At 50.7% G+C, this 70,492-nt stretch overlaps 1 protein-coding gene and 2 long non-coding RNA genes across 5 annotated transcripts; 2 read left to right on the top strand and 1 right to left on the bottom strand.

Annotated features, from left to right (window-relative positions):
* Nucleotides 1–1,900: 1,900 nt before the first annotated feature.
* Nucleotides 1,901–7,064, bottom strand: IRX1 (iroquois homeobox 1). Its single transcript, XM_077116810.1, has 4 exons — nucleotides 6,752–7,064; nucleotides 2,913–3,939; nucleotides 2,539–2,611; nucleotides 1,901–2,328 (listed from the first exon to the last, which is right to left on the bottom strand). The coding sequence occupies exons 1-4, from the start codon at nucleotides 7,025–7,027 to the stop codon at nucleotides 2,271–2,273; spliced, it is 1,434 nt and encodes a 477-aa protein (XP_076972925.1). The 5' UTR covers nucleotides 7,028–7,064; the 3' UTR covers nucleotides 1,901–2,270.
* Nucleotides 7,065–11,324: 4,260 nt separating this feature from the next.
* LOC143647133 (uncharacterized) lies at nucleotides 11,325–34,334 on the top strand. 3 transcript variants are annotated; one of them, XR_013157870.1, is made up of 5 exons: nucleotides 11,325–12,039; nucleotides 29,228–29,299; nucleotides 30,783–30,935; nucleotides 33,511–33,555; nucleotides 33,850–34,334. It is a non-coding gene; the product is annotated as an uncharacterized LOC143647133 (long non-coding RNA). The 3 variants fall into 3 exon arrangements; XR_013157871.1 differs by lacking the exons at nucleotides 29,228–29,299; nucleotides 30,783–30,935; nucleotides 33,511–33,555; nucleotides 33,850–34,334 and adding exons at nucleotides 16,828–17,102; nucleotides 17,956–18,887 and having other exon boundaries at nucleotides 11,326–12,039; XR_013157869.1 differs by lacking the exons at nucleotides 33,511–33,555; nucleotides 33,850–34,334 and having other exon boundaries at nucleotides 11,328–12,039; nucleotides 30,783–31,261.
* Nucleotides 34,335–35,030: 696 nt separating this feature from the next.
* Nucleotides 35,031–39,832, top strand: LOC143647134 (uncharacterized). The gene is made up of 4 exons (XR_013157872.1): nucleotides 35,031–36,974; nucleotides 38,320–38,439; nucleotides 38,528–38,672; nucleotides 39,463–39,832. It is a non-coding gene; the product is annotated as an uncharacterized LOC143647134 (long non-coding RNA).
* Nucleotides 39,833–70,492: the final 30,660 nt, after the last annotated feature.

The raw sequence follows: 70,492 nt of genomic DNA, 5'->3' as shown, positions 1-70,492 counted from the left end.
CCAAGCTCCAGTGCCAGAGTGGAGGCCAAAAACCCCCTCCAAACACGCTGAAATGTGGGGCTCAGGGCTGCGACATCCTGAAGCCCAGGCCTGAGGACCGGCCAGAAACACCTGATTTGGAGAGCTGTGCAGGGGCTATGGACACCGGCAGGGAGCCAGTCTACCCCCCGTGACATCCCGCCCCCGGTCACTGCCACAGTCAGAGGCGGCGGCGGCTACCTGGAACACGGAAAGACCTCGCCGCCACAACCCAGGCTCCCGCCCACGGCGACCCCCAAGGCCCAGCACCCCAGACTCGTGCCACGCCCCACCAGCGAGGTCGGCGCCACCAGGGCCTCCATTCCGCTTTCGCCCCATAGAGGGCGCCGCGAGCCCGCGCAATTGCGCCTGCGAAGCCGCTCCGGGCGTCTGTAACCGGCGCCCGCCCCCCGACCGCCCCCTCGGCTGCGCGGCCAGGCTCCCCCGAAGGCACCTCCTGCCCCCACGCAAGCCCGGCCCGCATCGGCAGGCCACACTTGCCGTCGGTATCCCCACGCCTCTTCCCCACGCGGGGGCCCTATCCCTCAAGCCGAGGACGAGGGGCGGGATGGAAGAGGTCTGGAGAAGGATGGAGGCCAAAGGACCACATGGGGTGGCGCCTCCCGGTCCCCAAGGCGAGCGGGCCCTCTTTAGAGAGACTGAGGAGCCCGACAGCCGCGCGCCGGCTTCCCCAGCGCGTGCAGCCCGGAGCTCTTAGGTCCCCAGCGGGTGGCCGCAGCACCTGGGCGGGGAAGGGGCTCGAGGGTGGACCCCAGGAGCTTGGTCCGGGCGTCCTGCCCGGCAGCGGAGGCTCGGCGGCCTCCGTCCGGCTCGACCGGTTTCCCGGAGCCTACCCACATCCTCCCTGCCGGTTTGGGAAACGCTCACTCCCTTGGTTTGCACGAATTCAACCCAAAGTCCTCTGCGCTCAGAAGCCCCGGGCCCTGTGGGCTGGGAAAGTTGCGGTGCCGGGCAGCGCCCACCGCACCCCGAATTTATTTCCCCACCATCTGCAGCGGGTCTCCCGATCCACGCGCGTCCGCGACCGGCTAGGCCCCGCGTTGTTTCTTAACGTCTCTGCCAGCTGCTGCCGGCTGCCCCGCCACGGTCATCTGGGGGGATTATTTGCTCCTCGGCTGAGTCGGGGTGCGCCTGACGGCAAGGGGTCAGGATCCAGCGCGCAGGATTTACCCCCAGGCCTCCCGCAGACGCCCGCAAACACGCCTGGAAAACTCCAGGGCCACCTCATCCCTGCCGGCCCATTAGAGAACTTTAAAACAGCCATCCAATTTCTCCACGTTTGATTGCACTAAATAACTTAAAAAATACATTCAAAGCAAAATTTCATACTCCACTATTTCCTCTCTACCCACAAAACGACCTGGCGCCACGATGCACTGTTGAGCCAACTAGCTACAAATTGATTTCGAATCCAATCCTTTGGGGGCATCATCGGAAATTCTTTTCTTCCCCACCGCCCCGCCCCCTTCTCCTTTTCCCTTTTCCACACGCTTGAAAAAAAAATCGTATTATAAACTGCCTAAAATCGAACCCACTTACGTCCTAAGAAAGGCGTGCCCCCAGATAAATGTCCGAATAATAGTTGAAAAGAATTAAACTGCCAACTACAAACTGTCCTCGTGACAAGGGCTAACAATTACAACCACAAAACGACAACCACACATGCAAAGCTAACAAGAAGGCTGTGTTTGAAACACTGGTCTCTAGCGTGGAAACACTCTCTGCGGGCCCTCCCCAGGGCTCTTCTCGCCAAGACCCCCCGCGGCCCCAGGACAGCCCGGCCGAGAATGCAGAGCCCAGTCCCCTCCCCCCGCCCAACCCCCAAGGTCCAGCCACACACACAGCAGCGGGAGCCGTGGGCATCGTTTCATTTAGTTTATTAGACAAAAATATATGATTTAGACAAGTTCGCTGACGCGCTATTTACAATCTGAAGTCACTTTATATACAGAAAGAAAGAAAAAAAAGAAACAAGCACGTGGGGCATTTACCGACCGGCCAGAGGAGGGTGCGCGGCGCCCGGGGGGCGGGCAGAGGCAGCGGCGGCCGGGGACGCGCGCTGGGCCGGGACGAGCCCCTTGCGGCAGAAAGCGATGGATGAATGGCAGTCGTTGACGTCGTTGCCATATGTGTCCTTTACACCAGTCTGAAATAGTCGTCTTAATTCCTCTCATCCCCTCCCTCCCCAACTCCTCCCCCCTCCCCCCGCAAAAGCACAAGTAGGCCCGGAATCAGGCGGACGGGAGGGCTGCTAGGATCCGCGGGGCTCCCTCCTGAGGCGCCAGCGAGCTGCGGGGAGACAGCGAGACAAGACACGGAGCCACGTCAGTGGCGGGGCGCTGCGACCCGCGCTCGCCGCTCGCGCCGTCTCAGCGCCCGCCTCCCGGGTCAGGAGAAACCCGGCGGCCTCGGCGGCCCTGCCAGACGCCACTGCGCACCCCCCACCTCCGCGCGCTCCCCCTCCCCCCGCGCCCCGCCACCGACGCAAACTGCACTCACTTGTCGCGCACGGGCTGGAAGGGCGACTTCAGCTGCTGTGCGGGGGAGTCGGGCCTGGGGGCGAGGTCTCTCTCTGCGAGGGAAGGGAAGCAGCAGAAGGTTAGGGCGGGCAGGCGGGGTGGGGGCACGGGGAGCCGCAGAGGCGCGCAGGCCTCCTCCCCAGCAGCCCCCGCCCTTCGTTGCTCCCACTCGGAAAGGGTCTCCAGCACCCCACCCCGAGGGCAGGCCCGCGGAGAGTCCAGCTCTCTCTAAAGAGCCCGAAGGCCTCGGACTGGATCCCTGAATCCCGCCCTTCCCCCGCCGGGCTCCTCTCATCCCAGCGCGTAGCTGGGACTCAGGGCTTCCAGGAAGGACTCAACCCCAGGGCGCGATACCTGGGAGCGAGGGGCTGCTGCGGGTCGAGGCCTTGTCGCCGTGCAGCGCTCCCGGGGCGGCGGTGACGGGCGGTGGTGGCGGCGGCGGCGCGGGCAGGTGCGGGCCGTGGGGCGCGGCGGGCGGCGCGCCGACGCCCAGGAAGGAGCGCATGTTGAGCAGCGAGCCCTGCGCGAGGAACGCGCCGTTGGTCCAGTTGGAGAACTTGCCTATGTGGCAGGTGTATAGTCCGTGGCTGGGCAGGAAGGCGGGGTGCTGCAGCGGTGCGCCCGCGGGGGGCCCGGGCGCGCCGGGGTGGCCTGCGGGCGGTGGCGGCGAGGCCTTGGGCGCGCCGTCGGGGCTCGTGGCGGTCTCGGCCAGCGACCAGATCTTGGGCTTGTTGTGGGACGCGCCCTGCAGGCCTCCTGGCGCGGCCCCCGGGCTCAGCAGGCGCGTGCTGCCCGGCTCCGGGGCCTCCTTGGCCAGGCCCAGGAGCGAGTCTCTGGGCTGGAGCGCGTCGGCGGCCGCCAGCGGCGAGTCCCGGCCCCGGAGGGGGGCGACGGGAGCCCGCGGCGCCTCGGCCTTGTCCTCCTCGTCCTCGTTGCTCTGGTCGCCGTCATGCTCGTCGATCTTGTCGATGTCGATGCTCTCCAGGTCGATCTCCTCGTCGTCCTCGGCCTTCTCCGGGTCGCCCTCGGTGTCGCTGCCGAAGAGGGCGCCGTCCTCCTGGTCCTTGCTGCGCGCGCCCCACGTCACCTTGTTCTCCTTCTTGAGGCGGCGGCGTGCGTTGGCGAACCAGGTGGAGACCTGCGTGAGTGTCATCTTGGTGATGATGGCCAGCATGATCTTCTCGCCCTTGGTGGGGTAGGGGTTCTTGCGGTGCTCGTTGAGCCAAGCCTTCAGCGTGCTCGTGCTCTCGCGCGTGGCGTTCTTGGGCCTCCCGGGGTCCCCGTACTGGAACTGGCCGTAAGGATAATAGGCCGGCGCAGTGTGGGCTGCGAAGGTGGCCGGGTGCACTCCGGGGTTGTCCTTGAGTTCATACTGCGATCCCTGCAGCCCCACGGCCCGGCGAGGGAGGACAGAGAGGGGAGAAAGAGAGAGATGAGTCCCCCACGTTGGGAAAGTTGCGGGCAGCAGCTCGCAGCCGCTCGAGGACCCCTCCCCCCAGGCGCCCGGGCCACGCATGACGCCCCCAGGCCGTCCACAGGGCCTCGGTGTCCCCCCCCCAAACCCGTGAGACACCCCCCCAATCCACTCTCCGGGAGCTCGGAATCACGACCCCACTCCAGGAACTGCGCGCGCCCATCCGGCACGGAGAGCGTTTTCGCCACTCAAGAAAAGTTCCAGAAGCCGCGGAGCCCACCTCTAGAAACGCGATGCCGGAGCCGCGAACCCCCCTGGGCCGTTCTGCGTCCCTCACCACGCCTCCCCAGCCACAGCTCCACAAACCCGGATGTCCAAGTTTACTTCGCACTAACTAGCTGGAAGGGGAACCTCTTAACTGAACTGATAAAACACATTTTTCCCTAGGTAAAGAACCCAGAGCCCAAGAACTCCATTCGACCCAGAGGGGGGTCAAACAAAATAAAGCATCCCTTTCTGCAGGCCGAAATCCTCCAACAATTTAAAACGAAAGCGCCCTCCTTTTAGCTCCCAAACCAATCTGCATATAATAGCTCGCCCTCACTTAAAGGTCTGTAGTGGTGACAGGCAATTTAAAATTTTAATCCTAGCCATCAAAAACAACAATAACAAAAACTACCATTTGTTTTTTTTTGTTTTTTTTTTTTTTTGAGTACAAAAAGAGGGCTTATCCGGTAAAATATTAACGGGAGCGCCCGGAGCAGCCGGCATCGAGATGCAGAACCGGTTCAGTTTCCTAGTCTGTTTCTAGCTTACTTATCTGTAAGTTTGACTTTGATCTGGAGCAAGCAAACAGCAACTGTTTGCAGGCATTTAGAGGGCCTGATTTATTTGCAATCAATATTCTTTTTATCATCAGTAGTAAAACACAGCAAGTCAAATTATCCCATCAGGTGTTTTGGTAAATAACATTTTATCTTTCTAACAACCTCATTAGGCCTCATTATTACCATAAATTGCCCAGCCGTTGGCCCACAATTTCATCCTTTTGACTCCTAGAGACCAGATCATAATGGCTTAAAAACCTCGGCTTGAAATCGGGTTTGGGCTTTCCGTTTCCTTTCCAAGAATATGGCCAGGAGACTGGAAGAAACACACACGCCCTTTGGGGCAGATTTTTACATATTATCTCTCAGTAAAAAACCCAGCAACCTCCCTTCTCCCCCTCAGGCAGGGGAGAGACAGCCTCACCATCGCCCCCCCCCCCCCACGGAGTTCCCAAATGAAGCACTTCTGTAATTCAAATTTTCTCTGAAAAATTATCATCCTCCATTAAAACGTGTTCAGTTGTTACGTTAGCAAAAAAGGCAATCTAGACTCTGAAAAAGTTGCAAAGAATAGCAAGATTCCTTTGACTAAATAAGTTCACTGGTACAGACCCCAAATAAAAGGTATCTGTGGACAGATTTCGTTTTGCTTTTTTTTTGCCAAATCGTTTCCAAAATGTACTTTGGGCTTTTCTAATTATTTTGCTTGTAATTAACTGTAAAGAAACTATTTTGGCCTCGTCTCTGCTGGGAATTCTTTCTGAAAGGACCCCTTGTAAATCTCTCATCGCTTCCCCAGCATCTAAGCTGCCTGAACAAAATGGAGCTGATCTGTCCAGATTGCGAGCTATCTGAAAGGCAGCTCGCTTCCAGAGAAATAGGGGTTCTTTTAAAAACTACAAGAAAAGTTATAGGAGAACTTGTCGTTCGCTGTGCTCGGGCACGGTTGGCGGGTTTTGAGTTCCCGTCTCTTCGGGGCGTGGGGAGACCTCGGGGGCGCCTGGAAACCGCGTGGACCCGCAAGTGCAGGAGCGCGCCCGGCCGACCCCCCGCGCCCGCACAATCCGCCCGAGCCCGAAGTTTAAGCCCCGACCTTGCAGTCAGACCGAGGAAAATGGATCCTGAAGACCAACCGACTGCCCGGCCAATGCCCCTGCGGGGACTTACATTTGCAGCCCCCTCCCCCAGTTAACACCCACTGGGACGGGAGACTAAGAGGCCACCATTTATTTTAAACCCGGGGACACTGTTTTCTTTAATCCTCCATTATGTAACGTGGGAAGAAAACGACTTTTCTTTCGGTGCAAATGAAAACTTTGGCAACTAACGGAAGTCGAAGTAAACACCGCTACAGAAGCCAAGAAAATTATTATTTCAACGTAAATTATAATTTCTTAAAAACTCAAATCGAATACATGCCAGGATGAGACCCCTGCGGGTCGTCTCATCTCTATTGTTATGATTATTTCAAGGTTTCTCTCGGGCAAACTCGGATCCAACTATCTCCGCTCCTCCGGAGAAGGAGAAAATCCAGCCTTCCCGGCCTAGTTCAAAAGCCGGAGGAGCTGCGAGAGCGCGGCCCGCGGGCCGGGAGGACAGTCCTGGGAAAGCCCGGCCGCGCCAACCCGGGGCCCTGCGAGGCGGCGCCGACCTCCAGAGCCGGGCAGCGCGTCCCGGGCCTGCTCCCGCGGCCTCCGGCGCCTCCGCCCCTGCCGGGCCTCCGGCCTCGCCAGGCCGCAATGTCGGGGCCGTCACCCGCGGGGCCTGTCGGCGCGGCGGCGTCCCGGGGGGCGCCCCCACCGTCGCGATCCCACCGGCCGGGACCTTCCCGCTCGGCCGCCCGGCCCCCGGCCGTGTGCGCGCCCGCCTTTCCACCCTCTGCGGGGCCCGGGGACGGCCCGGCGCGGCCGGCGGGGGCGAGGAGGGGCGGCGGCGGCGCGGGGCGCACTCACCATCTGCGAGAAGAGGCTGAGGTCGGCGGCGTAGGGCAGGAAGGCGCTGTAGTTGGGCGCGCCCGCGTACGGCCCCGCCGCCGCGTACATGCCTAGCACCGAGGTGACGGCGGCCGCGCCCGCGCCGGCGCCCAGCTCCGCAGCCCCGGGGCGGCCCGACGAGGCGGCGGCGGCTGCTGCCGCGGCCGCGGCCAGCACCCCCGGGCGCTCGCCCCCGTAGGCGCCGGGCCCCGCGGCGCTCAGGTACTGCGGGTAACCCAGCTGCGGGAAGGACATGTCCGCGGACTCCGAGGCGGCGGCGACGGCGACCGGCAAATATTAAGGGGGCGGAGGGCGGGGGCGGGGTGGGGACAGAACTCGGGGGTGGGGGGAGAAGGCGGCGGGCCGGGCGCGCTCGGGCCGGCCGGGAGGCGGGGGCCGGAGGCTGCTGCTCGGCCCGATGCTCGCTGCGCCCGGCTCCCGGCTGCGCCAGGATCCGCGATCGCGCGCCGACTGCGGCGGCCGCCCTCCGCTCGGCGGCGGGGCTTTCGGGGACAATTTGAAGTTGATGCTTTGATTGGCATCCCCTTGAGCGTAGGCCCCGCCCCCGGCTCCCCGCCTGCCCCTCTGCCCGCCCTCCCTTGGCGGCGGCTCCCGCCCCTCCTCGCGAGCACGTGGTGCCCCGCGCCGGCCCGGCCACCTCTACCGCCCTGGGCAAGCGGGCGGCGGGTGCGGGCCGGGCGGCGCGGGCTCTTCCCGACCAGCCCCCGCGGCTGTCTGACAACCTGTCGACACGGTTTTACAGCTGTCCGACACCGGGGTTTGCTGTTTCGCCGCCGAGGTGTGTCCCCTTTTTAACAAAACAACTCGGCGCCGGCTTTTCCACCGTTGAGGCGGCGGGGAGGGGCCGGGGGCGCGGGTGGCCGCCGGCGGAAGCGGCCTCTCCTCTTTGGCCGGCGCTGCCTCGGCCTCCCCCCGGACGTCTTTGGCAGACAAGGCTTCAGGTCCCCTCCGTGCGCTACTCGCCCGACGTTCCGTGACACCCCAAACCCTACCCCAGCCGGTGTGAGGCGCGGCGTCCCGGAGGCCCCCACCAGGCGTAAGCAGATCATCCGCGAATGACCGGCCTGGGCTACGATTCCAGGAGCGAGAAGCAGCCGAGCTCTGGTGGTGTCTCTAGATGGGAGAACTTTGGGACTCGCAGCGCCAACTGCGAATCCGGGGCTTGGGAGGAGCAGATGCTGCCAACATCTGCTTCAAGGGAGGAGAGAGGGGCTTGTTCTTGCCCAGAAAGCGCCGTCGGGGCAGGATGGGGGACACCAAAGTGGCCTGAGAACCCCTCATTTGGTGCTAAGGGTGCAGATGCTGTAAGGAAACTTGTGTGGTGTGCTGGACCCCGGGCGGCGCGCGGGCCAGGCCGGGGACAGAACGGCGACGCTACCTCCGGGACCCACGCACCTCTTCTCCCTTCCTCTCCATCCCCGGCCTCGCAGAAAGGGCGCGCTCAGGGGTGGTTCCAGGTCACCGCTGGCCTAACCGAGCCGCGCGGGTGCGGACGCCGAGCGCACATTGTTCCCAGCCCCGGCCAGCGCGGACATGCAGCCTCTGCGCTGCGCTTGCCGGCTCGAAGGAGCTGCGCAGACGGACAGCGCGCCGAGGGCACCCACTGGGTCTCCCGGGGCGACATTGCAACAGCCTCTGATCTGGCAACCGGGGTCTCCCGACGCACCCCCATCGCTGCTGGCGCCTCCGCCCTCCCTATACTGGGGCCCACAGGAGTTTCGGCCACTGGCTCCAGCGGCGGCCTGAGCCTGGGCGCGTTCTGGGCCACAGCTGGAGGCTCTGGGCGGGTTCCCGGGCTTGCCGTCCTGCTGGTGACCTGGGCCGCCCGGAGCCCTGGACTCCAGCCCAGTCCCCACCCCCGTCCTGCTGCGCCAGGCTGGAGGCCTTGGATCCTCATTTTCGGCTGGAGGACAAACATGGAGCCGTGGCCTATAATTAGCAACAATAAAGCCCAATAATAATAATAATTAATTACCACCCGTAATCGGGTTTTAATTTTCCTGCACTGAGTCACATCTTCCTGTTCATGATGTTTGTTTCGTTTTGTTCTTTTTCTCTGCCCTAGTTCACAGGCTGCACTCACTCACAGGCTCCACTTCATCCAGGCCAGAGCTCCTTTCCTGCTTTCTGATTCATCCTGGGATCGGGGGGCATAGGGGTGCTGTCTCTGGGAAGACCCTAACCCTGCTAACTCCTGTTCCCCAGCACGCAGCCTCCCATGCGGGAACCTCAAGATCATCGCCAGCTCCCCACTCCCTCTCCCTACACCAGAACCAGCTAAGTCATTGGGATGAGTGCACTATGAGAGAAGTCCAGGGCTGATGAGGTCCTCCTTAGCAAACTTCAGTGTCACAGCACAGGGCAACAAATAAATACAGGTGACATGACTACTCACCCCATCTTCCCTGACCTGCAGAGAGAGGGGACATGTATGTTCAGAAAAGCTTCCCAGAGTAAGGGGTCAGCAGCTCTAATTGAAGATCCCTTGCCCACCCGCTTCCCTGGGACCAAGAACCCCCCCGCCCCCCAGACACCTATCCCAAGTTGGCTAGGGCATCTTTGTATGTGGGACCAGAACATAGGGCTTGGTGGTCACTCACAACCCATCAGAAATGCCTCACAGCCAGGCCCTGCCTGTGCCCCTCCATTTTTCATTGGGGAATCTCAAGGCAGGGGTCCTGAAGACACAGCAAGGTGACAGGGCTGGCCTGGTTAGGGCCATGCCTGCAACTACTTCCCTCTGGATCCTTCCTTGAGACCTACGAGGCCCTTGGACTTACCCTCCGGAGAGCCCTGGAAAAGTGCCAAGGGGCCCATTGTGGCCAGCCCTGTCACCGTGGCAGGGGGCTTGGGGCTTGGGGAGGGGAGAGGGTAGGGGCTTCGCAGGTCATAAAACCCCATCCAGGCAGTGCAAACAGAACCTGGCTGGCCCCTAATTCAATTTCCTCTTTTCTCTTCTTGACCTTTTACCCATAAAATTTGCACCTAGAAGATGAAGAAACAAAGTAGCCAGAAAAAAAAAAAACAAAAAGAAAAAGACAAGAAGTAAAAAAATCACCATCAAAGCACCCCTTTGGAGAAGTAGCAGAAATCTCAGGGCCTCAGTTTGTTCCAACACCTGGCTCCCTCCTCCTGCCATCTTTTAATTTTATTCATTCATTCATTCGTTCATTTTATTCATTTATTTATTATTAACATTAAATAGCTAAGTGGGGCCGAGGGTTGCCGAGCTGGGGGGAAAGGTGCCCAAGGAGAGGATTGCCTTGAATATCCTCTCAGTGCGGTTGCAGATGCTTCCCCAGCGGGGCCGGCCTGGATCACCCGCAGCCCCTCCCGTGGCCCCGCCGGTCATTCTGGTGACCCAAGAGGCATGGTATTAAAAGGAGGGTCGACCGGGTGCTGCGCGGGCACCCCGGCTCCGGCAAGGGGCGGACAGAGGGGCTTCACCCGCCTCGCCGTCGAAGCCCCACGGCCCCCAGTCCCGCGGCGTCCGGGTTTAGCTGTGTCACCTGGCCTAGCCCGAGCGCCCGCCAACCGGTCGCCGCCCGCTGGTCCCCGCGGTAGCGGCAGGGCCGCGAACCGGAAAAAGTCAGCCTAGGGGTCGCTGCGCGGCCGAATGGCAGCTCCTCCTGCCGTTCGGGCCCGGAGCTGGGGACTCGGAACGCAAGGGCTCTGGAAGCACGGCCACTGCGAACCCGCCGCAGTGGACCCGGGGCGCCGGCGCGACCCCGCGGAGCTCGGCCAAGGCGGGCGGCGGGCAGCTAGGGGAGGCCGGCAGGCTGGCGTGCCGGAAACCGCCGGGCGCCCAGACTCGCACGTGTGGGTTCGGGGCGCCCACGAGTGTGAAAGGCGCGCGTGTGCCTGGCGTGGCGGAGGGGGGAGGGGCGGTGTGGGACGAGAAGTGAGTGAAGACCCTGGGTTCCGGGGTGGGGGGGCGCTGGGCGGCGGTGCGGATGGTGTTGATGAAACACACTCATTTGAACGGAGCTGACTTGTAAACAGATCTCAAGGCTCCAAGTAAAGTTTACTTTTTTTTTTGGAGGGGGGAGGGGATTTCTAAATAGGAAGTAATTGTTACCTCTGTTCTTTGGTGGAGTCGGTTTCCTCTTTTCCTGCGCACCGCCTCAGAAATGCTTCGTCTCCTCTCGGCTCCCAGCCCACCCCTGGGGAGTATTTACACACGGAGGAGATTAAACCAACCCAAGGACAATCTCGTTTACAATTTCTTTTTTTTTTTCCGAAGAAAAATTCTTCCCTGATTTTGAAACTGGGTTGCCCCGCGGTCCCAGAAGCGGAGGAGAAACTCGCTTGGCGGGCCGCCCCAATCCCTGGACCCGTCTTGGGGACCAGCGTTTGGCGCGAAGCACCCGTCCCGGGGGCGCGGTGACGGCGCAGCGACCCTCCTCGCCTGCCTTTCAAAATGGCCATTCTTTCCCCTGCAGATGGCGGGGCCGGGGCACCGTGCGGAGCTGGGCGGCCTGATCCGACCTGCACCCCGCCGACCCCGCGCGCGGCCCTCCGCCCCGACGCGCGCGCCCTGATTTATGAGTCTTGTTAAATACTCGTTAGGACTTGCCACCTTTCTCCTCCAGCTGGGCCCGGGAAGCCGCCCGGCTAGGCGACAACAAAACGAGCATCAGACTGTCCCCGGCGGTCGAGACCTGCGCGGGGACGCGCAGCTGCAACCTGAGAACCCGCGCGCGCCAGGCCGGGAAATCCGGAGCCGCCCGGCTGTGACTGTCCCGCGGTTCCTCGGCCTGGAATCCCCTGGGGCCCCGCCTGCGCACCCCAGCCATGCCGAGCCCCGGTGAACGCGGGGAGCTGAAGACGGCCCTGTCGCTTCCAGACCAAGAGAGCCCGGGAGCACCAAGTGGGCGCCCCGAAGGCGCGGAGACCCTGTAGGGAGCCCGGCGAGCGAGCACCGGGCGCGCGGACAGCCAAGAGGGACCGGCGGGATGGGGCGCAGTGAGTGACTCCAGACCCACTGCGGAAGAGGCGCAGAGTGAGGGGCTTTGCAGGATCTTTAGGGGCTCCGGGCCGGGTCCTGCACAGCGGCAAGAGCGGAGCCAGCGCTCCGTCGAGTGGGGCCTCCCTCCCCGGGGGCGGCGGCGTGCCAAGGGCGGCCGGGCCCTGAGCCTCTGGAGCGCGGCCCGAGTGTTTCCATCGCGCGGTGGCCCGGCCTGAAATGCCACGACCTCGCCATCCCCGAGAGTCGGAGGAAGCGAATTACAGGCGTGCGCGCACACGTAAATATTTTATAAACCTCCCCTTAATTAACCACCTCATTTCCATTATGCCTCCAATGTGATCAACGGCAACGGAGCTGAGGGTTTGCAGGGTTTATAATTTTATGTCACCAGACGGTGGCTCGGGGGCAGACGCACCATCGCCGCGCCAGCTGCGGTTGTATTTATTTGTTTTTCTGCCGCGTTCCTGTAGGGCTCCATTATGCAGTTTTTAATTAGTTTGTGTCTGTATTTCACCCGTCCCAAATCAATGCCATCTCAGAGCAAGGCGATGTAAATTCTCTCAGTACAGGTGTAGCTGCCTGCTCCGAGACACCAGGGAACGCGTGTCTGACAAATGCAAAGCGGGCGGTCTCCACAAAGCCGACCCGCAGCGCCGGGGCGGAGGGGCACGGAGCGAAGCCGGACGGGGATTTCGGGCCCCTTGGCTGTGGCTGCCGCGCTGTTCGAGGGAGCCGGAAACAAAGCGACTTCTAAGTGTGCTCAAATCCTGTAGTTCCTGGGCTGGCGCAGGTCGCTTGCGCACTTTCCACTGGGCCCGGTGGACCCGGGCGGTAAACGTGTGAAGCTGGCGCCTCCCGACGCGTGGTTGTGCAAACGCGTGCTTGTCACCAGCGCCGAGTGAAGGACCTTGCTCGTTTCCCACCGTGTTCTTTAAGAGAACCCGGAGCAATGAAGTCCGAACTTCTGGTGTCTCCAGATGTGTGAAGTCCCCCTCCTATGTCGTTTGCCCTCTTCTCCTTCTTGAAATGACCAGTGCAAAATGTGGATACGTCTCTGCTTCCGATCACCAGGGGCATTCTTTTAATGCGTTCTTTTTTTGATCAGAAATAAGAGACTGTTCATCTCTATCCAGGCCACGTGGAAATTATGATTCAACCAGCAGTGTATATTTAATTAGAGTAATCTCACTTGAATTTAATTACCTAATGAATCATTTGTTTAAAAGGTAAAATGCCTTGTTTGCCAAGAATGGTGCAGACCCCTGATAAGAACTTCAGTTAGAAGGACATTACAGTTTACAAACAGACATGCATTAAGATTTGTGTTTTAACTCTCCTGGTGCATAGTTGTGGCTGGATAATACCCAGCAACAGTGGGGCTTGGCCCCAGCAGTGGGGCTAGTCTGTTAGCCCATGGGTGTCCTTGGGGAGGTAAAATCCTCATTCCCTTTAGCTGTGAGTCTAGTTTTCTTCAGAACTTGTTTCATTTCTCTTTCAGGTGAGTTTTTCTGGTGCAGGACCAGGTCATTTTATCGTTAGTTCTTGCAGCGAAATGACTGTCAGGAAGATTAGTCCCTCAGATGAGCGTATCATCTGGGTCTACTAGGGCAATTCCTCTCAGATCCCGAGGGTCCCTGCCAGAGAAGTAGCCAGAAGCCTTTCCTGGGGATCAAACTTCATGGATATATCAAGAGCCAGTCCTTACTCCCTGGTTCTAAAGTATGGAAAACCTGCATTTCCTCTTGCTTTCTAAAGGCAACACCATCCCTTAGGAGAAGCTCAGAAGTCAACTTGTCTCCAAGGAACAGCCACAATTGGTTGATCTAATGCAGAGTGCTTAACTGGGTCACTAAGGAAGAGTGCTTCCCACTGGAAACCTCAAACTGCATCTGCATTATCTACAGCCACACAGCTGCAGAAGCAGACTATGTAATGTTCTTCCCTCTCCCTGTGTGATGGGCAGAATTCTCTATTCCTGAATGATGGGATTTCAGCAGGTAAACCCATACACAGGGTTAAGATTGGGGCAGAGAAAGACTCACCCTTTCACTGAAAAGAGAATAGGAAATAAGAATTCCTCAGTTCAAGATGTATGAATTTCACCGTCACTTCCGTTAATATTTCATTAATAAAATAGTTTAGTTTAATTGCAGGCTTGGGTTCTATTAAATACTTACAGAAATATTGAATACTATTAATATGGTGTCCAACTTAGGAAGAAAATACAGTGCTTTGCTAAGAATGATTAATATTTTTGGTTCCTTGTTAGAATCCCTGATTTTTATCTTAGCTCTACATTTTGAAGCTGATGCTCTGACAATCCAGAGTGGTTAAATTATAATATAAATTTAATTGCACCCAATTGCGATTACAGTAGCATCCTTCCTCCAAAGAAGCAGATGTACATAAATACATATTTTAAGCCTATTTATGAATTTACTTCACATATTATTCCAAATAGCAACTGACAGTAACAACCGGAGACAATGTGAGCTAATAGCTTAGGAATGATAATGCGTTTCTCAGATCTGAGCAAATCCAAAGATGATTTCCTAGTAAAAACCCTCAAAGGAAATGATATGTGTGAGATGGGAGAAGGTGAAAATAATAAATGGCTTATCTGTGATTGACTCTTCCAAAAATGTTTGAAATTTAGCCCGGTGTTCTATCTCCATGACTTCCCATCAGTGCTCAGCCATTAGAAATCCCTTTAAAAATGATCTGTTGTCAAACTCATGCCAACACATGCCCTAAGTAGAAGGTGTTTGATGTGTTCGGGCTTCTGAGTGGCCCTGTGCACCGGACAGCACTACTCGTTAGGTTAAAATCCCAGTTGTCAATGAACCCCACAGCCTTCTCTAAAGGGTCAGCAGATGCTTGGGGAATTAAGGGGAAGTTTCTGGGAACTTCTGCAGACACTTAGGGCCCTCTGATGTTTTCCAGGGACATTCTCAGAAAAAATTAATAAATAAATAAATGAAAGAATTTGAGATATGAAATGGGTCTAGGGAGAGAAACTTTAAATATCCCCAGACTAAGGAGTCTTTGACATGCTCTTGCTTTGACCATACTCCTCACTTAGCTGTCTTTCTAAGGTAGCCTCCAGAGCTGCTCCAGAGTTGGCAGAAGAAGGCTCTTGGCTGAGGTACCCCCAGCTCCATCTCTCCTTTCCTACTGTGAAAATAATAATAATAATAATAATAATAATAATAATAAGATGGGTTTCAGGCCTCCTGCCCCTAACCCTGCACCAGCTTTGATAGGCGTGTGTGCGTGCATGCACATGCAAGGGGGCAAGGGCATGGAGAGGAAGGGAAGAGGATGATGATGAGGAGGTTTTGTTTTCCTCTTCAGACACACATCAAAGATGGCACCTGAACCCGAAGTCCATGACATGCCTGTGACCAAAAAGAAGAGCAGATCAGGGCAGAGTGCCCAGGTCCAGGTCAGGGAGAAGCTCCTTTTCTGTCTTTTATGCTGCTTTAGGTGCACCGTCCAACCCCCTCACTTCAGGCCCAGCCCCCAAACCCTCCTGCTGCCTATGGGCTGCCCAGATGCTCCAGTGAAAACCCACGTGGCCAGGGGCCGTTCTCTTGGGAATCAAATGGGAGACTGGCAGGCATTTCATCATTTCTAACGTGACCTGGGATGTTTGCTAATTGACAGAGATCGGTGAATTCATCTCGGTCCCAATCTCCATCTACTTCTTCCATCTTCACCCCAGGCAGTCACAAGTGCTGTGAAGGGTGCGTTTTGTTCATCAAGGAGGCCTGGGGCACTGCTCCGCTGCCCCGCCTCGCACACTGTTTCATCTTGGTGGTTCTCCCATGAAAAATTCAAAGCTCTCAGTTAAGCCCCATTTCCCAGGTTTTGCAAAAAAGGAAACTGACAGCAGTGGAGCCCATCCCGCAGTTCTCCTGGGTCCCAGGGTGGCCGCTTACTCTATGTACATTAGTCTTTGGGCAAGAAAGAACTGCATTAAAGATGGAAAATTTGAGTCCAATCCTGCGTTTCGTCAGCTGCTCTGCCTCACTGCCAGCAAGTGCATTATCGCTGCGGCCGGGGTGGTGGTGGGAAGGCTTGGTGATCATTTTACAAGCTGAAGACTTTGTGACATTATCTCTAGGGCTGAGTTAAGTGGTTTGTCTAAGGTCACTCAGCAAGTGTGTAATAAATCTAGGATTAGAACCTTGGCACGCGCTTGAGCAGTCTGCACCGGGCCCGGGCAGACGGCCTTGTTGATCTCATGACATAACCTTCCTTCTCACCCTCTCCTCCCAAGCTCCGGGAGGGTCCCTCTCTCCTGGGCTGCTGGGTCCAGCTGATTGTGTTACAGGGGCCATGGCCATCAGGCAGCTGTGACAGCTCTTGCCTGCCTCCCTCCTTCTCTCCTGCCCCCTCCTTTCTTTCTTCTCATCCGTTTTCCTTTTATTCACTTAACACACATTTGTGGTGAAGTTCTGTAAGAAATGAACAGTGTCTGGTGATAAGGGGAGAACTGAGTTAAATTAGGGAGTGTCTGCCCGAATAAGTGAAACATATACAGAAACTAAATTATTCTCCAAAGCCAGAACTAAACACTAAGAAGGATATGCCGGTTATGAGACCTTTGCCACTTAGCTTCAAATCCGGTCCCACCTGCTTGCAGGAGTGGGGTGGGGACTGCAGGCAGGCGGGCCTTGCTTCTTCTCATCTGGGATCACTTCCGGTTACTCGCAGCATCACCAGCATCCTGACTTCACCCAGGCAGCAGCAAGGCCTTCTTGTCCCAGCTGCCAAGTGCAGTTTTCCCTTTTTCCATCACCCATGGGACCAGGGGTGACCCCGAGAACCCCCCACACTGGCTGAGCAGTGCCTCTACCTTGAGGTCTGAGCCACAGCCCCATACATACCTTCTCCCCAATTTTAATATCTGTGCATCCTTTCTGGTGCTCCCCTGCCCCTGGGTTGGAGTGTGCTTCTTGCATTCGCTGTCCCTGGGAGGCCTTTGCCTCTTCTGTTACCCAGTTAGCTCTTTATACTGAGTTGGCTTCCTCATATTAAACTTTCTCTGTTCAAACAACAGGTGTAGTTTCTGCTTCCTAGCGAGACCCCACCTGATGCAAGGAATGCAGACTTCAGGAGTAAAGCAGGGAAGGGATGAATGCAGACAATGAGAATCGGAACTGCATTTCAATAGATAAGGAAAGGACAGTCGGCTGAGAGGGGCCAAGAGGAGCAGCGAGCACATCAGTGGAGCTGTAGCACGGAGGATGCATCGAGAGCACTGGAAGGACACTCGAGGCCTAATCGTAGGGGACTGGCTCATCCTATGAACACATCCGGACTCACCTCTCAGTGGTGAGGAGTCATGACCAGTATCCAAGGAGGAAGGTGGCGAAAGATGACCAAGAAACTGATTTAGCTCAGACCTCTGGGATTGAAATTCTACTAGCAGACTTGAGTCTGCATTTCCCTCTGAAGGTCTTGGGGTGATGGGAGGGAAGCAGGGGCCCTGGACTTGAGGTTGGGCCTCAGCCTGTTTGGGCTCCTATTCAGGTACCCAAGGGGGCAAGTGTCTTTCCAGATGCCCATGTGTCTTGAGGGCCTACTCAGGAGCTTCCTTAGGCAGGGGGAGGATTTGGGGCTTGGTGGCGCAGCGTCATGTACCCCAGGAAAACATGTTTTTAATCCTATTCCATGCCTGGGGGTGCGAACCTATTTCCAAATAAGAGCTTTTGAGGAGGAATTAAGCTGTGGCCTAACTGATCCAGGATTGGCTGTAACCCGATTCCTGGAAGCCTTGGTGAGCAGGCATCAGGGAGAGATGCCATGGGAAAGAGCAAGAAACCAGGAGCCAACAGAGCCAGAGAAGAAAGAGGAAAATGTCACTATAGGACCAGGGAGTGCCAGGCTCCAGCCCCAGGACGCTGAGTCTTTGTGGAGACAGTGTGGCCTTGCCGTCAACACGCTTTTGGACTTCTCCTAGCCTCAAAACCATAAGCCCCAAATTCCTGACGTGTGAACCATCTTACAGTGTTTGCTTTCATAGCGGGAAAGCTCAGTCAGGGCATCACTTCCTTGTGTGCTGTGGGCAGAACAGCTCCTCTCTCCTCCTGAGATTTTCCAGTTAGGGTTTTGTTTGTGCTTAACTATAAGTTGGGAAACTCACTGAAGTACATGACTATCAAGATTCTTATTCTTTTATTTTCAGCCGACTTGATGACGTGCAAGCCTCTGACCCTTCGTGGACACGACCCACCGGTGCAGCCCTTAGCCCTGTCACTTTCAGTGCATCTTCTATGCCTGTCCAGAATCTCTACTTTTTCCCCCAAATAGAAATTTTTAAAAATTTTTAGTTGATTATGATGTACAAATTATTAAATTAAAGCAAAGTCTGAAACAAGGAAAACATGAGAGGAAAAATAATGCTGTTAAATAAAGGCAATTGCCATTATTATCGTTATTACTACTGATGAAAGTAATTCATTTGCAAGTCTTCCCTGGGCATCAAAACATTCAGGCCAGAACACAAAACCTGAGTTAATAGTTTCCTCACGAGGGAAAACAAATCCAGTGGTTGCAAAGCTGAATAACAATCCCTCTGTGTTTTATCGCAAAACTACTGATTGGCATGTGCAGGAGGAATAATTCAATAGCACGGGGAAAAAATGATGCTTTTCTCTAGATAGTTTCCTTGCTAACTCCATATATGCATAATATATGCAAAACATGGCATTGATTATCATCTGCCATACAGCAAAGCCAATGCCAATTAATAAGTTTTATCATCACCTCTTGGCACCTTCACTTGGAAATAAAGCCGGTCATGCTTCCTCTGGTTAACTTGGTTTTATCTGCAGAGAGAAACGAAGTGAATGAGATACCACTGCAGTTATGGTAACAGTTCGGTAGTTTAAAGCCTCATCAAGTCCAGGCAGCTTGCACCAACTTAATTATGTCACCATGAACCCGGGTTATGTAAGAAGTTCCATAAAAAAGCTCCATGAAAACCCTGAAGTTAATACTGTTCCCTCTAGGAAGACTCAGGGTCTTATCCAGAGGGATGTGATTCTGCAGAAGAGTGCAGATTCTGCCCATGCTCTTGTATCATATCATCACACAAGAATGCAAGTCGCACCTTCCCATGACTCAATCTATAACATGATGGGGCCCTGGGCGTCCATAGCATACAGTTATTTCAAGAATTTGAATTAGTTAATTCATTAGTAAATTCTTCCTTGTCCCTTGAATTAGCTGTCCATTTTTTGTCATTGAGCCAAACCATCTAAAAAGAAACCACCTCACTCCTCATGTCTAAAAGACAAATCTATGAAAGTCTCCAGATGCCCGATCAAAATGTGTCTGCATTTCCTGCCCACGTAAATGGTCCTTCACTTCTTTCCCGCAGCTAGCTGACTGTCCATCTCTGACCAAGTTTTCTTCGTTTCTTTCCCTGTTATCACTCACCCAGGCACTTGTTTTTAATTCCTTCTTTACATGGCTACCTACAGCCATTTACTATGACCTGTCAATTCTATCTTTAAAATTTTTTTGAATCTGGTCTTATCCCTCCCCAGTTCAGGTTCTTCTTCAAGGGCCTCCTCAAGTCATCTTTCTATCATTCTCTTTTCCTCTGATACATGAACCACTTTGCCACGTAAGGAACATTCATTTTTGTCCCCTGTCAAATTATCCTAGGTTTCCTTTTGACTAAAAAGTTAAATTCTAACTCTTTTGCATATCATCTGTCAACTTTCATGGTTGAAATGTATCAATCGAAGCTTGATAGAACTGAGAAGTGGTGGTTTTATACTCTCAACTCCTGAAAATTCTATTTTAATGCAAACTAGTGTTTTCTTGATAAGAAAGAATTGTTGGAGAAATATTGCGGGTAGCATTTTCCTGGATCTAATATTTTCCTCTATTGTTTCTGCTTTTCAATCCATTGTTCTCAGCCCAGAATGCTCTTCTCCATTCCAAGCTCATCTTTCATTTCTTGTTCCTGAACATCTCGTTGGACAGCTCAAATACTCAAGTTTCAGAATCCTTCAAGGGACATATTAACGTTCTTTGGATTTGCCTGAAGATAGTCTGATTCACTAGTAGTGGGTTGGATCCAACACCTGAATTTTAAATAAGCACGGAGATGATTAGGATACAGGTGGTAGAAAAAGCTGATTTTATGATGTACACTCTGAGACATCTAGTTTGATCAACTCCCACGAACTTCACTGCATTCAGGTTCAGACTCACAAATCCAGCGTTGCTGCCCAGCCATGACATCCACCTTCACTGAGAGCACCTCTCTCCAAGTTGGTTGCTCTTTCACTGTGCATCCAGCCATTAATTCTGTCTTTTTCCACCTCCACCCTCCATTCTCCCATGAGTTCCTTCTGGAATCTCATCTCAATCTACACATCCTCATTGGAAAACCTCATCTGCATCCCACAGATTCCAGAACTGTTCCTCATCTGCACCAAATTCATCTCTAATCCAAATCTTGGCCAAGACCTACAGACCCAAATATTCAACCTCATTGGACCCATCCCCACCGGGATGACCTAAGAGGCACATACTCCCTTCTCATCTCTGTTGTCTGAGGAAAGGTGTCATCATTGTGCCTGCAGTTACCAGAAACCTGGGAGCCAGCACCAGTGCCTCCCTCATATGTCTTCAGTTCTGCCTCGTTCAGTATTCATTTATTCAACAATTGCTAACTGAGCATCCCTCAGTATTCCTGGCTAAGGGTCAGCCCAAGAGATTCAATGGTCAATAGTGCACAGGACTTGAGATATGGCACTGTCCTCATGGAGGTATCAGGTGATCTGTGACTGTCCTGGTTCCTCTCAAAGGTATCTCCATCCCCAGTGAGTGGGGTGCCCATGCATTCTAGTGTGTTTGGGAGAGTCCTAATGTATGGTTTCTTCTAACCCAATGTCTCTCTGGTCACCATTTTTCATTTTCTAGAGTGGTTAGAGTTGGAAAAGAAATGAGATGATCATCCTGCCTATTAGCATACTTTTACTTAGACTGACATCATCAACAGCCTGGATAATTATCATGGTTCTGGAAAGATCTGTTTCCATTTCAATTTATCTTCCGTATTATTTCAAGAATAATCTTTCTAGATTACAAACTGATCAAGTTGCTCCCCTTCTTAATAGTCATCAAAGTTTCCTCATTGCCTAGAGACTAAAGTCCAAGACTCTGAGCAAGGCATAAAAGATTCTGAAGGGTGTATCTAGTTCTTGTCCTCTTTTCTGACCTTCTCTTCAGCCCATCAGCTAAGACTTCTTTTTGGTTTCCAGCTGCATGAGCTTCTAACACCTCGTGCTGCTTCATGCCTTGCCTTTGCCTTTTGCCTGCAAGTCTTTTTCCTCCTTCCCAGCCTGATGAGCATGCATATAGCACTGGGCGAGTGTTTCCGCCAGTGATATGTTACCACATTGCATTTCATCTGCAACCTATTAGTTTTCCTTAACAATGTCTCTTGCCTGTTTTTTTTCACATTAGCACACATAGGTCTTTATCATCTTTCCAAAACCGTTGTTCAGAGCACAATTGTGCTGTAGCTTATTTAATTAGCTCCCTGTTAAAGAACATTAACTTGGTTCTAATTAGTCATTACTCCCCATGATGCTGTTGTAGCACCTTTGTGACCTCACACGAAGATTTCTTTAGGGCAGATGCGTTTGCACATGTCTCTAGTAAGACTTCTGCTGGAGGTGACCCTCTCTGCCTCTATGTGCATTTGAGCTCAAGTCTAAGAGGGATTGCGACCGGCGAGCCTCCCTGGGGATGGCGACCTTGTGTGTGTACCGTGGATCCTCGTGAAACAGGAACCTTAGTGGCGTTTTTTGCTGACTCATCCTGCAATTGCCTGAATGCTGCAGGAGTCAGAGGACTCCCTTTGGGGAAGCAGCTCATTCTGAAGGAAGAAACTGACCCTGTGGGTTTTGAGGGGTGGAGGCCGAGAGGGACAGTGACCAGCGCCCACCCATGGGGACACTGTCTGCCTGGGGAACCTAAGTGGAGCCAGTGTCCAGGGTGGGCGTGCCTGTAAGGAAGATCGCCGGGACCTGTCGACAGAGGGTATGGTCCCCTGTGAGCAGAGAAGTCAGGTGTTAGGGAGACTCGGGTTCCTACATCTGTTTGTGTCCCCACAATGCCCACCGGGGAGGTGCCGGTGACTAAGGGGACAGGAATAACCAAGCCACGCTTCCCCATGGCTCTGCTAGCATCGCATTACTTTAGAAAAACCAGCTTTAACAAGAAAATTCTTTTCAATATGGTGGGTAATATATTTTGAAGTCCAATTTGAAATTTAAACTTCTTCATCGATTTTTTTGCTGGAGCCCTCGTCTAAACTATAAAGGGCGTAATTTGCATTGAGCTTCTACCTCATTATTTCTGTTTCAGTTTTTTAGATTTGTTACGGTTCCTTCTGCCTGTGCTTATTCTCGAGTGAGCAGGCCCACTTTTCTCCCATAAATTGACCTGGGTGTCTGTTGGTGAGTGGTGCATTTTAATGGCAAACTCACACAAGCTATTAGATGAGAAAGACACCCTGTCTGCAGGACGCTGTCCTCAGGTGTGTGTCTCTGTACAGGGAGTGTGCGTGGGGGGGGGGGGGGGGATTTAGTCACCCACGGCCACCCTTTAAAGAGTCAAATTTGTGTGCAAATTTATGTTGCATCAATGCAGTTGATCTTAGAAATGGAGTTAGTCCTAGATGGCATTGTCCACTTGTTTTTTTAATATTTGATGACCTTATACCACAGTGTGATTGCATCTCCCATTGAATGTTCTGGAGGGTTGGAGATGGGGGTGGGACAGGGCAAATGGAGCCATGAGCAAGGGAGGGGCCCCAGGAACTCCTCCACGAGGCGGTGGGTGGGTGAACGAAGTTTGACCCCAACACAGCACCGTCATGGTGGGCAGTTTTCTCCCTTCTGCCCGTTGCCACCTGGGGTGGGTCCTAGCAGCAGCCACAGCACAGGGCTGACCCTTGGAACCTGGCCATGACCCAGACTTGTTGTTTTTGTCATATCATCGGAAACGCACCATAATGCTGAAACACTAAAGGGGCAAAGTGTTTATTGCTTTAATCCGTCTCTTGGCTGTTGACTTGCTGGGACCTTGAACCTTTTGGCATTTCATGGAGTATCCTGGAACTCTTCCCTCACAATGGGCAGACACTTAATACCTATGTTTCCCTGCTCCCTGAACACCATCTGTACATAACAAGGCGACGTTTTGATATGGCTTCTGCTTAGAGGGCTGCCATTTTACATGTTTGGTTTCGGTAATCAGGTGGCTGCAGAGTCCTAAGGTCAGCTCTGCCCAAATGGGCAGCTTCGCCCAACTGTGTATGAAGTCAGTCAGGCAGCTGGACCTAAAGAAAGTGTTTCCTGACCACTCTGGAAACCCAAACTGAAACTCAATTGGGCGTCCAGTTCCCGGGCCCCTTTTCCCCAGTGCCAGAGGCCCAGGGAGGTGGATTCTGGTGAGCACAGAGAGATCTCAGACTGAGGGGCTGTGTGGGACCTGTCCTCCTCCACCCCCTGCAGGCGGGCTCAGCGGGCTCCCTGCACCACCGGGAGCTCATGGGAAAGGGCAAGGGTGAGTTTCCTGGAGCTGTCGGAAACAACTGCCAGAGTCTGAGTGGCTTCAGGGAGCAGACATTTATGCTCTCACAGAAGTATGAAACCGAAGTGTTGCGAGTCCATGCTTCCCTGGAGACTCTCAAGGAGTGCCCTCCCTACCCTGCTCTGTCCTTCCCCCTCCGTCCTTCATTCTCTCCTTGGCTCCCTCCTTCCGTCCCTCTTCCAGGCTCTGGGAGTTACTTGGCTCATGGCTTCCCCCCTCCAGCCTCTGCCTCCGTCTTCCTGTGAGCTTCGCCTCTGTGTCTGCCTCCTTTTTGGGGTGTCTGTTGCAAGGACACTTGTCCTTGGATTTAGGACCACCTGGCCAACCCTGAAAGAGCCCCTCATCTCAAGATCTTTAGCTAAATTACCTTTGCAAAGGCCTTTTCTGCACAGGGTCCCACACACAGTTCCAGGCATTAGGATGTGGACATAGCTTTGGGGGGCACCATCTAGCCCTCGAAGGACATGGCACCTGGTTCTGCCCAGCACCCAGAGCCTGGAGGGAATGTGGAGAAACTCCCAGCAGAGGGAAGATTTCCCCAGCAGGTAGCTTGGGGGAGCGGGGAGGGAGAGGATCCACTGCAGCTGCCGGGTTCCTCTGGGAGCTGGGGAACACTGCAGCAGCTCCAGCTGTTCCCACAGGAGCAGTGGGGCAAACTCATGGGAATTTGCCCAAGTACTGCAGAGTTTTTCCCCTGTCAGCGCTTAGTGGGAAATTTTACTGCCTCCCCGTAAGTGAATACCTCTTCTTATTTCCCTTAACCCTCTAGTATACCAGTGACTTGGGGAAAAAAATTTTCTCTGAACTTTTTATGTGCCTTTCATGACCATATGGAGTTTACGCCATTCCCCCTTTGCTTGTCCAAACTGAAAATCAGTGTCTGCGTCCCTGCATATCCCAGACTTTGGTGTTCGGACTGCCAAAGTTAAAGACGCATTTTGAGGACTGGCATCACGTCTGAATTATGATCGATTGCATTAACAATGGCGATGCTCCCAGATTTTAATGTAGTTTAACCAAAACTCCCTCATTAAGGCCAGGTGAGGTAAGTGGAGCCTTTTTAAAGCTATTTTAATTACTGCAGCTGAGTACGGACTTTGTGACATTCCCACAGCCCATTGCACTTGAGTTTCCAGAGCTGCTCTCCCCAGGAGCTCAGAAGTGCATCCCAGCCCTCGGCAGCCTCCTGTTAAGTCAGGTGGCCCAGTCTGTGCTAGAAGAAAGTGGGCATCGGGGCCCATCAGGTGAAAGAGTGGAAGTAAAAGGGCATCAGGTGTGCTCAGCACGGACAGATGTAACGGAGCGTCCAGAGCTGACATGGCCTGGGCCTGCTGCTTGCTTCAGGCACAGCTGGGTCCGGGGACTCCCAGGACCAGCCGGCCACTTCTCTCCTCCTCCCTCCCGGCTCTGCCTCTGGGGGGTGGCCTTATAGACCAGGAGGCCCTGCCACACGCGCCCACCAGCCTCTGGGCTTCCATCCTTTCAGGCTCCCACGTGGAGAAGTGAGAATGTTCCCCCTGTCTCCCTGTGGCTTTGGTAGCAAAGAACTCCCCTAATGGAGTGCGTCCCACCCCCAGGACCCAGCACAGCCCTGGTGTAAGTAAGTGTGCAGCCAATGTGTGCTCAGGTAGCAAACAGAAGGCAAAATGAAATCTTGTTCTCCCCGCACCTGCGCTGTGCAGACAGCCTCTGCCCGTCAGAGTCCTTCCAACATGGCCCTCACTCATCAGGAGTGTCTCCAGTTGTCCCAGCAGAATAAATTCACCTTCATGGTCCCTCCACTGAACACTCTGCTGCAATGTCACCAACTGTCTACTTTGTAGCTGGTTACCTGCAGAGGTGTGATTGTACTGGTTTCCGTTTAGATTCATTCAGGTACCAGCAACGAACTATCTGACTAGTAGTTGCTTAATCAGAAAAGCCCGTCTTTTGTCTCACCTGAGACTGAGGTCATGCTATTCTGAGTGTGCTGCAGTGTTTTCTTGGCATCAGTGTCCAGGGCCTTTCTGATTTCTGCTCTGCCATCCTTAGCTTGTTGGTGTTGCCTCATGATCTCAGAATGGCTGCCCCAGCTCCAAGCATCACATCTGTACACAAACACATTCAAATAGGAAGAAAGACAGAAGAAAAGTGTGTACTTACATCAGGAAGAACAATCTTTTTTGGAGTCCCCCAGCAGACCTTCTCATATGTGCCAATGTCAGAGCTGGGTCATGGCCACTTCACCCGCAGTGGGATTTGGGACAGTGAGCACTTGGCCAAGGGAAATGGATTGCACTGAGAGGCTTGGTGCTTGGGGACTTGGTGCTTGGGGACTTGGCTGAGGACTGGGCACATTCCTGCCTGTGGTGGTCAGGGGGCTGGCTCACACCCTCTCAGGAAACATGACAATGGCTCCTCTTCACTCACTGAGGTTGGGTGGGGCCATGTGACTTCCTGTGAGTTGTGATGTGTCTCTTTCAAGAGAAGCTTCAAGGGCCAGTGCACGATTCACCACATACCCTCCCTTGGAAAGATGTGGCTGGAAGATGGCCCCCAGCCTGGGTCACTCAGTTAGGAGGTTGAGCAGAGCCTTCCTGTCCCGTGCCCTGTGGTGGACATGTGATATGACTTAGAAGGAAATCTTTGTCATCGAAGCCGCTGGCAGACTGGGGCTGTTGGTTACCACAGCATGATGCAGTCCATCCTGACTGATCCCCCCGTCGCCCTTACCTGGGAGGGGTGGGGCTGCAGATGTGCTCCCAGGGGGTCTCCCAGAGTCTCCCCTCCACCATGAGGTCACCCACACTGGAGACCATGCCGTTCCTCTCTCTATGCTTCCCAGTGCTCAGGACAACTCATGTGGGTGTCCTAAGTTGTTTCTGAATTTTATTATGATCAGTTCCTTTTATTTTCCCATCACTGTATTTCGAGGGGGTGGGGAGAGAGAGAGTAAAAACAGGAAAAACAAAGAAAGAAAGAAAAGTGGAGCTGCACTGATTGATGCAGAATCCAGTACCTACTTAGGCATGACATAATGGCATTAAATCCGCCCCCCCCCCCGCAAGACTAAGAATTTTCTGTCTAATCCCCTCACACTAACCCATCAATTCTGTCCCCACATGATGCCGTATTGTGGGTGTGTGTGTCTCTACAGAATACATGTTTCCATTTGAAAAGAAAGTGTGTGTGTATATGTAACCCAGATTAATTAGCTTAAAACCCATTTGGAAGATTAAGCCTTAATGCAATTGTGAATATTTTTGAAAAGTAAATAATTATGTATATCTTACCCCTAAAAACACAGTTCACTTTTTCTGTAGTCAGATCAGGGGCTGGTGAAAGCAACCAACAGTCCCCAAAATATCACCATCCAAAACCTGGGCTGCCCTCCCAGCACCCCTCACCCAACACGTCAACCATTAAAGCCTGTTCACAGTGTAGAGACCACACTTGTTGCTGTTTCTTTGTTTTCTTTTGCAGTTATCTCCTTAATATTGACAAAGTGAAGATTGGAAGTTAGAATTTATTTTTTAAAAAAGAAATGACCAAAGATATGTTCTCCTGGCCAACTCTCCAGTTTTGCATGTATGCAGTGTTTGATTTTCTGACTTTTTTTCTGCATGAGATGCAGAATGGAGCACCCATTTATTTAAAATAACAGCGACTAAACAATCAGACACAAAAACCCAGTGCCTGAAGTTGACGGACCTTCAGAAATGACCGCTTGATTGATGTCTCATAGCCCAGGGTAGAATGCAGCCCGTTATCATTCGTTGCCGAATCTTAAATTGGGGGGTATATAAGAATGGAGAGTATAGGTTTTTCAAGCTGAGCGTTGCAGGGATGCAGTTTTATAAAGCCTGATGTGACTTCTGTGTCCAAATATATCTCGAGTAGAGCTGAGCCTGCTGCAGGAGAATGGACAGGATATCAGGAAAACCTTCCCGGCTGGAGAAGGCCGGCTTTCATTTCTGATTGTTGTTCACTGGGTGGAAGAATGATTCCTTCTTCCTTCTTTCCTTCCTTTCTAAAAATTAGAGTCTTCTGACAAAAATAGTTAAATATGGTGAAAAACAGTAGTCTGTGATTTATAGTTTATTTTGCTGGTAATTTAGACACTGATAGTTTTCTAAAACTGTCAGATAATGATTTGACAAACACCATGTTAAAATATGAATTTCTACATGAGATTTGAAGGTCATTGCTTTTCTAGAAACTTCGTTTTCATCAATTATGTATGTGGCTGGGTGTTTACTTTCTGTGGAAGTAGAGGCTGACGGTGGGTGGGAGAGAGAGAAATGTGACAGCATGCGGGAGCGGGGAAGTTTTGACAGGTGGAGGTGCTGTGGGAAGCCGCACTCCTTCTTGACACCTGTCTTGGAGGGAGACTGCGGCAAGACAGGCTGATGCCTGGGGCGGATGTCAATTGGGTATCCACTCCCCTTCAATTATCCAGGAGACGATAAAAAATAAAATAAAATAAAGTTTAAAATTTGATATGATTCACTAAGTTAGTCATCACACGTTTGCCTGCAGCCCCGCCCCAGAGCCTCTGCCCTCCCCTCCCAGGAGAGGTGTTAGACGTGCTCTGGGACACCTGTTAGTTCTCCCGGCCTCTGGGCCACTTCGAGCCACCGAAGGGGTGACTTCTCCAGGGGACGCCCAGACCAGAAGGGCCGACAGGACATCGGGACTGCAAAGTGCGGGGTCCTCCCTCCACGTCCTCGAGCTTCCAAGTGTGTGCTTCTGCCAAGCGCCAGGCAGGTTTCTGAGTGTCCACAACTCAGGCACTGGGGCTTTGGGGGTTCACTGTTCTGTGGCTATTATTATCTGCATAGACGGGTATGCCACATGCCAGGGGCTTGGCCAGTTTTCTCTTTTGGAAACAGAGTTTCTGTGAGATGCAACGTGGAGCTGAGCACAGCAAGCAAAGGGACAGAGTGCCTAGAGGGAATCCGCACTTTAAACCAGTAGCCAGTTAACTCACTCAGCCCCGTGGGCATCTAAGCAACATTCTAATAGCCTGGAGAGGAAGTGCAGATGCCCCGGGAACAATTTGCTCTCCCAGAGGCCCCCTTTCTGAATGGCACGGTCTAAAATCATTAATGCCATTGATTTTTCCTTTTGTTAAAATTAATTGAGGCAAATTTAACAAAGTATAGAAATGTGTAAGAAAATAAATGGAAAACCAGCCAAAAACCACCTCCATTTCCCCCCAGTTTTGACACGCAGGTGCACACAAGTGTACATTGACTAAGGGTCATGCTTTACACACAATGTTGAATCCTGACTTTTTCAATTAAAATTGTATCATGAGCATTTCCCTGTGCCATTTAATATTCTTAGTGATATCATTTTAAAAATATTATTCCATTGTATCATGAGCATTTCCCTGTGTCATTTAATATTCTTAGTGATATCATTTTTAAAATATTATTCCATCCTATCGGATAATTGTAGTTTATTTAACTAATTCTTCTATTCTCAGACAGTGAATTGATATGGAACTTTTTATAATTCTGAGTACTGGTGTTATGGATAATCATGTACCTTAATCTTTGACTGAGCCTTTGATTATTTTAAAGAAAGAGTTCTAGAAATAAAATTTCTGGGTCAAAACATGTGTGTTCCCTGAAAGGGTGTTGACAAATATTGCCAATTGCACTCTCAAACATGCAAACTCCATTGGCTTGTGAGGATTCCATCTTTCTATATGCTCACCAACCTTGAGTATTTTAAGGGAAAACATTGTAAATCTATATTTGATAGGTGAAAGGCATTAAATCAATAGTTTCACTGGCATTTCTTTAAGTACAAATAAAACGTCATTTTTCTTTTTTTTGTTCTCACAGTTTCTTCAGTGTTTGAGACTGGTGCTGGCCAGTATGGTGGACATTAACCTTATGTGGCTGGCTAAATTACATGTATGTACTGCAAGATTAAATTAAACTTTAGATTCAGGTTCTCATTTGCACCAGGTGCACGTGGCTAATAGCTGCTATAATGAACAGCACAGCTGCAGAACATTTTTATCATCACAGAAAGTTCTATTGGACAGCGTTACACGAGAACCCTCCCAGGTCGGGGGTTGGGGAAGGCCAACTCGGTCAAACATACATTGGCACTGGGTCTTTCTCGCCTTTGGGCAGCTATTAGTGACACTCATTTCTCACTGGCTTGTCACTGTGCCCACATAACCATTCACTGTTGCGTTCTTCTAGGGAGTTTCTCAGGCATCACATTTCTTTAGGTGGAGACCAGGTAGCATACTGTATCTGAGGAAGTAATGCTACCGAATGGATAAGAATGATTTCCATCTGTGGTTAACTTAGCTTATAGCTCGTGCTGCACTGTGACAATGCCAAGAAATTTTGGATCTCTTTAAATTAAAACACAGGTCATGTTACCCTGACAGATATTTAGTAGAACATACCATTTTTGAAGATTTCTGCTACTTAGGTTTGCTAAAACTAAGTACATAAAATAACATAAAAGTATTATGTGCCCTAGAAAAGCCATGGTTTAATCCTGATACAATCTTGTGGGGGCAGCCATTTCCTTTAATCACTATTTAGCACTGTAAATTACAAAACTTGATTAGATTATCTTCGTGGTGAGGTGACACACCCAAATGTGGCTGTGATCTTTTGATTAGATGGAGATGTGAATCCACCCATTCCAGTGGGTATTGATTAGTTTATAGCAGCATTATTTACAATTGCAAAGAGATGGAAACAGCCAAAATGTCCATCAACAGACGAGTGGCTAAACAAACTGTGGTATATACATACGATGGAATATTATGCAGCTTTAAGAAAGAATAAACTTATGAAGCATGTAATAACATGGATGGACCTAGAGAACATTATGCTGAGTGAGTCTAGCCAAAAACTAAAGGACAAATACTGTATGGTCCCACTGATGTGAACCGACATTCGAAAATAAACTTGGAATATGTCATTGGTAACAGAGACCAACAGGACTTAGAAACAGGGTAAGATAATGGGTAATTGGAGCTGAAGGGATACAGACTGTGCAACAGGACTAGATACAAAAACTCAAAAATGGACAGCACAATACTACCTAATTGTAAAGTAATCATGTTAAAACACTGAATGAAGCTGCATCTGAGCTATAGTTTTTCATTTGTTTGTTTGTGTCTTTTATTATTATTATTATTATTTTTATTTTTTTCTCTATATTAACATTCTATATCTTTTTCTGTTGTTTTGCTAGTTCTTTTCCTAAATCGATGCAAATGTACTAAGAAAAGATGATCATGCATCTATGTGATGATGTTAAGAATTACTGATTGCATATGTAGAATGGAATGATTTCTAAATGTTGTGTTAATTTCTTTTTTTTCTTTAATTGATAAAAAAATATATATGTTTCTGTCCAAAAAAGAGAAAACATTTTGGAAAGAGTCAGAAATGACAGAAGCCTCAGAGCCAACACATGCCTCAGAGCAGAGCTGACACAGATGCAGACACCTGGAGAACAGAAGCGCGGATGTCTGGAGATGCTTGGAGTCCAGCGGATGTTGCCATGAGATGCTAAGTAAGGCAGAACTGGAGTGAGTCAAGGGAAGCCACGAGATGAAAGCCCGCCCCAGAAAAGCAACGTGAGGGACCCTCATAGGAACAGAGGGTGAAAGCAGTGGCCCCCAGGAGCAAGGGACCAGCAGATTCCAGTTACACGACTTCCCAACTGACAGAAGGAGGGGTTCCTGACCCATCAGCCTTTCTTGAATTAAGGTGTCTTTCCTTGGATGCCTTACTTTGGATATTTCCATAGACCTAGAACTGTGAATTTGTAACTTATTAAACTCCCCTTTTGTAAAAGCCATTCAGTTCTGGTACCTCACATTTCAGCAGCTAGCAAACTAAAACACTTTCTGATAAGAATATGCTTCTTTTAAGCTTTTGGATATCTGATGATTTCAGATTCCAGTGCACCATTTAAAAGGTTGATTAGGTATGCATAACTTATTCTTCCAGGGCAGGCTCACATGGGCATGCCTCCTCTATCTCGGTGGTGCCTGGTGGACCTTCCCTGCACATCTCTGCTGTCCTGGAGCTGTGGGGCGGAGGGGGCAGGCCAGCGTAGTCACCAGTCCCTGGAGAGGCAGGAGGCCACGTGTCTTCCAGGGGCGGGTGGACAAAAGGCTCAGGGACATGGGCCTCGGGAGGTACTAACTGACTGCCAGCTGCAGGGGCATCTCCGAGCCCGCGCCTTCGCCCCACCCGCCTCCTCTGGCCTTGTGGTGGCACCCCTGGGGCAGGGCATCCCTTTGGGGCCTCTCTTCCTGCCACATCAGAGCTCCAGATGCGCCACTAAAGGATAGTTATGGGAATACATTTCTCAGAAATTTAAGCCACTCCTGGGATCTTTTTTCTCTCATACCACTAGTGGGACAATGGTCTAATGCCTCCCCAGTGAAATGTGCCACTGGAGGAGGATATGATGTAGTTCAAAAGGAAAATCCTATTAATTTACTCTAGGATTGCCTACAATTGCGTGCGGCATGGGAGTGTATGTGGAACCAACATGTGGCCTTTGGCAGCGCGGCGCTTGCCCACGGTCCAGCAGTGGCCGGGCCTGGTGTGGCCCCTCTGCAAGGTGCCTTGGCTCTGGGTTCAAGAATAGCCATGCTGATTGCAAGAGCTTCATGTCTGAGGCTCGGAACGCCCCGCCAGGCTCTGTTATTCCCACTAACCTGCCCTCCGGGCTCGCCAGGACTCATTTTTCCAGTGAAATTCCTGAGTCCCGGGCAAACCGGGACAGGTGGTCTTCAAACCTCGGGTTGAAGCACATCGCTTCCCTCCCCTCCCCAAATCACTCAAATTCTGCCCAAGTCCAGACCCCAGCTCTGTGGATGGAGCGCGTCTGGGAATGGTGTCTTCAAAGAGCCCATTGGTTAAGGTGAGGTCGCCTCCATGGGGCGGGGGCCCCCCAGACCGCTGACCCCTCTGAGCGGAGAGCTGTGCAGGGCGAGGCCATGGCTGTGGGACCGCGGCAGCCGCCACCAGAACGGGCCTGAGGACACCTGGGGCTGGGGCAGCTGGGCTCCCAGACACAGGCCATCAGCCCCTGTCGTCTCCGCGCACAGCGGGCAGCGTCCCCTCCCGCAGCCCTGGCGGATGCTGGCTTCCCAAGTGGGGTGGGCTCCCTCCTTACAAGTTTCCTAAAGAATTGTCCTTGTTCGTTTTTTTTTTTTGGTTGCGACTAATGCTGGTGTGACAATCTAGGCATTTATTTCCATAAATTCAGGTCACTTAAATAAATCTCCGGCCTGGAGTTGGGGTGTAGAGGTTGTGGCCCAATGAAAAGCTTTGCGGGAAGGGACCCCTCCCATTCCAGGTTCCCTGATGGGGAAGTGGGGGGGGGACCCCGAGAAGAGGCGCCACCAGGCCCCAGTCAAGCCCAAGCAAACAGCCCCTAGGTGACCAGCTGGGGTCCCCCGGGCCCTGGGAGACACCCTGGCTTCTCTAAGGAGGTTACATTTAAATGCAGACTCAGTAGTAGCCAAGCGAAGACAGGAAACTGGATAAAAGGGGGTGCAGTGGGGCCCAGAGGGAAATTTTTTAATCCCTACTCCAAGAACCTGAGTCATGGCCAGAGTGGAGTAAGAAGAGAGCAAACCTCTCTGGTAAATTTACAAAGAGTACGAGAACATTCTGTCTTCAAGGAAATGCTCTTAAGATTCTTTATGGTTCATTAAAGAGCAGGAGAGTATTAAATAATTCTATCTGAAATCTGAAGTACCCAATGAGTAGGATAAATGTTTGGCCTCATTTCTCTGGTACTGCGGGATTCCTTTGATTTCTAGTGCTTCCTAATCTTTTCGTTGTCCTGAGTACAGGTATTCTGTTATAAATTAACAAGGGAAAGTAAATGAACAGTGGGGTTTTAATTGCATATAATTACTTGGTATTCCAAAGTATTTTACAATTGAGATAATTTGCCAGAAAGTGTTGGTATTTAGTGACTAGAATTTATGGTAATTCCCTTATTTTCCCCCAAAGGCATGGTAATCTTAGTAACAAGGAAGTAGAAACACAAGAATTCTGAACTGAAACAAAGCTATACATGAAAGTGCTTAAAATGTATCTGTTTGTCTTTGTTTCAATAGGAATCCAAAACAAAGTTAATCTGATCAGCAAGGATCAATAGAAAAGTGAGTGAAGATTCGCATTTCTTTGAAGCTGGTAAAGGCAAGGAAATAATCCCCCCAAACAATGCTTGCCTTTAATTCACGGGCTCCAACACTGAAAAGCACTGTGAAGTGGGATTTGCTGGGTGTCGGGTTTTAATTTGAACTGTACAAGCAGGTGCAGTGATGGGGGGAGAATTTCTCTTCGGCGCTGTTGCCTGCCTGGTAAATAAGATTCCCTATTCATCCAACCCTACGTATTTGATAATGGAGACTCTGCCCATGTTGTCCTTTTCTTCATTTGATTTTATTCTCCAGGTACTCTCCTGAGCTTAACAGTGTATACTAAGAGGGAAGAGGGAAAGCATGTGAAGGCAAGTTCAGTTCCAATTCTGGAGGGCACAAATCCACCAAAGAAATTCTAAGCTGACCATAAAACCATGTTGACAGAGACGTTCTAGGAGCAACGGGGTAGAAACTGCCTGTTTCTGAAGCGGAGGCAGATGACTCATCATCAGCCCCCGTTCCGCCTCCCCACCCTTCCTGGCAGCCCCCAGGGCCAGCAGGCAGCCTTCTGACCCAGGTGAGCCTGGAAGGCTTTGGTTCGGCTCTCTACAGTCTCACCAGCTAAGGCAGGTGGGGAGGGCGCCCTCTCCATTTTCCTCTGATTCTTCTTAAACCAAGGGCAGAGTTTGAGTCCTTGCGGTAAGCACTGGGAGAAGTCTGGCAGGTCTTTCTTTCAGCCAGTGCTTGCCCAGATAACGTGCTAGCTGGCCAGGGCCTCTGTCACAAATGCCATGGGTCCTTGGCTTCAACAAGGAATTAACCATCTCCTCATTCTGGAGCCAGACGCCCAATGCCAGGGTGTCGGCAGGGCGATGCTTCCTCTGAATCCCATGGCGCTCGGGGGGCGGCTGCGGACATCCATCGCTCCATGTCTGCCTCGGCCACCTGGCCTCCCCCTGGCGTCCAGACTTCCTCTTCTCACAAGGGCTCCAGTCACGGGGCTAGGGTCCACCCTGATTCATCTGGCCTCACCCCTTAACTGACAACATCTACAAAGGCTCTATTTACAAATAGTTCCACACCCCAGGGCAGAGGTCACGAGTTGGACATGTTTTTGGGGGTCAGGATTTGAACCTGTCTTTTCTTGGGGGTGGGTCAGCAGAATTAGACCACTCTCAGCACGGCACCATGCCGCCTCTGTGAGATCTTTGCATTTCAGGTCAGCAGTCCTTGGGGAAAGAGGGTGGGGAGGGACCGAGAGGCTTACAGGAGAAGATTCACCCTTGGCACAGCCACGCTGCTGTCCCCTTCACTACCTGACCACCAAATCAGGTTCCTTGCAATCACGCAGACGCTTCCCTGGCCATGCTTTATAAACATTTTTCATCTCCGTCTCATAACACGGCACCTTCTTTTCCTGAAGTTAGGAGTGGCAGATTAAATGCCTGCCTGTCTCTGTAATGGGGAAAGTGTAAGTGAGCACCTCCCCCTTGCAGCGCTCCACCGAGAGTGGCCTGAGAAGTAGGAGGGCACGTGATAACCACACGTGCCTTTATGACCACAGCCATGCCACTGGAAGAGCAGGAAAAGGGGGGACCATCGACCACCCCCACCCCAGGAAGGGATTCCCCTTTGTGCTCACTCACAATGAACGTATCATGAGTTGGACACTTTTCCAAGAGTCTAGGGATGCAGGGACTGTATAACAAATCCTCCCCGCAGGAGTTCAGTGTGGGAGAGTCACACAGAGGAAAGATCAACGGCCATGCCATGCAGAAGGTCCTGGGACAGAGGTGGCCTGGTCTCCAGCCACTGCAGCCTCATGAGGACCTCTCAGGAGCTGCGGATGGGCTGGCATGGGGGTCCATGGGCAGTCAGCCTCACCACATCCCCAGCAGCATGAGGAGCCCCTGAGGACCGGCTCCATGCGGCCGTGGAGTGATGGCATTTTCTAACCACTTTGGTGGGTGATGTGCGGAATTTTGGTAGGGGGGCTAAGGCAGGGGTGGTGATGATGAGAGCATATGGCTTCTGTGCCGACAGAGGATGAAGCCCAGATTTTCCCTTCATCGTTTCACAGCTCCATAAACTTGGGTGGGTTACCTAAATAGATCCCGATATCCATTTTTAAAATGTCATTATCAAATGCTTACTTCTTTTCAGTTCCCAGAAATGAGTGAGACATTGTATATAAAGTGGTTAATAGACGTGTCTTAGGATATCCACGTAACAATAACTATTTTTCCCCCTATTGCTTAGTCTGTGAAGTGGAAGAATACAGCTCTGGAAAATATATTGACAAAACACAGTCAGCAATGGCTAAGAGTGAGCTCCCAATGGTGATTGAAACAGAACAGCACTCACCCTTTTCTGTTTATTTTTGTTGTTTTCTGTTACAATAACCAAGAAGAGTGCTTTCCTGAGCGTGGACTGCCCTCGGCCGTGAACCAGGTTTTGCGGATGAGCTGGGAAAGAGCCGCGTGCCCCGAGCACGGCGGCAGGTCACCACCACCAGGGGGGCTTTGCTGCCCACAGCTGCAGCTTTGCCTCGCTGGGGTGGCCGCTGTCCCTGCAGAACTCTCCACCTTGTACGCCAGGTGGGAGGTGCTTGCAATATGTCTGCCTGTTGCAAATCCGTTGCTCTCCCTTGCTTCTTCAAGCACCGTATCAGCCACATGCTGCCTACTGTGCTGGGCACATGGGCTCCCGCTCACTCCCTGGCTCTCAGGACAGTTAAAGGACAGGGCACCATGTTGTGCGATATGAAGCCTGGATCAGAGAAGCACCAGCTTGGCATTGCTGAACTCTCACCACCTCCAGGCTCAGAGCAGAACATTGTACATCATTTTAAGCTTTTAATTCTCCCAGCACCTCATAAGATTCTTAACTATCCTTATTTTAAAGATGAAGAAACCAAGACTCAGGGAGTTTAAGAAACTTGGCTAGGTTCTCATGGAGAACCAATTTGAATCCAGGCAGGCTGACTCGAGTTCTTCTTTAAACATCATGTTGAAGGGGAAAAATTTATGTTATTTATTCAGCAGTTTCAAACAGCCAATCTTGGTGAAAATGGCTGGTTAGCATGTTGTCATGGTCAGGTTCATGTGTCAGCTTGGCCAGGTGGTGGTGCCTGGTTGTGTGGTCAGGCAAGCACTGGGCTGCCTGTTGCTGTGAGGACAATTCATGGACTTAGGTCACGACCACGTTGGCTGCATCCACAGCTGAGTGCATTTGCGATCAGCTAAGGAAAGTGTCTTTTGCTATGAGTGATGCTTAATCTAATCACCTGAAGACTTTTAAGGAGGATTCAGAAGAGACATCAACTCTTTCTCCTTCAGCCAGCCAGCCTCTCCTGAGACTTCGCTGAGGACCTTCATTGGAGCTGCCAGCTTGTGGCCTGACTTACAGACCTTGGATTCTTCCATCCCCACGGCTACGTGAGACACTTTATAAATTTTATATTTACAGATATCTCCTGTTGATTCTGTTCTCTAAAGAACCCTAGCTAATACATATGTCTATATTTCAAAATAGACATGCAGGTCTCCTGACACAGAGTTTGATAATTCAATATTTTATCTTGTGCCTGATATTTATTGCCAAAGCTTTCTTTTACTATGCTATTTGCTTTAATTTTATGACTTTACAGCTATTTCAAAATTCCTCATAATAGAAGTGTCATTGAATATATTGCACAAACAGAAGAACTGCATGTGTTCTACTACGTCATAGTGAAGGTTTGGCTCTCACGATGGACTGTTAGCACAGGTCTCTTAGCTCAGTGACCCGTGCCTATGTGGGTTCGGTGGATATGGTTTGAGTGAGGCACTATGTGCCAATGGGCAGAGCCTTCGCTCCACCACATGCTGTATTTTGCCCTTCCTAAATAGATCACCTCAGTGGATCCCCTTGGTGTTTGGTTTCCATTTGAGATTTCAAATTGTTGCCATTAACAAGTTGCACTTTGTAAATGCAAACCCAGTGTTGCACTAGTGCTTTTTATTGGCTCTTTCATTAATTACACCAAGATTTAAATGAGGTTTGCCAGCTCATAAATCTCAGTATCTCCTTTGGATTATGGCATAGCCATTAGGAACTTCAACACAATAGTTCAATGTCGGAAATTGAAATAAGTGACATTTCTGTTTCCTTTGAGTTTCCAGAATGGCACACCTGTCCTGGCTCACAGGGGTCCCCTTTAATTTGACTGTGACTCCCCCAAAGCTTTCTTCCTTTCAAGGTTTTATTCTTGTCCTGATCAAACTACACTCACTTCCCCAAAATGCTTCTGAAGTGGTGATTTATTTTATCTAGGTACCTGCTGACTTCACCTGGTGAAGGCAGGTCGGTGCTGCCCTGGCTTGCTTTCACAGTGGACCTCTTAGGGTAATTTAAAGGGCCTCGGAATCACAAGTTGTGTGTTTCCCATGCAGTAATGGTGTATTTTATTAAATCTTTTCATCTTTCTCTCTCTGCAATCACCTCTGCCATTTTACATTCTCATTTGAGACTAATGAGATGGTGTTTGCGTCATGATCACTCCCAAAATGAGTTGCTTTGAGGGGTTGAGCCCAGCCTTGCCTGGCTCTTCACGCGAGCATGCTTTCTTTCTCCCATCCTTTGGGTATCTCATGCAATGTCCCATGTTTCTCTACAGTTTCCAAGCTGATTTTGTATCTTTTTTTCTTTTTCTTTAACTTTGTCCTCAGTCTGCTGTTAAACACTTTCTTTGTAGTTCTAAGTCTGTGCTTTTGAAATTCATTTTTTCTGTATTACCCCCAGGGGATTCCCTGAGCATTTCTAACATCAAACCTGATTGTGCGTGACCAGCAATCCTAGTGGAAGGCCCCCCACCCCCCATCCTCTGAGTCACTTCCTGGAGGGTCCCAGGATCTTTGAATAGTAAGTTCTGCATCTGGCTTCCCTCGGAGTCAGAATCCTGGGTTGTTTTCTTAGTGCCCCTGTGAACACAGAGGTGGACTCTTTCCAGACTGGCTGATGATCTACCAGGAACAGCAGGAAGAGGGCTTCACAGTCCCTGCTCCCTTTCCCTGCAGACTGCGCATTCCCCAGACCAGCAGGCGCCCTGTCTGGGTAACCCTGGAACTGGCTACCAGCTCGCAGAGCTGGAGCAGGTAAGGAAGCCGGCCCAAGAGCTCGAGGGTGTTGGGCCCTGGGGCAGCTCTGCTCTCGGAGGGTGCTGCCATCATACTGCCCGCAGCAGATGTTTGTGGACAACGGGGCAGGAAGCCCCCAGGGAGTCCCCCCAGGGTTCCCGTATGCACTGGAGCCTCATGCAAAGCTGGGCAGAGAAACCAGTTCCCCTATCTTAGTCCCTATGGCGCCTTCCAAACACCCAGTTGTTTGGAATTTCAACTGAAAGAGGTTTAAACTTTCCCCCAGAGATGCTGACAAGCCCTATGGCAAATTTACTGTGAACCCAATGCACTCCAGATTCAGGGGCCACCCTTTTGCAAGGGTCCCTCCAAAGCTCCTTGAGGGCTCTGAAAATGTGTTCACATGGTTGCAGGTTCCTGAAAATTTGCAAATATCAGACATTTTAACTTAAGTCAGTGAAATTCACCATCTATTTCCACTCCAGGTGGACGTCCCCTCTGGCACCTGTCTCTTGGAGTGGGATGGCATCAGGGTGACCAAGGGCATCTGGGACCTGGGTAGAGGGAAGGCAATGGGCAGATACACTTAGAGCAGCAGGCACAACTGGCACATGAGACTCTAGGGACAGGAGCAGTCAGGACAAAGCCAGCACTGGCTGGTGCTTCCACCTGGCCCATGCCACACCCAAAGGGCTTGCCTTCCACCTGACAGATAAGCATGAACCTTGTGCAGCTGAAGCAAGCACCAGTGCCATGGAAGGGGGTGATGGAACATAACGCCTGATCCACCATGCTTGTCTCTTCTCAGTACCCAGAAGAAACAGTGCTGCAGGGTGCGACCATGGAGTTAACTCCGCCCCATCCCTCACCCTCTCTCCACCTCAGCCACCTCACCTGGGAGCACCTCACCTGTGTGTAAGGGGTAAGCTTAATGCTGCCAAGCACTTGCAACAGATTGGGCCATGGCAAGTGCTCCCACCAGGACTGGCTCTAAGTGCGCAGGCAGAAATGGACTGTCCAGCCTGAAACTGACCCCGTTCAAACCAAACCTAGAACAAGTGGAGGGTTTTTTGGGAAAGGTGGGTGAGAAGGAGAAATGCAAGTTCAATAAAGCGATTAAGATGGAAACTGTCAACGAAACGAGAGGCACCCAGGAACTAAATAGCAGCAGCCTTCCGTTCCCTGCAGGCTCTGCCTGTGTTTAGGGTGGGTGAGCTGGGTGCGCTCAGGGGTTCCTAAGAGCGTTTTGCAGGTTTTCTCCTCCAACCAGACAGGGCCCTTTCTATCATCCACCAAGGACTTGGAGAGATGGACAGTGATGCCACAAATAGGGCATTTTTCTAACACCTTGTCTTGTGTTGGGTCCTTTGGCTTTATTTTTAGAAACATTTCTATTCTGATAATCAGATACATACAAACTGGGAAGAGTTAGAAGGAAGACTTTGTGTAACTCAATTCTTTCATTGTGGGCTGTGCAAATTGAATAAGCTATCAGTCTACTTGTGCTTTCCACAACTTCTTCGAGAGTCTCAAAGCACATTAAATGGTTCCTATGTCCTTAACGTCACCCTTTTCACTTGCGTTTGCTCAATTCTTGGTTTCAAGGTCAGGGTCTCTAATACTAAATAAATAAGACATTGGTGCAGAAATCTGGGATTCCAGATCTTTCCACTGAAGAACGACAAAAGGCCTGTGGTTGTTTGGAAGCTGGAATTTCAGGGGCTTCTGTTGAGTGGGCTGTTTTTGTGGTTTTCAGAGGCTGCAGTCATCACTGACTCTGGGGGTCTGCCTCTCGCAGCAGGACCCCTGCTCCAGCTGGGTTTGTGAGGAGATGGTCTGTCAACCACTGGGCAAGAGGAAGGAGACAGCTATGACATGGCAAAATAAAGTCTGTTATTTATCACTGTTCCAATGTCACCAACCTGTTATTTTTGTTGTTCTTCCGAATAATGGGATTTATTAAGGCAATTTATCCTCAAATCACATGGCAGAAGGTCCGCATGAAAGATGAAGAGCCTGAGACGAGGAACAGAACTTCTTTTCAAGTAAGGCTGTCTTTTCAAACTTTAAAACATTGCCCTTTGAGGAGCACACAGACCACACCCGTGATGGAGCAGGAAAGCTCAAGAAGAAAATAAAACAGCTTAATTTGGAAAAAAATGTGAAAATGGCATGACGTTTGTGAAATCCCAGACACAAAATAAAATGAAAACAGCTGTGGGTACAAAACCCGGTGCAGACAGTGGAGGGCCATTTATCTTGGAGAGCCAGGAAAGGAGTGACATAGATCTGCCTGCATGGGGGGAAAGGTCCAAACCCGGGCAGTGTTCACCCGTCACCAAACACTCGTTGTTCACTCAGAGTGTCCCGGTTACCACGCGTGAGAGAGGAGTGGCTGCAGGAGAGGAGAAGGTGGATGTGTGCATTTGCAGACTTTGCAGAGAAGATTTGCTTGCACAAGAAAAGGGTCTCCAGATATTGTGTGTTTCAGCAGATGAGTCAAGTGATTTGTGTTGACTTTTGGCTGGGCCCCTGGTGTGATGTGACATGTCTAGCAAGGACAATAAATTCATCAGGGCTAGCTCCCTTCTGCCTCTGGAAACCTGTAGGGAGCAGAGGGAAATTCTAAATCTCCGTAGTATCTCAGGAAACCAAGGGCTCCTCATTCGGCTGGGCAGGTTCTTCCCTCACCTTGAGTTCGGCCGGCCATCAGAGATGTGTGGAGACGAGAGGAGCTAGATGGCTGGCAGTGAGGTTCTGGGGAGGTCTGTACAAGCGTGCCCACGAGACGCCTGCTGTCTGGAAGTGGGGCTCTCAGCATCTTCTAAAGATAAACCTCAAGCTGAGAGTTGTCTCCATGGCTTCAGGGGAGATGATTTAGTGCAGCCCCTTTGGCTGAACCCGTTGGGCTGGCTGCATGTCCTCCAGTCGGCTTGCCAGGTGAAGCCACTTCTCCAGACGCTGTGGACTGGGGGAGCCCTGGAGTCTCAGTTAAAAAGAAAACACTGCCGGATAGAAAGCACAAGATAAACAGAGCAGACTTACGCTGATAAAGTTTGATAAAGAGTCACTCTGCATCCGGGGAAGCTGAAGCCAATTTAGCAAAGTGGTTTGCCCCCCAAGGGGAGTCTTCTAAGGTTTTGGGACAACACAACCCCTCCTGGGGGTTAACCAAACTGTCCCTTCGGGCAGCTTGCACAGAAAGCTAAAATGCACAGACTCCAAATTGTAGCAAATCGTGTCCTTTTCAGGTCCTGGGGGCCCTGCTTCTCCTCACTCACTCTGCAGAAGCAGCCTGGGCAGGGGTTCAGGTCTCGGGCTTTCCTTCAACCCCCATCTCACGGAGCCAGCGCAGGTGTGAGTGTGGCCTGTGGACCGAGGCAGGGCAAGGGCGGGCGCTGGGAAGTGGCGCTTTAATCGCACCCACTCTTAGGCAAAACACAAGCCATAGGGACACCAAGGGAGTGGGTTCAGGGCAGTGGTTTTCTATTTTAAAATTAAGCAATTATTATTTTTGCTGGGTAGGGAGGTGGTGGAAGAAAGGGACGTAGTTTGTGCAAGTTCTGATGGGAGTCACAGGTTCCCCACAGAAAACTGGACGCAGGTTCACAGAGGCAGGTTTGCATCTGCGTCCCGAGGCCCCGCGGCTTCGCACACCGTGCAGTTGAGGCACAAGGCTGGGGGCGCAGGTCCGGGCAGGGGGTGGGAGGGATGCCCAAGAGGGAGCCAGGCTTCGGAGAGTGGTTCCACAGGCATGTTCAGCAGCAGCCACCACAAAACCGTTCTGGTTCCTCTCGGTCGGTCTGCCCATCTTCCCAGATCCCATGGGTGGGCTCTCCGCAGGGAGGGGACAAGCCGAGGCTCGGAGAGGCCAGTGCAGTCAAAACTTCTAGCAGGAATGAGGCAGGACTGGGGACACAAGGCAGGGCTGGGGTCACCAGGCAAGGCTGGAGACTTCTGGAGGGGCAGTGGGACCCTTTAGGTGTGGGGTACCCTGGAGGGGCGGGGGGACCCAGGAGGGGCGGGGGGACCCAGGAGGGGCAGGGGGACTTTGTAGGAGTGGGGGTACCTTGGAAGGGCACCGTGCCAGCCGGGAGCTCACGCAAAGCTTGGCCATTGGTGGGACGGGGACAGCAGGACAGAGTTAGCTGATTCTCGGCGCGTTGCCTTCCCAGCCTCGTGGGATGCCGTAGCGTGTCTCAGAGCAGTCTGGGGAAATTTTTTCCAAATGAATCAAGCGCTTCAAACTGTTCCTGAAACGTAAGCACTCAGTCCACACCTTCAGGTGGAAACCTTGTGTTTTATGAAACCAAATTTGTCTGTCCAAACTTTGTGGCTCTGAAAATTTTTTTTCTGGCTTTGAAAAGCCTTCCCTGTGAGTGCACAGGTGGTTTGCTGGTAGATGCTCGCCTTCTGTGCAGGAGACATGGGCTCGATCCCCGGACCATGCACGCCACCAAAAAAAATAATAATAAAATTTAAAAAGCATTAAAAAAGAAGAAGCCTTCACTGTCCCAGGGTGATAAAAGCACCCACCTGTACTTTACATTGATATCATTAACCATTTCAAATTCATGCTTAAGGAGTGGGTGAAGCACAAGGCTGACTGAACCACTGTCACTCGAGCTGCGCTGTGATAACGGACAGGCTGAAACTTTCCCCTCGGGTCCCTGCTGCCACCCGACTAATCCTTATGCTGGGCCTCACCCCAAAGGTCGGCCGGTGGGGTGTGTACTCTGGGCTTGAATCTCACCTCCACTCTCACTTCTACCTCTCCTGGGCTGGCAGCTTCCTCAAGCATCGATTTTCATGGAGAACATCTGCAGACACCAACCCCTTTGTAAAGTGGGGGCTGTAGCAGGACCTGCCATCATCACAAGAAGCTCCAAAGACCCAGCCCCTGTCAGCCAGCACTGCTCACTGTGACGACACTTTATAAGTGCTGATAAATCTCACCCGCCGTTATCCAGGCTGCACTCTACAGTTATAGAGACTTAGAGTTACCGACAGCTGGAAGGACGGTGCTTCCGCCACCATCGCAGTGAGCGGGGGTCGGTTGGGGCAGGCCCTGGAGCCGCAGCTTCTTGGTTACCTGGTCTCTCTGAGCCTCTTCATCCTCATCTGTAAAATGGGGACAATGATAGTATCTCCCTCTCAGAGTCAGGAGCTCAACATGGCTCATGGTTGTGCAAGGGGGTTTAGCACATTGCTTTAGTATATCATCCATGTCCCCATTTTACAGACTATAATTTAATTGGATTGGACATGTTTCCAAATTTAGAGTCTTAATCAGAAAAGTGGGCATCTCCTTATTTTCTTAGCTATCCTTTATCTCTGTGGTAGGTTGAATTCTGTACTCCCAAAACACACGTTCGTGGTGGTTTTAGTTTGTTAAAGCTGCCAGAAGGCAATATACCAGTAATGGGTTGACTTCTATAAAGAACATTTATAAAGTCATAAGTTTACAGTTCTAAGGCCATAAAGATGCCTAAACTAAGGCATCCAGAGAAAGATACCTTGGCTCAAGAAAGGCCAATGCCTGAAGTAGAGACATGAATGAAGCTGATCTGGATAGGACTAAGGTATATCAGAAGACTGGGTAAAGGATGACATTATCCATGATTTAAAACTTCAACTTCTGTGTGAAACTAAAGGGAGACATGTTTATTTGGCACAAAATCTATATTTGGGGCAATGCATTTCCAAATTTAACTCATATGGTAAGTTTAATTAATACCATAATTACATGGAATCTTGAATAGGGAGTGAGATTTTGTTGGTTTGTCGAGGTTGGTGTGATGCCCCAATAAATCCCAGAGAGATTTGGACAGTGAAGAAAGAAGTATTTGCAAAGTCCCTTTGGCAGAATAAGGAGAAAGGAGGAAATTTTCAACTTCATGATATTCTTGCAATCAGTGGGGACAACCAAATCAATATGCTGAGCCCTTGAGCCTGGGGGGTCACCCCATGAAACTTATTCCTGAAAGGATAGGCTAAGCTTACTTAAAATTAGGCCTAAGAGTCACACCCAGAGAACCCCTTTCATTGCTTAGATGTAGCCTCTCTCTCTAAGCCAACATGCCAGATGAATTCACCACCCTCCCCTCCACGTGAAACATGGCTCCCAGGGGTATAAACCTCTCCTGCAGCATGAAACAGAAACCCAGGATGAGATGAGAGCCAGCATCAAGGGATTGAGGAAACCTTCTTAACCAAAAGGAAGAAGAGAGAAATGAGACAAAATAAAGTGTCAGTGCCTAAGAGATTTCAAATGGAGTTGAGAGGTTATCCTGAAAGTTATTCTTACTCATTATGTAGATATCCCCTTTTTGGTTTACGGTGTATTGAAGTAACTGGAGGGAAGTACCTGAAACTTAAAACTTGTATTCCAGTAACCTTGAGGATTTCTTGAGGATGATTGTATAATGATATAACTTTTACAATGTGACGGTGTAATTGTGAAAACCTTATGTGTTTGATGCTCCTTTCATACAGGGTATGGAGATGAGTAAAAAATATGGATAAAATAAAAACAAATAATAAGGGGAACAAAGCTTAAAATAATTTGGGTAGATGGAAATATAGTGGTCAATGAAAGGGAGGGGTGAGAGGTATGGCATGTATGAGTTTTTTCTTTTACTTTTTAATTTCTTTTTTCTGGAGTGATGCAAATGTTCAAAAAAATGATTATAGAACATGGCTGCCCCCCACAAGATTGGATCAGGATGAAAAAACTGGCTTTTCTGGGGTACATAACAGTTTCAAGCTAACACAGTGGTCTTTGTCTACATTCCTGTGGGTGTGAGACCATGTAACTGGGACTTCCTGAAGATGGTGCTTTAGTTAAGGTGTGACCCAGCTGATGAGGGTGGTCCCTAACCTGGATTATTGGGGTCCTTTATAAGCAGAAGAAATTTGGACAGAAGGATAAAGGCATGGGGAGGAAAGTTGATGGAACCTAAAGGAAAAAGGAGAAGACATCGCCATGTGGCTGGAGAGCCATGGAACCCCCCAAATTGCTGGCCAGCCAGAACGCTACCAACACAGGATGAAGCCAATCCTCTACCATCTGAAACCAAAAGGCAGTAAGTTCCTGTTATTAAGCCAGCCCATTTTATGGTAGTTTTTGGAGCAACTTTGGGAATTCTGAGGCCATCTTTTCATATTTCCTAAGATTCTCTAGTGTTTCAGGATGTTACAGTTATTAGGAAGAGGACTTTTTGCCCACTTTATTTTTAAACTTGTATACAGAAAAAAAAACATGTCTGTACCTATTTTAGCTGGCATTTAGACACAATTTTCTTATTAGTGTTAATCATTTTTTTAATTTGATTTTTAAAAATTTTCTTGATAAGCTTTTATAAAATCTGAACCTATACTTTTGGTCTTTTTCATTGCAAAATTATTATTTTATTTCTTAAATGAGTTAGGGTGATTGCATAGTTTATTATTCCAATAAGGTCACCTTTGAGAACAAAAGGGAGCATAGTTACTTACGCTGGCCAGCCATCATGACAGGGACCGTCCCAGGGAGTCCGGGGTTTGACCCCAGGTGGTCTTGCTTTGGCCATGAGTCTGCAGTCATGGCCGATTGTGGCAGTGATAATCGTGGGCTGGTGACACTCCTGGCTTTGTGTCAGCATCGAGTTTGATGTTTACCCTGGCTATATAATTTATTCAGAGAAACAGATACACAAGAAGACACATTGGAAAATATATATATGTGTGTACACACAAGTAGATGACAATACAGATTTAGGTCCAGGCACAGACATAGATATAGACGTGGACATAGACACAGACATGGTCATGGACATGGACAGGAACATGGGGGTGGACACAGATGTGGTCGTGGCATAGACATGGTTGTCAATGTGGTCATGCACATGGGTGTGGACACAGACATGGTCACGATCGTGGACATGGACATGTCATGGATGTAGATGTGGGTGTGGACATCAAAATTGACATAGATATGGTAGTGGATGAGGACATGGACATGGGTATAGACATAGTCATGGTCATGGGCGTGGATGTGGACGTGGATGTGGACATTAACATAACCATGGATGTGGACATGGATATAGACATAGTCATGGTCATGGGCGTGGACGTGGATGTGGACATTAACATAGCCATGGACGTGGGCATGGATATAGACATAGTCATGGTCATGGGCGTGGACGTGGATGTGGATGTGGACATTAACATAGCCATGGACGTGGACATGGGTATAGACATAGTCATGGTCATGGGCGTGGATGTGGATGTGGATGTGGACATTAACATAGCCATGGACATGGACATAAACACAGACATAGTCATGGTCATGGGCGTGGACATGGACGTGGATGTGGACATTAACATAACCATGGACGTGGACATGGATATAGACATAGTCATGGTCATGGGCGTGGACGTGGATGTGGACATTAACATAGCCATGGACGTGGGCATGGATATAGACATAGTCATGTTCATGGGCGTGGACGTGGATGTGGACATTAACATAGCCATGGACGTGGACATGGGTATAGACATAGTCATGGTCATGGGCGTGGATGTGGATGTGGACATTAACATAGCCATGGACGTGGACATGGGTATAGACATAGTCATGGTCATGGGCGTGGACGTGGATGTGGACATTAACATAGCCATGGACGTGGGCATGGATATAGACATAGTCATGTTCATGGGCGTGGACGTGGATGTGGACATTAACATAGCCATGGACGTGGACATGGGTATAGACATAGTCATGGTCATGGGCGTGGACGTGGATGTGGACATTAACATAGCCATGGACGTGGGCATGGATATAGACATAGTCATGTTCATGGGCGTGGACGTGGATGTGGACATTAACATAGCCATGGACGTGGACATGGGTATAGACATAGTCATGGTCATGGGCGTGGATGTGGATGTGGACATTAACATAGCCATGGACGTGGACATAAACACAGACATAGTCATGGTCTTGGGCGTGGATGTGGACGTGGATGTGGACATTAACATAGCCATGGACATGGGCATGGACACAGACATAGTCATGGTCATGGACGTGGACGTGGACACGGACATGGACATTAACATAGCCATGGACGTGGACATAAACACAGACATAGTCATGGTCATGGGCGTGGATGTGGATGTGGACATTAACATAGCCATGGACGTGGACATGGATATAGACATAGTCATGGTCGTGGACATGGACGTGGACGTGGATGTGGCTGTGGGCATGGGCATCAACATAGACATGGACATAGACACAGATGTGGTTGCAGACATGGACATGGACATAGACGTGGTCATGATGATGGATGGACATGGTTGCGGACAATGCATGTGGACATGGACATGGACAAAGTCATGGTCAAGGTCATAGACGTAGACATGGACATAATCACGAACATAGACAAGGACATGGACATGGACGTAGAGACACAGATTTATAGAGAGAGGTATAGGTATAGATATGTAGATGTAAAAACTTAAAGAATTCTCTCCTAGCTCATTAACGCTCTTTTTTTTTAAGTCAAGAACAGCTGTAGGATTTTATCGAATGTTTTCATATGGCTGTTAGCTTTCAATCTATTCAATGTTGAGAATTTTATTAAGAGGTTGCCTAGGGTTGCACCTTTTGCACCCCTATAGTAAATCTTTCCTGCTCACAGTACATGGTTCTCTTCAACCACAGCTTGTCTAGATTACTAATATTCTATCTAGAATGCGGGAATCACATTCCTAAGTGAGGGTGGCCTAGAAGTTTCTCTATATGTGTGTGAACACGAGGCAGGTTTAGTGTCTATGCATGCTTGTCTTGTAGGAGACATTAGAGGTTGTCTCCTAAACCTTCCTGTCCCTCTCTAAACCACAACATGAGCCATCAGAGGAGAAGCATGGCCTCTGGGCTGGAGGGAGTCAGGATAGTGTCACACTGGGCTGTGAGCCCTTTCACGTGCGTGTCTCCCTTAGGAGCACGTTACTGCGAGTCTACACGGGGCTCCCTGGCACGCTGTTGGAGCAGCCCCTGCTTCCTGATCTGAGGCAGCCAAGCACAAGAGGTCAGGCTGGTTGCACTGGTGTCTTTAGTGTCCGGTGTCAACGTCTTCTGTTGCAATGTCACTGGTAACCCAGTAGATGATGAGGTTCACACTTATTTTTAGAAGCAATTAAATGGAATGTTGTCTCAGGGAGAAGAGACTCACGCATTTGTGGCCTTTTTCCTTCTGGCAACCCCTCCCCAAATTTGTGTTTGCAGGGGGTCTCAAAGGTACACACAGAAGAGAGGCCCTTTCTTCCCACGCCTCCCCCGTGCCCTAGTTTTTGGTAGATCCTGACATTCAGCTGCAGTAAGTGTTTGGCAATTGCCCAAAAGTGCCTTGTGTCTGTAACTCTATGAGCATGTTCCCTTGCACAGCACAATCTCCTCTTCCACGCCTGCTAGTGACCCCTCATGTCCTTCTGGCACCCTGGAAGCTCAGCCTCCCCTCTGTGCTGTCGCCCTTGGGCAGGTTGGCTTGTGGTCTCCTCTGTGGGCGTGCACCCCCACCACGCCTTTGCGCCTTGCTGCACCTGTCCTTCCTGAGCACGTGTCCTTCCCGAGCTCCTGTCCTTCCTGAGCGCCTGTCCTTCCCAAGGACCTGTCCTTCCCGAGCACTTGTCCTTCCCGAGCGCTTGTCCTTTCCGATCTCCTGTCCTTCCCAAAGACCTGTCCTTCCTGAGCGCTTGTCTTTTCCGATCGCCTGTCCTTCCCGAGGACCTGTCCTTTCCGATCGCCTGTCCTTCCCGAGCGCCTGTCCTTCCCAAGGACCTGTCCTTCCTGAGCGCTTGTCTTTTCCGATCGCCTGTCCTTCCCGAGCGCCTGTCCTTCCTGAATGCCTGTCCTTCCCGAGGACGGTGGGAGGTCTTTGAATATTTAGGTATCTCCACCCCCTGGCAAGGGCCTTGCATCTGGGACTCGGAGCTCTGCTCCCTGCTTTAATGACTAGGCAGGAGGGGACTCTGCTCTACCCACTCAGGCCGTGTGGCCAAGGCTGGGGCACTGCGGAGGGCGGGTGATGCCCAGTGGCTTGAGCCATGCTGGGGGACCGGGGCCCCCTGAAGTCCCCTTCGGCGGCTCCGGACGGTACCCACTCGACCATGATGGTGCTCAGGGTGTTCAGTCACCCGTGTGTGAGCCCCGAGGCCCGCCGGACCCCCAGTTCAGCTCTGAGTAATACCTGTATTGACTGTGAAATGGTTATAGAAACTAATTTACATCAACAATTTATAAACTCCAAAGATACAGCAATGCTTTGGGGATGTCAGGAAAATGTTATTTACAAGTCACACTCTACGATAATTTATAGAGATTTACCCCCCGGGTTACTGGAATTGAATTGGAAAGTAAGAAGAGCATTTCCAGATTCATCATTTGCATATTTATTGGCGTTTATCTCCAGACGCGACACTTCTCGCGCTCCCCGCCCCTCCTCCCGCCCTGTCACTCCTCCAGGTGGTGACAAGTTCCATGGGCAGTGCTGGACCTGGCCCCCAACATGTGGCCCTCCAGGCGTCCGCGCTGTGTCCCGGGGGCCCCAGGGCAAGGGGCAGTGGGCTTCTGAGGCGGCGGCGTGCCCAGGTTTTCCCCGAGCCTGCAGAGGCAAAGGTGGGCGGGTCCCTCCCAGGTCTGGCCAGGCTGAATTTGCCCTGGGGCCCTCACACCAAAGACAGAGGAGGGGTGTCCCCAAGGGCCCCAAGGCCTGGGGCGGCTGGCCAGTCCCCCTGCCGAACGCCCCCAAGAGTCCCGTGCCTCGGCTTCGGCGTGGCCTCTGCACCAGGCCAGCTGGGGCCACCTCCTACCAAGAGCAGTCCTGGGAGCCAGGCAGCAAGGACGGCATGAGAGGGTGGCGGGCGGCAGTTCCCCAGGCTCCTGGAGACGCTGAGGGGCTGGGGCCAGCCTCCCGCGGCCGGGCAGCACCCAGGCCCGTCCATCCCCCGAGCCATGTCCAGCTGCCTCCTGGCGCTGGTGGGGAACATCAGGTATTGGGTGCACATGTCAAAGTAGGCCCTGGGCCGTCGAGAACGGTCTTATCCCTGTAAGGTTCCTTGGAGCAGAGGGTGTGAGACGGGCTCTGCAATCATCAGGTTCCTACCAGACGCCCCTGGGTCCAGGCTTGTCCGCAGTGACGGGTTACAAGTAGCGGCATCGCCTGGCTGAGCTGACGCGGCACAACTCTCAGCAGGCCAATGCTTTCCTGTGGCACTGGCTGGCGCCGGCTCCACCCTCCCTGAGGAGCAGAAGCCAAGTGTACGGGGTACCAGGGCTGGGCAGCGGGGCGCCGCTGCGCATGGGCGGAGCACCCAGCACTGCCTCAGCTTCTTCTGTGACTGGAGCGAGCCTCTTGGAAGCTCGGGGCCCCTGCACCCCAGCTGGATGGAGACAAGTTTGGTTAGCTTCCTCATGAAGGTGGCTGCTGCTCGGAAATTCCGGAAATCCTTGTCGACACACTCTGTAGGGGACAAATAAGGCAGAATGGTCTCTTTCCAACTTACCTCCTCTCTTAGCATCAGCAGTCCTGGGGAAGGAAGAGGGGGGCACGGCTGCCCGGCTCCATCTTAGTAGCTGCCCCTGTGCCCAGCTGTGGAGCAGAGAGGAGCCGCCGGCCTGCCCAGCATCCCCCTGCAGAGAAGACCTCTCCACGGGGCAGAACCGGGGGCCGGGGGGCCTCCAGCAGCACCCCTCGCTGGGCACGGCCCTGCCTGCCCAGGCTGAATGCGCTTCAGCATTTGCTCCTTCATCTTCATCGTCTTCTTTTGTCCTCCTTCTTTTTTAGCCCCGGGTGCGTTTGGGTTTGAGCAGGTAAAGACTGGTCCAGCATGGGAGAAAACATCATATTCTGCTACGGGGCATCCTTTGTTGTAGGGTGCTCTGAGCACTTCATCAATTCACCGATTTTATTTTTTTTTTAATTCCTCTCCTTTTCAGCAATGAATTTCTTGCCCAAGAGTCAAAACCAGGCTCATGGGAAAAGTGAGCATTTTCTTAGGCCCCTGGACAGATTCTCCCGCTGCTCTTTGGGGCAGATCCCACAGCGGCATGCCCTCCACTAAGACGTGCCGTGAGTATCCACCCCGGACAGCGTGTTTGCTCCTCAAGGCGAATTCTTGACAAGGTCAGCAGCGACTCCGTCTGGATAGCTGGAATCTGAGTTTGGCGGTTTGGGAACATCTGTTACGGTGTCAGCTGCAGCCAACGCCACGGTTAGACGCTCGGCTTCTCGGGCCGGAGGGGGCCTCGTAGGTGGAGCGGGAGATGTGGCTCAGCACAGGACGCCGCGCCAGAGGTGCGGGTTTGGGACACAGGACCCTGTCCTGGCCCGGGAAGGACCTGCACTTTGGTAGATGGGCGTCCGGCCGAGTCGCCTAGCCTTGGTTCTGTCGTGTGGCCTGCTCGAGACTCGCTTGGCCTGGTCACAGTGTGGTCAGCTGTGGCAAGGGCCAAGAGTGCCCCCGGTTCTGAGCCCCTCACACCTGTAGGAAGTGGGGTGCTGCACTTCAGGCTTTTTAAACGGCACTGGGTGAGCCAAGTCGAACGTGGGAACCGGGCTCTGTGCCAGGCAGCACGTACACAGCTTGGGTTGCAAGGGCTGTCAGAATGCTGCTCCCCGGGCTGATGTGGAGGAGGGTGGGGAAGGGGCAGCGGCTGCACTGGGCAGCACCGTCCCTCCGCGGAGCCCCGGTTCTGGGAGAACCCACCTTTGATGAGCAGGCAGGCTGCTTCCTCAGTGTTCAGACTCAGTTTTAGCTTCACACAGGGCTCTGAAGGGAAGACGTGTAAGTCTTACACATAATCTTTCTTTTAAATCTTCTAGTCTCTAGCTTAGTATGGTGGATAAGGTAATGCAGCAAAATGCATCTCATGCATGAGAAGTTTTTTTTGTGGGAAGATCGAATTCAGATGTATAGAGGCAACATTTTCTGCCCTTGGGCATTTTCAGTCCGGAGCTTGGCCAGCCACATCCTTCCCTGGGGATTTCGGTTACTCAGTCCTGGAAGTGTTTGTGTTCTCAGAATCCTTTTAAAATGTGAAAATGGTGGTTCCTTCAGATCTTCTCCTCTGATTGCTCCTCAGCCTGTGGGTGGCCTTGAAGACACCTGAAGACCCATTAAAGAAAGGGGCTGAAGTGGACGTTCGCTCTGGCCAGCATGGAGGACAGGATTGCGGATGCGAAGCCAGGCTTTTGGGCAGAGCCATGTCCTGCCGTCACACCATCCACAGGAGATGAGGCTGCAGTATCGGGCCCTCCAGGGTGCTTAGTCTCTGCAGTGTTGGGAAACCCGTTTTGGAAAATGTCACCAATGTTTTCTTTTGTACGCAATGTCCTTTGTTTAATTTTTGTCACAAGTGAAATTTGACTCTGATGGGCGACTCCCAGCCCAGGGCAATTGCCTTTGGACCTGAGCTGAAATGCACTGCGTCTGCTCATCCGGTCTGGACCGGGGCTCTCAATGGTTTCTATCTCTTGACCACCCGACTTCCCCATTCGGAAACATCGCTGAGAAGAGCTGAGGGCCAAAGGCGGGAAATGATTCTCCCAAAAAGCTGTAACAGTCTGATGGGGGGATTAGATGAGCATGAGCCAATCCCCCTCCTCCACCCACCCACCCATTTTATCAAGTGTTTTTGGCTTCGTTTGAGGAAAACTAGTGAGACTTTGTTCCTTTCTGTTTATGGAAATAAGCAAGAACTGCTCTAAGGTGTCCATATTGCAGTAGACATTAGGCAAATATTTTCAAACTAAGCATAAATATACCGTCGAATAGAAGCCATCCTAATGGCAACTCAGAAAGGCTGAACTTAGAGGGGTACAGCCCAGGGGCAGGGCACCGTGTGCGTGGGGGCAGCGAGGGACAGCACCAGGGCCTGGGGCGGGGGTGTGTGCCTCGTCTATGTATGGCCTTGGCTCAGTCCCACGGCGAGGTCCCCATGCAGGGCAAGAAACCCTGTCTCAGGGAGTGGACGGTCTTTCCAGGGCAGAGTGCCCAGTCCACAACCTGGGGACTTCAATCGTCCACTGGATTTCTTTGTGGCTGGACCACATCTGCAGTCAGGGTTCCGGGCTAGTGTAGGGTCTCTCAAAGCATAGCCAGGTTCTACCTACTAGAGGCCGGTCTCACCCCTGCCCTCATGCACCCCTGTGCCTCCCGAGGCCCCTTAACTCTGCAATCCCCCGCACCTTCACACCCCCACCCCCGTATCCCCATGCCCCTACGGCCCCGCACCCCTGCACCCCCACACCCTCTCTCCTCTGCACCCCAGGTGCGACGAGCCCACTGTCTCCAGACATTTGCCATGGGGGTGCAAAATCACTTGGACAGAGAGGTCAGGTCATGAGGTCTCCTGATTATTTCCCCAAAACCATTGAACTTCTTTTATTTGTTTTTATTAGAGTGGTTGTAGGTTTACAGGTAACTCAAGCAGAAAATGTGGGGTTCTGTATGTCCCCAGACACACTCAGTTTTCCCTGTTATTAACACTTTGCATGTGGGTGCACCTTTATTCCAACTGGTGAAAGAGTATTAGTGTAATTATATTTTTAACTGGGTTCCAGTTTACCTTAGGGCTCCCTCTTTGTGTTACATAGTCCGATGGCTTTATGTTGTTGTTCTAGTATCATATATATGGCCTGAATTTTCTACTTTCAACCACACCAACGTGTTTCAGTGCTGTCAATGACACTCACAGTGTTACGCGGCCATCATGCCATCCATCACCAGAACTTTCGCGGCACCCTCAGAAGCACCCTGGATGAGTTAGGCATTGCCTCCCCATCCCTGGTCCCTACTGGGGCCCCTGGTAACCTGCAGTCTAGTCTCTGATGCACAGGATTTGCTCATTCTGATGATTTCCTGTCAGTGAGATCCTCCAGCTTTTGTCTTTCTGTGATTGGCTTATTTGGGGCAGAATGAAGACTTCAGGGTCCATCCATGTTGTCACATGTGTCAGGACTTCTTTCCTTTTTTCTGAATGAATAATATTCCATTGTATGTATATGCCACATTTTGCTGATGCATTCCTCAGTTGGTGGATGCTTGGACAGCTTCTATCATTTGGCAACTTTGAATTATGCTGCTGTGAATGTTGGTGTGCAAATATTTGTCCTTTTGGGCATATATCTAAAAGTGGGTTAGCCAGGTCAGACAGTAATTCCATACTTCACTTTCTGAGGAACTGCCAAATCATCTCCCACTGTGGCTGCACCAGGGCACACACTCACCAGCAATGAACAAAGGTTCCTATTTCTCCACTATCTCCAAATTTTTTTCTAAAAAAATTATTGATAAAATACATGCATTCGTGGCATACAAACATTCCATGCATGGTGTACAATCAATGGCTCACAATATCATCACATAGTTGTATATTCATCACCATAATCATTTTTCAGGACATTTATATCACTCCAGAAAAAGAAATACAAAGAAAAGAGAAAAAACTCATACATACTGAATTTTTAAATCATTCACCTCATGAGGGAGAAAAAAATGAATAAGAAACCCCAATGTATATAACAATTATTTTAAGTTATGTATACAAAAAAATGTCGCTATAAAAAATATTAGGAAAGCTTAATTTCTCTGCTATTTTTATTTCTAATTTCTGTCCTGTTCCTCAGTTGATCATCTTGTCCACCTCTTCTATTTTGGGGATGTTATAGACCATGACAGACCATTAGAGGACTTGAACACAGGTGTCTGCGTGAAAAAATAAGTAAAGGGGGTCAAGAAAGACGTACCTTAGACAAACTGCTATTTATATCGTTCATAGAACAAAGTTGAACTTCACAAAAGATTCACAGGCATGGCCTGACTTTGCATGAACTGTGGGAAGTCCTACCTTTTGCCCACATGCAGATGGGGCTCAGGCTGTGAGATGTCTGTAGCCATCTCTGGATGTCCAAGGACTGCAGAGCTCTGATCAATGCACCACGGAGGAGAAAGGGCCCAAATGCCAGCAGCTCGTGCCGTGGAATATGCGGGAAGGTCCTGTAGTGAAGGTGGCTGATCCCCCACCCATGATGAAGCCTGAAGGTAAACCTCTGTGTGAATGAGATTATTAAGTTCTCTCTCCGTAAAGGAGCAGTGACCCCCCTTTCAGCGGCCTGAGTCTCCTCCTTCAGTGACGCCATTGTCCTTCCCCTCCCCACGATGATTAATTTCAACAGCCCCATGAGTTCCAGGGTGATTTTTCTAGACTAATGTTCCATGATTCGCTTTTTCTCTGAGTATGTCTGAAGACCCCTGGAGGCTAGCCGGCTGCTGGCCCTCTCCCAGGAGCTCAGGGTGGTTTCCACCAGCAGGTCATTTCATAAGACCAAACCCCTTTCCCTTCGTAAAGGGCGGTGAACATGTTACCCCAAAGGCATTTGAATGTGCTAGAGGCAATCACGTGCGCACTGAGGTGGGGGTGGGGCAGGCCAGGGGCAGGGCAGGGCTGTGCTCGTACCCCAGAACACCGGGTCCTCCGGGGGGAACAGGGACTGTGGCTGGGAGCCCCTCCGGGGTCCCCTCACTGACCCCCCAAGCTGGAAGGTATGTGCCAACATCCTCCTGAGTGGAGGCATCACCAGCACCCACCGATTGCCCATCACGGATTCTGATTAAGAACCTGGCCTCATTCCACCCCCTCCCCTGCTCCCAAGTCTCCCTCTCTCAGATGAAAAGGGCAGCACCAGCTCTGATTTCCACCCCCTCCAAAGTAGAACTGTCTACAGGCTTAGAGATAATGACTCCTCTGGACTTAGAGGGTGCGTCGGAGACCCCACAGTACACCCGCTTGTTTAATTGACACCTGTGCGTCACCCTTTCCGGGAGCACTTACTGGGTACTTCCTGGCTAGGAACAGGGCAAACTGGGGAAGGTGCCCTCATGAAAATAGGGGACATGCTGCCTCCTTGCCAGAGGGTCCCCAGTCCATACCTGTATTAGTTAGGGTTCTCTAGAGAAACAGAATCAACAGGGAACACTTGCAAATATAAAATTTATGAAAGTGTCTCACGTGACCGTAGGAATGCAGAGTCCAAAATCCACAGGGCAGGCTGCGAAGCCGATGACTCCAATGGATGGCCTGGATGAACTCCACAGGAGAGGCTCACCAGCCAAAGCAGGAATGGAACCTGTCTCCTCTGAGTCCTCCTTAAAAGGCTTCCCATGATTGGATTTAGCATCACTAATTGCAGAAGACACTCCCCTTTGGCTGATTACAAATGGAATCAGCTGTGGATGTAGCTGACGTGATCATGACCTAATCCTATGAAATGTCCTCATTGCAACAGACAGGCCAGCGCTTGCCCAATCAGATGAACAGGTACCACAACTTGGCCAAGTTGACACCTCTCCCTAACCATGACAATACCCATGCCTCCTCCTTGCCTGTCTCTCCCGAACCCCCACCCCAGTTGCCACGGGTGTCCATGTCAGGACAAGAGGACCAAAAGGAAAGTCCTGTTACAAAGCCCAAGTTGCAGCCTCTCCTGGGGGACCTGGGGACAGGGCCGTGAGGATCCCAGGTGAAGCAACCAGACCGCAGAGAGTGTGGGGCAGCAGCAGGCAGCAACATGGAACAGATGGAGGAGAGCGCAGGGGGGCCCTGTCACCGTGGCTGTGCCATCATGGGCGGCCCTTCCCAGATCCTGTCTCGAGGCCCTGTCTGCTCAGCTTTGTACCAAAAAACAGCATTTGGAGCCTCTCCTAGTAAGGACAGTATTAAGGATTGAGTTGTGTCGCCCAAAGAGACGTACCCAAGTGCTACCACCCCATCTGTGTGAGCTTATGGGTGAATGGGTGCTTTGAAGATGTCAAACTGAGGTCAAAGCAGGGGTCCCGATCTGGGGTGACCAAAGTCTTTATAAGCATAGGCAGCTGGACAGAGGCAGAGACAGAAACAGAGGGAGTGGGCCCTGTGACGGAGGCAGAGAGGGTCCTGTGCCCCACAAGCCAAGAAGCACCCTGGGTTGCCAGCACCCACCAGAAGCCAAGGGGAAGGCTGGGATGGATTTCCCCCTCCACGAAGAAGTGACTTCACTGACACCTGGATTTAGGACTTCTAGCTTCAAGAAACGTGACAACAAATTTCCATTGTTTAAGGCAACTAGTCTGCAGTATTTTGTGATAGCAATCCTGGAAAACTATGACAGATACCAAATAAATAAAGGCTTAAATGCATTGGCTAGCTTTTAACTTAACATTTCAGCTATGATTCAAAAAAAAAAATCTCAAGAAAACCCCAGACTTATAGTGGTGACCTTCTGGGGCCAATGGTCACATCTTTATCAAATAATCCAATTGGTGCAAAAATCAAATATGGCGCCAGGACATTGGCCAGTGACGGAGATAACAGGAGCAGAAGGCATACAGTGATTAGAGCCTTGGCGGCAGGGTGGAGGGATATGGGGACATGTGCCAGCTCTCTCCTCCAGCCAAATGGTGCCATATCTTCTCAGTCAATAGATGCCATGAGAGAAGAATTTTTATTTTGTGGCAACTAATTATAACTATTTAAAAATTCTTTGCCAACCCAACAAAACTTGTCAGTGGGCAGAATTGGAGACTTCTGCATTAAAAAAAAAACAAAGGCAAGGAATCCAGTGGCTGGAATTTCCGTCCAGTGACATTCCTGAAATTCCACCCCATGGGCCGGTACCTGTCTGCATGCAGTGAGGGCATGAGCTGGCCACTTTTGACTGGGAATTCCTGCGTGGGGTGGGTGGGATGTGGTGGGTGAGCTGCCTATGGACATCAGTGGCTCCACAATAGCAACCTCAGTTACTCTTGGAAGAGAGTTTTCCCTTGTCTACTGAAGTACAAAGCAAGCCTCCCCTTGCCCAGTGGCTTCCTTATTATAATCTCTTTTTTTTTTCCTTGCCAATTGAAATATTTTTCATGAGAACAAGGCAGTTACAGACAACTGCCTTTCTCTAAAACTGAGTGAGGTTATTTGGTACAAATGGAATGAACCTGTTTTTTTTTTTTTTCTGATCAAAGCAAAAATCTTTTGAAGTTCAGCTATTTGATAGAAAGCAGCTTTCATACAAGCTGATATATGAGTTAATAAGACATAAAGATATTTTATTAAACTGCAAACCATTATTAATATTGAAGTTTTAACATGAAAGAAATATGTGAAATGACACCGGAAATTAATTAGATTATTTCATCACTCTTTTACATTACAAACTTTGATACACTTGCATAGATATATAGGTACATTGATAAAAAGACACAAAGACAAACAGAATTTTAATGAGTGGGGAGCTTTTATCCAGTAGTACTTTGTGACTTAATTTTTACTGTTTATTCTGCCTATTGATTCCAGTTGAAACCTGCTGTTTTAATGTTGTTATTGATATTCTCTCTGGGTTTTCTTCTAATTCTGGCATTGATATTACCTTGATCGGATTTAGTTTATTTGAATTGCCTGTAGGTTTTGGTCTCTGGAGTTTTTCACTGCTTATAGACATGCAAAGATAAAACCTCTCTTTTTATCTAAAAATCCTTGAGAGACTCTGAAAGATAGCCGTTTTCTGAGAACATTAAAAAGCAAGAGACAACAATCAAAAGGAATCTACTTCTCATCCAGTTTATTCAAGACTTCATTTTTATACTCCTGGCACATTCTGACACCCACTGACTTCTAATTTCATCGGTTCCATTTTGCTTTTACAAACCATGTGTGGAGAAATGGTTTTGCCACAATATCATGAGTGGTTCAGGCCATGGGTCACTGGCTTTGCCTGGGAAGTGACAAATTTTTGCAAGAGAAGAGTATGCACAAAAATATCTCTGATGAGGATATTTATTTCTTTTGCTAAAGAAGACATCAAAATATATAGTAAGTTTAACCACAGGAAACTGCCATTTTGGGGGGCAAACCAGGCTGAATATTGGTCATTTCATGTGGCTCAGCCTAATATTAACCACTACTTTCCAAGATCAGAGAGGAGCAATTTGTTGTCAATTTTTTGGAGGCACTTATATTAATTGATTAAAAATAAAAGGGAGACTTTTTCAGTTAGCCACAGGTTGAACAATGCAACTGAATGTTTTCCCATATTAATTCTTTTTATTCAAAATATTATATCAATATCTGAAAAAAAAGTTAGCAAAGTGACTCCAGGCATTATAGCTTGTCATTGGCTCATTCCTTTCCACAGCTCTTTCCCCTGTTGCTCTGTCTAGTGCCCTCTAACACTGGGTGTCTGGTTTATATGCTGTTGGTTTTTTTCCCCCTACTTCTGCTCTACTTTTATTTTTGTAGTTTTTGCCTTAAGTAATTTTATACATTGAAATGTCAGAAGTCCCAAAGCTGTGGCCTCAGTTACGCTGCTAGAGCTGAGCTCATTATTGATCTCTTCCTACATTTCCATAGCCTTCCACCCATTGGCTCCATCTCTCTGCAACTCCTGTCCAGAATGTGCTAAAAGGGAATGAGGGAACAGCAGGACCTCCGCTGCCTAGGGTGAAGGAGTCTGAGTCATGGCCCCTAGAGAGGGCGAGAGAGGGACAAAGGGAGCACTTGGCCATCCCATCCTCTGGCCTGCTCAGGTCTGTCTGCTGAGTGATCTACTGTATCTTCCATTAGCGGCCTGACTTGACCAACTCTTCCATGAACCAGGAACTCTCATCCCACGGAAGCAGCTCACTTAGCAGTGCTTCCATCACTCTGACATCTCATGCCCCTGACCCTGTCAGGGACGGAGGGCTGCCACGTGCATGGCATTTTCTAGATAAACCCTACCGTTATGTAATGGCAGAGTGTGAACAAAAATGAACCTGTTTGAGGACAAGCTTCCCAGCTTTATCAGATGTGTTTATGCCTCCTTGAGGACAGCAAGCTCAAGGTAACCCTTAGTTTCCTTCTGATTCTCACTGGCCACGGCAAGGTGAGGTGCTCGGAGTCCCTGAGACATGCGATTCTATAGGACCTCAGTTACGAGCAGCTCGCTCTATGAATATTTGGTGCTATTTGTGAAGACGGTCCGCTCCCCTCCTGGAGAAGAAGGACGCTGAGTCTGTGCAAGAGTTGAGGCAGAAGGACTGGCCCTTAGACGACTCAGAAGAACTTCCCCTTGAGGTGGGCGTCTTCAGTGGCGGAGCTGAGACACCTGTGTCTAAATCCTGCTCTGACTAAGGGTGATGGGCTGGTATGTAACTAACTTAAAGTCATCAGTCTCCGTTCTTGAACCGCACGGTCTGTAAGTATAGACAGATGCAGATTAACGATGCAATAAAATTAAAACGCCATCTTCCTTCAGCCTGCCTGGAGCTGGGCATGCAGTCTTAAGTGGCTGGGTTAGTATGTTGGGAGTGGCTTTGAAAAACTGGGCACATTGTGGATGTCTTGAGTTTTCTTTTGAGAGGTGGGCCATGTTCACATACAACTTTCATTTGAGGGGAAACCTGGCTTTCTCATTTTTTCTATTATTTAGCAAATAGCATGTCACCATGTAAAGTATGCCCTATATCCATATGTGTGTCATATGATCTTTATTGCATACTACATCTTAAAATCGACACTACCTATTCAAAGGGCAACTAAATCTGATACCCTTGTAAGCTTGTGTCTTTAGTACATCATTGCTTCGAATTTCGTTGCTGTTTAATATAACCATTCTGCAAGTGTCATCAAAATGTTTTTTTGATAAACACACATTATATACACAATGCTGAAAATATACGCAGAGCAAATGCAGAAGCGTCCACAATGGCTGCAGCGGGAAACAGGGGTTCTGTGATTGCAGTGTTCTAAGTGACAGGAAACTCGCCCACACCTTCAGGTGTGTTGCATTTCTGTATCTCCCTCATTTATGTAATTTGTGTCCCTCTGAGTCGTAAAGGTGCTGCATTGAGTATCTGCTGGCATATGCAGTGTGTGCCTCAGCTCAGGAAGAAAACTTACTATTTATATGAGTGTTGAGCCTGGAGGATGCCTACAAGCCTTTCCCAGCCTCGGGGAAAGATGACTGCAGGGTCATGGATTTGGATCTGGGCAGAGAAGGTGGGGCTGCCCAGCTGCTGGGGACATGGGACTGGGCTCTGGTTCGGCCTGATGGCCGCTGAGCACACAGGGAGTAAAAGGCCAGATCCCGGGCACCCTGTCCAGGGTCCCGGCTGCAGGTGCGGGCGTTTGTCTCTGCACAGCTGTGGGGCTCCCGGGGCGTGTCAGCATCGCAGCTGCTGCCCTCGCCCCTTGCGCATGCAACTTCCACTCTGCTCCCGTCCCTAGAAACAGCCCAGCCCGTCCTCGGCCTCAAGCCACCTGCAGCCCGAGTTCTCACTGGCCCGGACGCCTGGCTCCATTTCTCTGAACCGGTCAGAGGCGAGACCATGGGCTCTCGAGGAGGAGGCATCTCTGGTCCTGCGTGGCTGCTGATGGGGGCTGCGCCCCTGAGCCCCTCCTGCTGGGCTCGGTCATCGCGGGCTGCACTTCCATGTCATTGCCGACCTGTCACGGTCTGGGCCGACCTGGCGGCAGCAGGACCTTAGGTCAACACCGTGGGGTCAGCGCGAGGCTGGGGGCCAGGGCATGCTCGCTGCCTGGGCCGGAGAGGCTGAGATATTCAGGGGCACCCCAGGGTCTATGAGGTCTTCCCAAAGGCACCCTTTGGTGCAGACACGGAGAGAGCCCAGTCCCAGCTACAACGCGGTACTTTCCAGACACTCCGGAAGTGTGAGCTGACCTGGTGGCAGGTGGACCCCACGGAGGTGAGACAGGAAGCTGTCCAGTGGGCGGAGCCCAGGCCTTGGGGTTCACAGGCTGTGGGGGGTGTGGGTGCAGCCAAGGGGCTGAGCGGTTACTGGGGTGTCCCTGGGGGTGGCTCCACCAGTTCTGGGTCTTAGAGGACACCTCTGGCTGTGCTTGCAGGAGTGGGAGAGGGCCCGTGTGGGGCCAGATAGGAGGCCCCCCAAGGCGATGCTCACTGCAGAGTCACAGGGTTTGTCCTCCTGCTTCTGCACGGGGAGAGGCGCCATGACTTTGAGCAAATGGGGCTACCTGATGCGTTGGTAGGTGTTCAGAAAAGGAACCCTAGACTCTTAAAAGAAGCAGCACGCGCAGCAGAATTCTGTTCCTTCGCCACATCCCTCGAACCGCCACACTGCTCGGCAGTTCATAACAACAGAAAATCCAAACCACCATGCCATTGGAAAATTCACCTAAATGAGATATGTCAATTCTCGGCAGAGGCTGTTTCTCCCAGAGTTTGCCCTGGAAATAAGGAGCCGAGAACCGAATTCCTCTCCAGAACCACGTGGCACTTATGAACAAGATGCACTTTTGGCGTGATAGAGAAAAAACAGTTTTACCTCCCAACTTCTCATTCCGATCTCACTAGCCCCAGGTAGCTGAAAAAGTTGCGGCAAGGAAAACATGACTATGTTGATGCAACCAGGTGCTTCTGTTGGGGGAAAACCGTGAGTTCTCCATGGCGCTGACACTGACGTGGGTAAAAGAGTCTGCTAATGGTGGTGAGTGCTCACAGTTTTGACAGAGAGTTTACCTGCCGGCCATGGAACGTGGAAACCACCTTTTAACAGGTGGATGCATTGCTAAAACGCAGCATGGTGTACACATTTCATCAGCCGCATCTAGCTGCGGCCATCCCATCCTCTGCCGAATCCACCTTCGTCCCTGACCCAGGAAAGCAGCAGTCCTGGTGCTGCTGACGGTTAGGCAGGAAATTTAAGACGGTAGAAAGCCCCATGCAGTCGATGACATTTTACAACTGGGCAAATTAACGAGTAATGCTCTGTGGGAGTTAATTTACCTCACCTGAGTAAGCACGTCGCAGCCATCGAGTGGTTTGTCTGTTGTGGGATTGACTCCTTATGTTTTGCTTAATAAGATCAAGGTGAGAGAATGAGCGGACTCGGGGAAAGGAGAGAGGCCAGGCACGCCGCTTTCACCTGTTCACGGCCACGCTGGGAACAAGGGGCTCTGGGACTCTGTTGCATTGAATCCAAATGGGAAGGAGGCTGCTCTAGGTTTGTTTCTTCCACAGTAATAAAGTTCCATGTGGTTGGCGCTCAAGAATACAGAATTTATGATGCACTGACTGGGGGGGCCTGAAATCGCTTCAGAATGATGGAAGAAGGCACTTCTGGGATAGAACTGTGGCCAGGAACATTTTCCCAGCTGAGGAGCCAGTGTCCCTGGGAGACCTGGGCTCCTGGCTGGGCCCCTCACCTCCTTGGAGTGTCAGCACCTACTGGTTTGGCTTCCTCATCCAGAACAAAAAGAAGTATGTAAGTCACAGGGTAGATTATGTGGCTTCGATAAGGTAATGCATTAACGATACGTGACATTTTAGAGAGACATGAACCTTGAACAGAAATTCTATTCTCTCAAGAATTTTAACATCAGTTTGGTCTGCACTTGTTGATTCTAGAGTCAATGCATCATCAATCTAATGTGATTTAAATTCCTATTTGAAAAACTTGGGTATTAATCATCTTTTCATAATACTATTAGGTACTGAGGGATCAGAGTGGGCCAAGCAAGGAGCCAGGGTCTTGACATGTGTATATTCTGTTAAATTATCCTGAGAACTGTCGAATTATCGTTTCACAGCTGAGAAAACCAAGGCTATGAAATTATAATAATGTAGCCAACTCTTACAGGAATCAAATGGCAGAGCTGGGTTTCCAGGCCGTGCTGGTCAGACAGGGAAGTCTCTCCACTGCTCTGCTTGTCCCCAAAGCTGAAGCCACTGAGCTTTAAATTAGCTAGAATCTCACATTTCTACAAACTTACATTGTTTTTTCCTCAAATATCTGATGATGTCTCATCATGCCTGAAAGGAATGAGGGAAAAACAAAGACAAAACCCAAAGAAGGGGTGGGGTGGGGGATGTTTACACTCCAAGGAAATCTGGTTTTCAGGAAGCTGCTTTGGGGAAGCTACTTTGAACGCCAATAGGGGCTCTGTCCCTTGAGGCAGCAGCTCCTGCAAACCAGGGACCTTCTCCAAATATTCCCTGTGGCTGGAGAATTAAGGGATGAGGCTCAGAGGTCCTTTCATCCTCACCTTGCCTACAATGAATTCCTTACTCTGAAGGAAGCCTCCTTCTGCCTGTGGGCAGCCTCAGGCTCAGGGTGGTGGGACAGGGCAGGAATGGGCTTTCACAAACTTGCCACATCCATGCGACAGGTTCGCCGCGAGTGGCCACTGGTGACACACTGATGACAGTCCCCTCTTGGGCAACTGCCCCTGAGCTCCAGGACCCACCCCTGCCTCCAGGCCTCAGCATGCATCACTGTGTTGTTGGGGCTGAGCTTCTGTTCAAGCAGGAAGGGAAGCGAAGAGAAACTCCAGCCTCCTAAAACCACAGAACAGGTTGCATCTCTTAGACAGGGCTCAGATTTTAGCTTGGTCGTGATGGGATTCTTTTTAAACCTAGAAAGCAGGGTCTTCGATGAAGGTAGCATGGGGCAATGTAAATAAAAACATGAATGAACACAGGCTTAGGGACTGGAAGGAGGGGTCCAGGGATGTCAACAGATGTTGAGGGAAAGCTCCTCCAGGCATTTCCAGGCACCACCCCCCACTCCCCCACCCCACGCTGAATGTGGAGTTCACTATTTTCCTTCTGTCTCTCCTTATGGAGCAGTTAAATGGGAAGGTGGCGAAGCTTCCATTTAAAGAGAAATAACAGTTTGGGGAGCTCCTGGGCCAATTGTGCATCCCTGGCAGAGGCAGAAGTAAAGAAGATGAGAGAGAAAATAAGTGAAAAGGTGTCGTCAGCAGAGAAGCCAGAGGGAGGTGGGAGGAGAGCAAGGCAGTGGGGTGCTGGCTGCGAGGGGGGCAGCAGCTCGGCAGCCCTCCCTAGGCACTCGCGGGCCTTGTGGGAACCTTGTCTCAGGCTCAGACCCGGAGGCAGCATGGATACATGCGCTGTCTTGGGTGCAGCAAGTGGACCAGAACGCCTGTCTAGGCTTTTCTTCTGTTTGGGGCTCCCCTGCACCCATTTTGGCCAGAACCCATGGTTAGAGTTTCTTTCCTTTGGCTGCGTGGAGGGTGCTGAGCTTTGCCCAGTGAGGATGCCCGGACACCTTCTTTGACATCCGCCATCAGGTCAGCCCCCTTCCCTCCACATTTCCCACCCCCTCAGTGGCGTCCCAACCATATTCTAGGGGCAGCAACTTGGGGGAAGGGGCGCCGAGCCAGACGCACCCGAAGGCAGAGTCAAGGGCCAGAGGTGCCACTGCCCAGAGCCTCGGACCTCACCCGAGGGGCTCAGCCTTGTCTTGTCTGGGGCCTCTCAGCACCCCGCCGGGTGCAAGAGTGGTGTGGGGGACCCTTGTGCTCTTCTCTGGCCTTTTCCCCATGGGGGGCCCTCAGATCCTTGTGGGAGAGGGATGCCCCGGCTTTGGGGTGGGGGCTTCCAGCCCCTCATGGCGTCTTCTCCAGGTGCAGCACACCTGACCTCCAACCCTATATTTTACACCACAGTTGGCTATTCTTTTTGTATTTACCCCTACCTCTAAAAGACTTCGTATCTGAATGTCCAGTCTCCACTCTTCCAAATTCCCTTCTCAGCACACTCCATCCCATTTCTGAAGTAGGATTTTAAGCGACTTTTTTTTTTGGCCTCTGAAATTTATTTTAGGAAAAAGGAGGCAAAAAAGCAAAAAATCAAGGCTGAATTGGAAGCACAGAGAATGGCTCTCAAAGGCTAGATGAGACACTACATGAAGAACTTTTCACTATGAAGCTCAACTATGTGGAGAATCATTCTTCCTTCTTGGTTTCCTTTTCTTTTTCTCCTACAGGCAAATTCCTGTTCGTCTTCCCAGGCCAAGCTCAGACCTCATCTTTGCTCGCTGCCCATCCAGCCCTGCCTCCTTGGACCGTGGCTGAGAAGGTGTCTTGCTATCAACTCTCTGTTCTTCTTGGCTTGGCCGATGTGGGATTAGGGCTGGAGCCTAGTGCCTGGCCAACAGGTTCCCTCTAGACTTCGTGGGTTTCCTTTTTTTTTTATCGAGTTGGACAGAGGCAAATGCAGGCATCTTGCTTGCTTAAGCAGGAGACGATTCTCTGCCCTTGACCCGGAGGGCGTTGACCCTGCCATGTGGGGACACCTCCTTCCAATGCTGCTTAACCTTGAAATGCTCCAGAATCTGGTGCTGTTGACGTTTCCCTCTCAGGAGGAGCCCAGAGGCTGATGCTCAAACAAGGTGGACTTCCAGACACACGTCCTGAGCCTGATGCCACCAACAGTTTTGCTTCGGGGTCAGATTCATAGATGCCATGTGACTTAAAATGACTTATTGGTGTGTCCAAGCATATGACACACCTGTGCCTCCATTTGCAAACTCACAAGTGGGGAGGTGCCCCCCATGATGAGATGCTGCCTCCTGGCAGGCTCGCACTTGGCACCCCAAACAGCTACTGGACTAAAGACTCTATATTTCCATGGGTGGTGAGCGATTTAAAAAATGGCAAATGCCGTGAAGTGATTGCAGCAGGCGTCAGGACCTGAAGAATATAGAATGCTGTCACCTTCTGGTCACACCTGCCACTGTGTCCTGAGCGCAACCTTGAGTCTTTGGGAGAAAAACCTGTCCTTCTTGGTGCCCCCGGTGATAGACACAGAGCAGGAAAATGACAAATATCTGTATAATTAGAGCCAATTGAATACAACCAAGGAGCAAATTGTTAACCTTTAAGAAGGCAAAAAATTCCTGCCCTTTATTTTGTGATGGAACTTTGTGGGACCCTTATTTTGAGGACGACCTAATTTCTGGTCTCAGGAGAATGCAGATGTGAGTCCAAATGAACGGGCTGATGCACTTCTCCTGTATGTGTGTTTAATCAATGTGGATGTCTCAATCTACTGCCTCTACTTACATCTACTTGTCAGGTCTCACTTTAGAACCGGAACGAAATCAGGGGCTCATTGAATCTGCTCCCCTCCACCTGCCCACACACCAACAATGCTTAATTGAAAGAACTGCGCTCGCCTTCCATGTAGGAAACCTCCACCATGGAGATGCGAATGGTGTTGAGTGCCCTGCGGTGTTTTAAAAAATTGGAACCTGCCTCCTTGAGCACGTGGCTGCTCTCCCATGAGGTTGTTTGATAAGTTTCTGCCCATCTTGGCCACTGGTAAAATGTCAGTCGGCTGTGCCTGTGCTGGGGAGTAGCATTAGCAAGGCCTTCAGCTTTTCCTGTCTTTACATGCACGCTCCCAAGGCTAAGTGCTGCCACCAGAAGAGAGATATTCTGATGATCTGTTCTTTGTGAATAAAATATGTTTGTGTTTCACAACTATAGCTTACATTCCTATGTTTTGCATGAGGAACTGAAATCCGTCTTTTATGCGTTAATATCATTGCTTCATGTAGAAACCATTAAATACTTGCCTGTGAAACTAAAAAAACACACAAAAGCACAATTAGTTTGTTCTGTTTTGTATTTCCCAAATATACCTATTGATAAGATTAGATATAACTTCTTAAGCAGTAGAAACAGGAAATAGAAGTTCCCCTTCCTTCTAAGGGCATATTTTATGCCGTGCATTACGCCACGTGTAAGCTTTGAAGAGCAGTAGGATCTTGACCCTGGACAGTTTGTGGGCTTGGGGAGGTCAGGTGGGTATCCAGGCAGTGCCTTGTGTCTATTGTGAGAGCATCAGAGAAATTCAGGGAGCTTCCTTGTTTTCCAGGACAGAACTCAGGGCTCAGATCTCAATGCTAACTGGTCCACATGCTACTGAGGCACTCCACAATTGTATTTATTTCAGGCAAGCATCTCTGATGGGAAGGGAAAGTTTACCTGAGGCCAGAACACAAGGAGGTGTCCAGCTCTGGTGGTGGTGTGGGATGTCCCCTCCTCATATCCTCTCCCGGAGTCCCTCTGTCCCTCTCTTGTCCTTCTCTCTGACCAGGGGACAGGAACTCTTTGAGGGTTTTGCTGTCTCCTTTCCACCCTGCCCCACTTGTCCAATACCCAGTGACTGTTTATTGCAGGAGACTGAGTGCAGGAGCTCATTGACAAGGAAAATGTGGACTTCGGGCAAAGAGAAAACCTTTTTCGAAACAGCAAGATGAGGGAACCGGCACGTAGGGCTCCTGGTCTTGGGTGATGAGGGGTCAGGGTTCAGCCGCTGAGTGCTGGCCCAGAGCTCCCGTGCTCCACAGCCTCGGCCTCTTCCTGTGAGTGGCCCAGAGACAGGGACTCAATGTGGAGCCACTTGGCGGGAGGGCCGGGCGCACGAGGAGTCTTTTAATGAGCCGTGCCAAAGGCACCATGCACCAGTCTTTCGGACATGCTCACAAGTAGCCTTCCCTTCTCTGGAGCTAGAGGAAACAATAGGACCTTTGAAGTCTGATACTTCAAAGGTGCTATTGTGCAACCACCACATTTTGGTGCATTTTATTTTAGGACATTTAAATTTTCAAGGTGGCTGAGCCACCTGTGGCCATTGCTTGTGTTGGGCCCAGAGAGCCAGGTGTCGAGAGGGCCCTGCATTTCTCATTCCCATCACTGCCCCCGAGGTCACATCTGCTGCTGCCGGAGTCATGAGGCCATGATCGGCCGCCAAAGCCTCTCGAGCTGCGAGACGAATTTGGATTCAGGGAGGAAATGTGGCCCGGCCGCCCCATCGTCATTTGCCACGCAGCCTAGCCAGGCTTGTGTTCTCTGCGCCTTTAGATGCTGATGCCATAGTGGCTCTTTCCTCTCTCCTGGAGCAACACAACCAGAGGTTAAAACCCAGTGAGAACCCACGGCCAGCTCTAAGGAGAATGGCGCCGCCCTGATCATTCGAGAACCAATTTATGGAGCTCAAGTTCAAGTAAAATTGGACATCTATGAGCAGTCCATTGCGGCATTTATAATTTATGATGAATAGCAATTTATTCTCATGGACTCTCCTTTTCCAGTTATATTCCAACTATACGTACCGGGAGGGAAGAAGCAAATTCATCCTGTGGTCTTTGATTACCTTTTGTATTAGCGTGGGCTTTCTCCCCAGTCCATTATACAAACTGTATTGTAATTAAGATAGAAATTATAAAAGAAGGATAGACTTATACATGTCTGAACCTTCCCCCGCCAGATACATATATTTGTATGCTGTGTAGTAGGGGGTCAGATTTCATTCTTTTCCATGTGAATATCCCATTATCGCAGCACCAATTGTTGAATTTTTTGTTGGTTTTTTTGGGGGGGTCTCTTGAATGGCAGGCAAGAATTCTACCAATGAACTATCCATGCATTCCCCGCCCAGAGGATATTTTGAGAAATTTTTCTCCTAGTATTCTTCTATATGGGAGAAGCTAACGGGGGGCATATGAGATGGAGTGCCTGGCAGAAGCTGCAGGAAGCTGGCCTTGGATTGCAAACAGCACATTCATGTGGCTGCTGGGGCTCCCGCCCACCCCCTCACGCCTTACCCCCGTGTCTTGGACATGCGTGCTGTGAAGTCAAAGTCCCCTCTGAAGATGACAGGGAGCAGAGAGGATGGGGTGGGGGGCTGGGGCTCCTGGGGCTTGGGTTCACCTTCGGAAAATTGACCTAAATAAGTGGATTCAACGCATCTTGATGAGAAGGAGCAGCGTGGAAAACGTCCAGCTGACACAGGGCTACCAGCATGAAGGCTGATATGGAAGGAAGGAAAGAACTCAGAATTTGAACCCTGCTCCAGTCCTGGGAATGACCAACAAAAGAGATGGTTCCAAAATTTGGGTCTCTGACAACCACAACAGATCAGCTTTTTATGGGGAACAGAATTTTATGGGGAACGCTTTGACTTAGAGTTGTGAGAAGCTTGCTACTTATTTCT

Source organism: Tamandua tetradactyla, chromosome 9 (genome assembly GCF_023851605.1).
Source record: "Tamandua tetradactyla isolate mTamTet1 chromosome 9, mTamTet1.pri, whole genome shotgun sequence".
Lineage (NCBI taxonomy): Eukaryota > Metazoa > Chordata > Mammalia > Pilosa > Myrmecophagidae > Tamandua > Tamandua tetradactyla.
The sequence above is the reverse complement of the archived record's forward strand: the minus strand, read 5'-3'. Positions and strand labels throughout refer to the sequence as shown.

Bases quoted from the DNA above. Each gene is read 5' to 3' on its own strand.
- IRX1 (XM_077116810.1), bottom strand. From the start codon at position 7,027: ATGTCCTTCCCGCAGCTGGGTTACCCGCAGTACCTGAGCGCCGCGGGG. The intron at 3,940-6,751 runs GTGAGTGCGCCC...GTGGGGCTGCAG, and splicing joins TCAGCCTCTTCTCGCAGATG to GGATCGCAGTATGAACTCAA. The intron at 2,329-2,538 runs GTGAGTGCAGTT...GTCTCCCCGCAG, and splicing joins TTCCAGCCCGTGCGCGACAA to CTCGCTGGCGCCTCAGGAGG.